Source organism: Azolla caroliniana, unplaced genomic scaffold, assembly GCF_043228905.1.
Source record: "Azolla caroliniana isolate FFs.n. ecotype wild unplaced genomic scaffold, voAzoCaro1.0.p SCAF_9, whole genome shotgun sequence".
In the NCBI taxonomy this organism is placed as follows: domain Eukaryota; kingdom Viridiplantae; phylum Streptophyta; class Polypodiopsida; order Salviniales; family Salviniaceae; genus Azolla; species Azolla caroliniana.
This window is the reverse complement of record NW_028230444.1, coordinates 16,023,877-16,077,397: the sequence shown is the minus strand read 5'-3', so window position 1 is coordinate 16,077,397 and position 53,521 is coordinate 16,023,877. Positions and strand designations below refer to the sequence as shown.

Sequence of the window (53,521 nt, the reverse complement as noted above, 5' to 3'; positions counted from 1 at the left end):
GCATGGCGGAGCACATGAATGCCTTCCAGGGGCTGATCCACCAGGCAACATCATTGGAAGTACCTCTCGCCGATGAGGTACTAGCATTACTCCTGCTCGGTTCCTTCCCAGATAGCTGGGAGACGTTGGTTGTCACTTTGGGCAACGCCGGGCCGGAAGGGAAACGGTTATCCCTAGCAAGAGTGAAGTCGAGCTTGCTAGATGAGGAGGCGCATCGGAAAGACAAGGATACGAACTCCGACTCCAAAGCACTCATTACCGAATCGGAACGCGGAAGACAACCCGGAACCGTAGTCCCCAGAACCGGGAGAAGTCGGGGACACGGTCAAAGTCAAGGGGGAGGCCTACCTGCTTCTATTGCGGCAAGCCGGGACACTTCCAGAAGAACTGTCGGCATTTCCGAAAAGACAAGGAAACCGATGGTACCGATTCGAAGCGGACACCGAACCGGAACGGTAAAGACCAGGGGGAACGGACCGGAATGGAACGACGACAATCGCGGTAAGTGAAGAAGAGTTGATGCTCATTACCGAAGAGAGTGAGCTAAACCTTGCTGGCGACGAGATGACCTGGGTGGTCGACTTCGGAGCGTCGTTCCACCTTACCCCGGACCGGAAATGCTTCTCATCCTACTCAGGCAGTGATCACGGCTGTGTTCGGATGGGGAATGAAGGTACATGCCGAATTGTCGGCATAGGAGACGTGTGGTTGACAACACCTACCGGATGCAAGCTGCTGCTGAAGGATGTCTGACACGTTCCGGAGGTTCGTCTGAACCTAATATTAGCCAGTCGGCTAGATGATGAAGGCTACACGGGTAGCATCCGGAACGGTGTTATGAAGTTCAACAAAGGGAGCCTGATTGTGGCTCGGGCCCGGAAGTTCAACACGTTGTACCTAATGAATGCCCGGTTATGCCCGGAAGAAGTGAACGTGGCTTCCGACACTGTCGGTGAGCTGTGGCACAAGAGGTTGTGTCACATGAGTGAGAAGGGAATGAAGAGGCTTGTAGACGACAACCTCATTCCAGTGAAGAACGTGCACTTGGAGAAGTGCACTGATTGTCTGACCGGTAAACAAAACCGGACCTACTTCCAATCGAGGCCGCCGATGAGACGTAATGCACCACTGGAGTTGGTGCATACTGATGTATGTCAAGTGGGCACGATATCACATGCTGAATCGCGGTACTTCATGACGTTCATAGATGACTGTCATGATATGGCAAGACTCGAACCTATGACCTTATGCTACATGGGTCGAGCTCTTGACCATTAGACTATACATTGTAATACGTAGAATATTATTTTCATTTATGTTTTATTATAGAAAATTGATGTATATTCCAGATTTCTCTAGAACATTCTAGAAACTTCAGGAGTATTCCTTAGAACACTATAAAAGGAGGCACAAGGCATTATTTCGAACCAAATCGGTTCAACGCCAGTCTTAAGCCTCCTAGCTACTACTGTACATTCTCTTCACATAATATATATCTTTTCTTATCATCTCTCTCTCTCTCTCTCGATCTCTCTCTCCCTCCCTCCCTCTCACTCTTTCCTTCTCTCGAGAGTTCTTCACCTCTCTTAGTACTAATACTTCTTTTAGTACTAATTCCTTCTCTGTCTTAGTACTGTTCCTGACAGTTTGAACCGATTTTCAATCGATCTTCCTTTCCTCCTTTTCCTTTTATCTTCTTATTAATCCTCTTATCCTCCCTAGTAAAATGGAAACTGTTAGCGCTCAAGAATACCAATCTGTTTTCTCGGAGCTCCAGTGCTTAAAAGAGAAATTTGTAGCACTAGAACAAGAAAATCATCGCTTGTTGGGGGATCTTCAACAAATAGCGCTGGAAAAACAACAACACGGGGAGCTGACACTACGTGTACAACAACTCGAAGCGACTATCATATCATTACAACAACAAGGATCAAGCACTCAAGGGATTCACAAAGAACCCAAGATCGATCTTCCTGCAAAATTTGATGGGACCTGATCACAGTTTACAGGGTTTTTGAATCAGGTACGTTTAGTGATACAAATGCATCCTTCTCGATATCCCACCGATGCATCACGAGTGGGACTAGTAGGCACTCTCCTTAGTGGCTCAGCGTTAGCATGGTTTGCTCCATTGTTGGAAAAGGATTCTCCATTATTAAACAGTTTTGAAGAATTTATAAGTGAGTTTAAGGCCTGTTTTGGAGATACTGACAGCATAAGGACTGCAATCAACAAAATCCGGCGATTACGCCAAGGTGATCATCCAGCTTCCGCATATGTTGCAGATTTCCGCCTACTCGCTGCCGATATCCCTTGGGATGATCACGCATTGATGGAGCAATTCCGTTATGGCTTACGCAACGATGTCAAGGATTTACTCTTGACCTTCCCCGAAGAGCCAAAGTCATTAACAGAAGCAATTAGTCGCGTGGTGAGATGCGACAACCGCCTCTTCGAACGACGTTCGGAACGACAATTCCAGATTCCGAGGGAAGGATCAGAGCCTATCTATGACTCAGTGGTAGCGAAACCTTTTCCGAGGGAGTCATATAATGCGCCTTCAGCAAGTACTCCAACTCCGATGGAAATTGACGCCACACGTCGTCGTGGACCGCTATCGGAAGAAGAAAAGCAACGACGCCGAGCAAACCGACTATGTCTTTATTGCGGTGGACCAGGGCATATCGCGGTAAATTGTCCCCATAGGCCAAGAAGGCAAGTAAACCAAATAGTTGCTAGTTCTAATTGTACTAAACCCGAGTCTATTTCAGCAGGGATATCTGATAGTCCTAATAGTACTAATAGCCCAAATCTAGCGAACAAATTTGATGTCCAGCCAAAATAGGAGTCGTTTGGTTGGACAACCCTAGATTTGTGCATCCCATTAGTGGTTCCATTCCCTCTAAGCAAGTTAGCAATGTGTTCGTAGCCCAAGTAACAGATAGTACTAAAAGTACTCCTCCAGTACATGTCTTAGCACTTCTAGATTCCGGAGCTAATTCTTGCTTCATGGATAGGAAATTTGCCCAAGCTCATCAGATATCTCTCAGAAAACTCTTGTGCCCTGCCCTTGTAGTAGTCGTCGATGGTCGTCCCATTGCCTCAGGAAATATCATAGAAGAGTCAGAGCCCGTTAATGTTGTCCTAGATAATCTAGCATGTGTCATATCATTTAATATAATTAGCATCCCAGAACACCCCATTGTCTTAGGATTACCATGGTTCGAATTACATAACCCAGACATAGATTGGTGGACAAGGGAAATCCGGCATCGAAAAGCCCGAGGGTCTACTCATGAGATTGCAACGATTTCACTACATCAGTTGCGTGAGGAAGGATGCAAGGAAGAAATGTTCCTCTTCGCAATATCAGTAAACCCCTCCAGCACCACTAAAGAGGATTCCACCGTTCAACTTCCAGAGAAGTATCATCAGTATGCCGATGTGTTTGATAAAGTACAAGCCAATACGCTTCCTCACCATCGACCATATGATTGCCCCATCGATTTACAACCGGGGAAAGAGCCACCTTGGGGACCGATCTACAATTTGTCACCAACCGAAGTGGAAGTCCTTCGAGCCTATATAGAGGAGAATTTGGAGAATGGTTTCATACGACATTCGAAATCTCCAACCGTCACACCCATTTTCTTCGTCAAGAAAAAGGATGGCTCACTTCGGCTCGTTGTAGATTACCGTGGCTTGAATAAGGTTACAATCCGAAATAGGTATGCACTCCCCCTTATCTCAAGTCTTTTAGAACAGATCAATGGTGCCAGGTTCTTCACGAAGATCGACTTACGGGGAGCCTATAACCTCGTACGGATCCGACCAGGAGATGAATGGAAGACCGCGTTCCGCACCAGATATGGGCACTTCGAGTATACGGTCATGCCGTTCGGCCTCACTAATGCGCCAGCAGTCTTCCAGCACATGGCAAATGATATTTTCCGAGATCTCTTGGATGTGTGTCTAATCATCTATTTGGATGATCTACTGGTTTACTCGAAGATCCAAGAAGAGCATGATTCTCATGTACTGTTAGTACTAAAACGACTTCAAGAACATGGTCTCTATGCAAAGCTGGAAAAATGTAGTTTCGGGTGCAACCAGGTGGAATTTCTCGGCTATGTCATTTCCTCAGAAGGCATCTCCATGGACCCAGCTAAGGTCAAAACGGTGGTAGAATGGCAGACTCTGCGTTCGGTGCGGGATGTGCAATGCTTTCTAGGCTTTGCCAATTTTTATCGGAAGTTTATAAAGGATTACTCAAAGCTCGTTTTGCCTCTTACACAACTTACTAGGAAGGGACAATCGTTTGTTTGGTCTGAAGAAGCGGACATGGCTTTTGAGAATCTTAAACAGGCATTTACATCGGCTCCGATTCCAGCTCACGTTGATCCAAAAAAACCATTCATCATTGAAGCGGACGCATCGGATTTTGCATTAGGAAGCATTCTATCACAACGAGGTAATAATGAAAAGCTACATCCTGTGGCTTTTCACTCACGCAAGTTTGACGCCGCCGAAATCAACTACGAAATTCATGATAAAGAGCTATTGGCTATAGTGGACTCTTTTATGCAATGGAGGCATTTTCTAGAGGGATCTTCTCATCAAGTCACTATATTCAATGACCACAAAAACCTCGCCTATTTTCAAGACGCTCGTGTGTTAAATCGACGTCAAGCTCGGTGGGCCCATTTTCTCACGCGTTTCGACTTCAAGATTACATATCGACCCAGGAAACATCAAGGGAAAGCAGATGCATTATCACGGCGTTCGTACCTAGCACTGCGTCCCGGCGAGCCAGCTTTCGATAACCAAAAGCAAGTAATCTTGGGACCGGCACGACTGCAAGCAACACAGGTCTTTCGCATGCCCATGGATTCCCACGTTATCGATATCATACGTGCGGACCTGAAGACAGATGTTTTTGCCCAAGCTATACTAGCACAAATTGATCCCTCTCGAGCATCGTGTTCACAGCCGCAACCACCAGGTACGAACTATCGGCAATTCAAATACCATGATGGATTACTCTTCTTTAAAGAACTTTTGTATGTTCCTAATGGTTCTTCCCGCCTTCAAGTAGTACAAAACTGTCATGACACATATATAGCTGGGCATTTCGGTAGTACTAAAACATTAGATTTAGTACAACGATCATTCTGGTGGCCCCGTATGCGACAATTTGTCAAAGATTTTGTTCGGATTTGTGACACATGCTGCAGAGCGAAAATGCCAAGGCATCATCCATATGGTTTATTAGAACCATTACCAATTCCAAGCAAGTCGTGGCAATCCATTGCTCTAGACTTCATCACAGATCTTCCAGTCTCTAAGGGGTTCAATGTGATTCTAACAGTGGTAGATCGATATACGAAGATGGCTCATTTTTTGCCATGTACTAAGGAAATCTCCAGTGAAGACACCGCCGAAATTGTCATGCATGAAGTATGTCGGCATCATGGACTTCCCGATATTATCGTCAGCGACCGTGGACCCCAGTTCGTGTCAAAATTCTGGAAGCACCTTTTTAAAATGCTCAAGATCACTTGTAACCTCTCCTCCGGCTACCACCCACAAACCGACGGCCAAGCCGAACGAACAAATCAAACGCTGGAGCAGTACCTACAGTGCTTTCTCAGCTATCATCAGGATGATTGGGCAGATATTCTCCACTTCGCCGAATTTGCCTATAATAACTCTATCCACGCATCGACTAAAGTTACGCCATTTTATGCTTATATGGGATGTCACCCCCAGTGGTGTGTACTTGAAACCCCAGAGGTGTCCACAAATCCTTGCGCGGAGGATCGTTTGGAGCGGTTACGCAAGATACAAGCGGATTTATCTACTCATCTCCAACAAGCTCAGCAAACACACAAGGTTTATGCGGATCGTCATCAACTCCCATCCAGTTTTAACATTGGAGATCGGGTATGGCTACTCCGACGACACATCAAGACTACTCGCCCATGCGAGAAGTTTGATTATCGGCGATTAGGTCCTTTCCATATCATAGGAAAGATTAATGATGTCGCTTTTCGTCTCGATCTACCTCCACAACTTCGGATACATCCGGTGTTTCATAGTTCTCTCCTTGAACCCTATCAAGAGAGCACCATCCTAGGACGTATTACACAGCCTCCACCCCCGATCAAGCTTGAAGATGGACCTGAGTACAAGGTTGCCGCCATCCTTGATTCCAAGATTGTTCGCAACAAGCTCTACTATCTAGTCGATTGGCTAGGATATAGTCCCAGTGAGCGTACTTGGGAACCGATAAAGAATGTCACCAATGCTCGTGCACTTCTTGAAGACTTCCATCATCAATATCCAGACAAACCGGGTCCTCAATCCAAAACGACTCGTTAGACTCGTCGTTTTAAAGGGGGGATAGTGTCATGATATGGCAAGACTCGAACCCATGACCTTATGCTACATGGGTCGAGCTCTTGACCATTAGACTATACATTGTAATACGTAGAATATTATTTTCATTTATGTTTTATTATAGAAAATTGATGTATATTCCAGATTTCTCTAGAACATTCTAGAAACTTCAGGAGTATTCCTTAGAACACTATAAAAGGAGGCACGAGGCATTATTTCGAACCAAATCGGTTCAACGCCAGTCTTAAGCCTCCTAGCTACTACTGTACATTCTCTTCACATAATATATATCTTTTCTTATCATCTCTCTCTCTCTCTCTCTCTCTCTCTCTCTCTCTCTCTCTCTCTCTCTCTCTCTCTCTCTCTCTCTCTCCCTCCCTCTCACTCACTCTTTCCTTCTCTTGAGAGTTCTTCACCTCTCTTAGTACTAATACTTCTTTTAGTACTAATTCCTTCTCTATCTTAGTACTGTTCCTGACAATGACCACAACTGGAAGCTGTGGACCACACCGTTGAAGACGAAGGATCAGGTGTTATCCGTCTTCAAAGAGCTCCACGCGAGAGTGGAAAGAGAAACCAGTCGGAAGCTGAAGGCGGTTCGAGCAGATAACGGAGGTGAATACCGGGGGTAGTTCGAGGAGTACTGTCGCTCGAAGGGAATCCGGCTCGAATTTACCGTGCCGAAGACGCCGGAACTAAACGGGCTGGCCGAGAGGATGAACCGGACCATAATGGAGAGGGTTTGGAGTATGCTGGCGCATGCACAATTACCCAAGACGTTTTGGGCTGAGGCACTGTCGACGGCAACGTATGTGATAAACAGATCACCCTCAGTGCCCTTGGATGGAGACACACCGCAGAAGGTGTGGACTGGTAAGGAAGTGTCCTACTAGCATCTGAAGGTGTTCGGGTGTCTCATGTACGTGCATGTTGCTAAGGACCGGAGAGGAAAGTTGGATCCAAAGACCCGGCCATGCATATTCCTCGGATACGACGATGATGAGTTCGGCTACCTAGTGTGGGATCCAGTTGACAAGAAGGCTTTCCGGAGTCGAGATATTATCTTCATGGAGGACAAGACGCTTGCCGACTGGGAGTTGAAGAAGAAGATAATGAACTCCGATGAGATTCGAACACACTTGGCTAAGAGCCGGTTGACACTCGAGGAACCAGCCGGTTACGGTGAGGATACGGAACCGGCAGAAGAAGAAGTAGAGGAAGCTGAAATCGGAACCGGCCAAGACCCCGAATTAGATTCGGATAAAGATCAAATAGTGTAGCCGGTTGCCGAAGGCCAAAGACGGAGATATCCTCTCAGAGAGAGAAGGCCCCCCCGGAGATTTCCAAATGCAGAGCATGTGCTGCTGACCGATGAGGGAGAGTCGGAAAGCTTCGAAGAAGCGAAGGATGACACGCACAACCGGAAGTGGTTAAGTGTCATGCAGGATGAGATGGATTCCCTGCATGAGAACCATACGTACGAATTGGTGGAGTTGCCAAAAGAAAAGCGGGCACTCCGAAATAAGTGGGTGTACAAGTTGAAATCGGGAGATGCCGGCAACCCCCCGAGATACAAAGCAAGGATCGTGGTGAAGGGGTTCCAACAGAAGAAGGGCGTGGACTTCGATGAGATATTTGCCCCGGTAGTAAAGATGACCTCCATCCAAACAGTGCTGAGTATAGCGGCAAGCATGGACCTCGGGGTAGAGCCGTTGGACGTGAAGACGGCATTCCTTCACGGTGACCTCGAAGAGGAGATCTACATGCAGCAACCGGAAGGATTCATGGAGAAAGGGAAGGAGCACCTGGTTTGCCGGTTGAAGAAGAGCCTGTATGGACTGAAGCAGGCTCCCCGACAATGGTACCGGAAGTTCGACTCCTTCATGATTAATCAAGGGTACCACAAGACGCAGGCCGATCACTGCGTGTTTGTGAAGAAGTTCGAAGGAGGCGACTTCCTGATACTCCTTCTATACGTGGACGACATGTTGATCGTCGGACGGGACCAAGCCAAAATACGGATGCTGAAGAAGGCTCTCAACCGAACTTTCGCAATGAAAGACTTGGGTCCGACAAGACAGATGTTGGGGATGTATATCATCCGGGACTGGCCAAAGAAGCAATTGTGGTTGTCAAAGGAGAAGTACGTGACAAAGGTGCTTCAGCGGTTCAACATGTCAGACATGAAACCGGTCGGATCGACACTTCCGGCAAACTGCAGATTATCCGGTAAGCAAAGCCCGAAGACGAAAGCAGAGAAGGCAGATATGATGAAGGCGCCATATGCCTCTGTCGTCGGGAGCTTGATGTACGCAATGGTGTGTACTCAACCGGATATTGGATACGCAGTCGGAGTGGTGAGCCGGTTTATGAGCAATCCCGGCAAGGAGCACTAAAACGCGGTCAAATGGATACTCCAGTACTTGAAGGGCACTTGAAATATGTGTCTCCGATTCAGCTCCGGTAAACCTCAACTTGACGGTTTTACCGATTCGGACATGTCGGCTGATGTGGATACCAACCCGTCTACATCCGGGTATGTAATGACATATGCTAGGGGAGCTGTTTCGTGGCAATCGAGGCTACAGAAGACGGTTGCGTTGTCAACCACGGAGGCAGAGTACATGGCGGTTGTGGAAGCCGGCAAGGAAATATTATGGATGAAGGACATCATCGGAGAACTCGGTATCCGGCAAGATGAATATCGGCTCTATTGCGACAGTCAAAGTGCCATCCACCTTACTAAGAACGCAACGTACCATTCCAGGACGAAGCATATCCAGCGTAGGTATCACTAGATCCGAGAGTGAGTAGAAGATCGAGAGTTCGCACTGACGAAGATCCACACGGCCAAGAACGGTTCAGATATGCTGACCAAAGTACTGATACCCGACAAGTTGGATGCATGTCGGAAGCGGATCGGACTAGTAAGACATCCCATGCCGGAGTGAAGGGGGAGTTTGTTAGGAAACAGATCCCACCGGATGGGATAGGAGTACCCGACAACAGAAGACCTGGTGAGAACCAGATGACGAGTGCCCGACAAGAGCCGGATGGTGAAGGCCCGGTGAGAACCGGATGACGAGTGCCCGGCAAGAGCCGGATGATGCAGGCCCGGTGAGGAGTGCTCACCGGATGAAGGGACATATTCGTAAATATGTTTCTGAGAGTCCATTGGGGCTATATTTGTAAATAGCCGAAAAGTCATATTAGTATAAATATGACTTAGGGCAAATTTAGAGTGTTGTTGTTGGTGTAACCTCAGTACAGTGCGTAAGAGAGAGAGAGAGAGCGACATACATAGAGTGTGTCTCTGTTGTAACCGCCGCGAGGTGAAAATTGTGAGCAAGAGGTCGTTGCCTCTGTGCTCCCTATTGTATTACTTTACATAGTGATAGTTTGGAGTCTGTGGACTCCCGTGGTTTTTCCCTCTCAGGGTTTTCCACGTTAATATCTTGTGTATTCTCTTTTGTTTTTTCGTGCACTTACCTCCATTCCCATTTCGTCTGTGTTCGATTGTATCGAGTGATTTTCCCTTTGGTTGTTGCCGGAGATTATTCCGCGTATTTCTTGATTGATTCAATATTGATTATTTAGTACAGAGGACCTTAAATGTTTAGTTGTATAACTCGTATTAGTACTAACATTGGTTAATTGCATTGTACTTTTTCAGTCCACTTGACTTAGGCTTTGCATAACCGAAGAAATAGGCATGAAGTTCTTGGCTTTTTAGTACTAACATTGTTCATTACCATATGAAATATGCATGTCCAAGTGGCTTAGTACTAATCCTTTAAGTTCCTATGATGTTGATTAAGTACTAACATTACTTAATACATTGTATTCCTTCATGATCAATTGATTTAGTATTGATTATTTGGTACAGAGGGTCCTAAATGTTTAGTTCTATAACTTGTATTAGTAAGTCTAACATTGCTTATTGCATTGTACTTTTTGTGTCCACTTGAATTAGGCTTTGCATGACCGAACAAATAGACATGAATGCGTTGGCTTTTTAGTACTAACATTGTTCGTTACCAGATGAAATATGCATGTCCAGGTGGATCAGTACTATATTTGTAATTTTGAACTCATGTTATAATATGTATGCGTATAATATGAATGTTGTAGTTTCTAGCAACACCACACCAGGGAAGGTAATTGACAAACCAGGCCCCACGATACTACGTACAGAGTCTGCTGCAAATTCCAAAGTGCACGGTCATTCCTTAGTGGTACCTAATGAAGTTTATGATGAAGATGAATGTATGAGAAAGGCCATTGAAATAATTGAAGATGTGATGCTTGAAACAAAATCTCCTAGCTCAGCACGCCCTGACTATGTGAATGGTAATGCTAATTGTGTTTGCCTTTCTAATTTCTGAAATGTTGGTATACTACTAATTTATTATGTTTCTATCAAAGAGCCTATGAAGAAGCGTAATGCTGCAAGGAAATTGACAGAAAGGGGAAGAAATGCAAAGTTGATTGTTGTGGTTGGTAATACAAATTCTCACAAACTTGTGGTTGTTGTCATCTTGATGAGTTAGACTAATACTACATACTTTTGTTTTTAGACAAGGAAGAAAAGAGTAATGGAAATGGAGATATAGATTCAGAGCCACAATATGAAGAAGAATTTATCTCACTTCCAGGTACATGTTGGGAGCCCTCTCATATAATTGTTATTTTGACCATATTACTTCACGCGACAATAATGTACAAGTGAATTAATACATAGAGAGTGTTGTGAAATATTGGCATGATGAAGAGCCCCAACTTGAAACTGGGACCATCCCAATCAACAATGACGGTGTAACAGTAGGTAAACATTTGTACCTTAACCATAAACATTTGTACCTTAACCATATCAATTCACTTTTTCAGAATGTGAATTGATATTGTTCTTGCATCACTTTATTGTTATTTAGGAGTAGAAGAGCATGTAGATTCACAAATACCATCAGATGATTTAGGCAGTTTATGGAGCAATCTTGATTATTCAGGCTCAGATGCTACCACACATGAGGAATGTGAGATCACCCAAAAAGAAGAGCTGGGGTGGACAAATCATGAGGTGACAAGCAACTTTGCAATGGAGTCTGCAGAGAATGTGAAATTGACCCAAGGAGAGGATCATGGTTGTACAAAGAATGAGGTGTGTGTCCAAAACACCACAAGCAGCCTTAACCTAGGGCAAGGTTGTATCATTAAGGAGACCCCCGCAACTACCCAAGAAGAAGGAGAGTGTGGTACTACGAATGAGGTGTCTGTCCAAAATACTGCAAGTAGCTTGCACTTGGAGCAAGTGTCTAACTTGATCAACAGGGAGTTTGCAATGAAGGCAAGCACCCAAGATGAGGAACATGTTTGTACTCCTAATAATGTGGTAGTGGAGCCAGGAAAATTGAAGAATGACACGTCCAATGACCTCCAAGAGATTTCTAGTAAGACTATCGACCGCATCTTCTTGGAAGTGTGTGCATCTTAGGCAGTTGAAATAGAGCACACTGTTTCCTCAAGCTTGGCTTCACCCTCCGATGATGAATTTCCACTAAGTAGTTTACTACCTCGTGGTTTTAAGATGAAGAAGGGTGTGAAATCTGAGAAGAATGAAACCAAAAATAGGTGCATTACAAGATCCCAAAAAATCTAAAACCAAAGTTTATTGTATTTTGATCGTTGTATGTAATTGATTACCGAATGTAAAGTTATTGATTACCTACTTCTTGACACGAATGGGGTTTACATATCCAGGATGTGAATTGGATGCAAAGTTATTGATAGGAATGCTAAGTCATTGATTACCCTCATCTTGACACAGTTTTAATTTACTTGTTATGCACACATGTGATGGTGAGAATGTAAAGTCATGAGTGGAATGAACACTCCTATCTTAGATATGTCTATGTTAGTAAATGTTGGGATTACGGTCCCTCCGGATGGGATGGTCGGATGTCCGGGAATCGGGAATGAAGACCCGAATGAGGAGTACCCGGTATCGGAGCCGGATGATGAAGACCCCGGCTACGGAGCCGGATGACGAATGTACCCGGAGAGAGATCCGGATGCGGGGACATATTTGTGAATATGTTTGCCAAGGGCCCTTGAGGCTATATCTGTAAATAGCCCGAAAGTCATATGTGTATAAATATGACTTAGGGCAAACTGTTTATGGTTGCTATATGTTTTTTTTGTCTATTGCGTATTGCCACTCCCATGTGTGCAAGAGTGAAGTGAGCAGCCGAGAGAGAGAGAGAGAGAGAGAGAGACGAAGAGGTCGTTACCTCTGTGTATTACCGCCGCCTGTGGCGAAGACAGTGAGCACAAGGTTGTTGCCTTGTAGCTTCACCATTGTACATCTCTGTTTATAGTGATGGTTGGAGTCTGAGGACTCCCGTGGTTTTTCCCATTTAGGGTTTTCCACGTAAAACATCCTGTGTACTCTTCTCTCTATTGTCTTCGTGCATTTTGTATTTCCTGTTTTCTGTGAGTTGATCCTATTCTTTGGTTGTGGCCGAGCACTGTGTGTAACAAAGTGGTATCAGAGCGAGGTTAACACAGAAAATGGAAGGCGGCGGTAGTGGGCCTCCGGGCATGATGGTGTTGAACTCACAGAACTACGCCGACTGGAAGATAAAGATGGAAGACCTTCTCATCGTCCGAGACCTGTACGAACCGATCGACAATGCCGAGATACCCAAGGGGGTAATAGAGTCGGAGTGGAAGCTCCTGAACCGGAAAGCCGTAGCGACGATCCGGCAATACGTCGATGTAAGTGTTCTGCAACATGTGGCGAACGATACGAACGCCTATGAGATGTGGCAGAAGCTGTCCGGACTTTATGAGAGGAAGAATGCTCTGACCTGGACCTCCCTGATGAGGAAGATAGTGAATCTTAAGTACCGGGACGGCGAGAGCATGGTCGAACACATCAGCACGTTCATGGGATTCGTGAACCAGCTTGCGGCGATCAAGTTCCCGTTGGATGACGCAATGCAAGCCATCATGCTGATGTGTACCCTTCCGGAGAGCTGGGAGAACTTGGTAGTTACTCTCAGCACCTCCTGTAAGGAAGAGAACTTGTCTTTACTAACGGTAAAGACAAGTATTCTAAATGAAGAAGCGCGTCGGAGAGATAAAGAACCGGCCTCCGACTCGAAGGCGCTGCTTACCGAATCGGAACGGGGAAGACAACGGAACCGGAGTCCGCAAAGACGGGAGAAGTCGGGGACACGGTCGCAGTCGAGGGGAAGACCTACATGCTTCTACTGTGGAAAGCCGGGGCACTTCCAGAAGAACTGTCGGCATTTCCGGAAAGACAACGGAACCGACGGTACCGATTCGAAGAAGTCACCGGAGCGAAACGGTGCATACCGGGGAGCCACGGACCGGAGAGGTCCGGATCGGCGAGGGCAGGACCGGAAAGGAACGACGGCACTCGCGGCAAGTGAAGAAGAGATAATGCTCATTACCGAAGAGAGGGAGCTGAACCTTGCCAGTGAAGAGATGACCTAGGTGGTCGATTCCGGAGCGTCGTTCCACCTGACCCCGGAGAAGAAATACTTCTCATCCTACACAGCCGGTGAGCACGGCTGTGTCCGGATGGGAAATGAAGGTACATGGCGGATTGCCGGCATAGGAGACGTGTGGCTGATGACATCAATCGGATGCAAGATGCTGCTGAAGGATGTCCGACACGTTCCGGAGGTTCGATTGAACCTGATTTCGGCCGGGAGGCTAGACGATGAAGGCTACACGGGTAGCATCCGGAACGGTGTCATGAAGTTCAACAAAGGGAGCCTGATAGTGGCTCGGGCCCGGAAGGTCAACACACTGTACCTGATGAATTCCCGGCTATGTCCGGAGGAGTTGAACGTGGCAGCTGACACTGCCGGTGAGCTGTGGCACAAGAGACTGTGCCACATGAGTGAGAAGGGGATGAAGAGGCTTGCAGAAGACAACCTTATTCCAGTGAAGCATGTGCACCTGGAGAAGTGCACCGATTGCCTGGCCGGTAAGCAGAACCGAACCTCCTTCCACTCAAGGCCACCGACGAGACGTAGCGCACCATTGGAGTTGGTGCACACTGACGTGTGTCAAGTAGAAACGAAGTCACATGGCAGAGCCCAGTACTTCGTGACATTCATTGATGACCACAGCCGGAAGCTGTGGACGGCACCGTTGAAGACAAAGGACCAAGTATTGTCCGTCTTCAAAGAACTCCACGCGAGAGTGGAAAGAGAATCCGGCAAGAAGCTGAAAGCACTACGAGCGGATAACGGAGGAGAATACCGAGGGCAATTTGAGGAGTATTGCCGTTCGATGGGAATTCGGCTCGAGTTTACTGTGCCGAAGACGCCGGAACTGAACGGGTTGGCCGAGAGGATGAACCGGACCATAATGGAGAGGGTCCGGAGTATGCTGGCGCATGCGAAATTACCCAAGGGGTTTTGGGCTGAGGCAATGTCGACGGCGACATACGTGATAAACAGATCACCCTCAGTACCTTTGGACGGAGACACGCCGCAGAAAGTGTGGACCGGTAGGGAAGCATCCTACCGGCATCTGAAGGTGTTCGGGTGTCTCGTATATGTGCATGTGGCAAAGGACCGGAGAGGAAAGCTAGATCCAAAGACCCGGCCATGCATATTCCTCGGTTACGGCGACGACGAGTTCGGCTACCGAGTATGGGACCCGGTCGACAAGAAGATATTCAGGAGTCGAGATATCGTCTTCATGGAGGACAAGACACTCACCGACTGGGAGTCGGAGAAGAAGATGAAGAGCTCCAAGTCGACCGGTGAGGATCAACTCTACGAGGAGCAGTCCCGACCGGCAAGGGACCGGTTAGCACTCGAGGATCCGGCCGAAGACGGTGAAGAAACAGAACCGGCCAAGGAAGATGAAACTGATACCGGAACTGGCCCCGATCCCGAAATGGATTCGGATGAAGAGGAAACGGAGGAGCCGGTTACCGAAGCTCCGGAACGGAGATACCCTCTAAGAGAGAGAAGGGCCCCCCGGAGATTTCCGGAACCGGAGCACGTCCTGCTAACCGACGAGGGGGAGCCGAAGAGTTTTGAAGAAGCAAAGCTTGACACCCATAGCCGCAGGTGGTTAAGTGCCATGCAGGAGGAGATGGATTCCCTGCATGAGAACCACACATATGAACTTGTGGAGTTGCCGAAAGGAAAGCGGGCACTTCGAAACAAGTGGGTGTTCAAGCTGAAACCGGGAGATGCCGGAAACCCCTCGAGATACAAAGCCAGGATCGTGGTGAAGGGGTTCCAGCAAAAGAAGGGCGTCGACTTCGACGAGATATTTGCCCCGGTAGTGAAGATGACCTCCATCCGGACGGTGCTGAGTATAGCGGCAAGCATGGACCTCGAGGTAGAACAGATGGACGTGAAGACGGCATTCCTTCACGGTGACCTTGAAGAAGAGATCTACATGCAGCAACCGGAAGGATTCGAGAAGAAAGGGAAGGAGCACCTGGTATGCCGGTTGAAGAAGAGCCTTTACGGACTGAAGCAGGCTCCCCGGCAATGGTACCGGAAGTTCGACTCTTTCATGACCGACGAAGGGTACCACAAAACGCAGTCCGATCACTGCGTGTTTGTGAAGAAGTTCGAAGGAGGAGACTTTCTAATACTCCTCCTGTACGTGGACGACATGTTGATCGTCGGACGGGACCAGGTCAAGATACGGATGCTGAAGAAAGCGCTTCACCGAACCTTCTCAATGACGGACCTGGGTCCGGCGAGGCAAATACTAGGGATGCACATCATCCGGGACCGGAAGAAGAAGCAGTTGTGGCTGTCACAGGAGAAGTACGTGACAAAGGTGCTTCACCGGTTCAACATGTCGGAAGCAAGACCGGTCGGGTCAACCCTCCCGGCAAACTGCAAGTTGTCCAGCAAGCAAAGCCCCAAGACAAAGGCTGAGAAGGAGGACATGATGAAAGTACCATATGCCTCTGCCGTCGGAAGCTTGATGTACGCAATGGTGTGTACAAGACCGGACATAGGATATGCAGTCGGAGTGGTGAGCCGGTACATGAGCAATCCCGGCAAAGAGCACTGGAACGCGGCCAAGTGGATACTCTGATACCTGAAGGGCACGGCAAATGTATGCCTCCGATTCGGCTCCGGTAAGCCCGAACTCGACGGCTTTACCGATTCGGATATGTCGGCTGATGTAGATACCATCCGGTCCACATCAGGGTATGTGATGACGTATGCAGGGGGAGCTGTTTCGTGGCAGTCGAGGCTGCAGAAGACGGTTGCGTTGTCAACCACGGAGGCGGAGTACATGGCGGCTGTTGAAGCCGGCAAGGAAATAATATGGATGAAGGACTTCATTAGAGAGCTCGGTATCCGGCAGGAGGAGTACCGACTCTACTGCGACAGTCAGAGTGCCATCCACCTTGCGAAGAACGCGGCCTATCACTCCCGGACGAAGCACATCCAGCGAAGATATCACTGGATCCGGGAAAGGATAGAAGACCAGGAGTTCGTGCTGACGAAGATCCACACGGACGAGAACGGGTCAGATATGCTGACCAAAGTGCTCACACCCGACAAGCTGGAAGCGTGCCGGAAGAGGGTCGGACTGGAAAGACATCCCATGCCGAAGTGAAGGGGGAGTTTGTTGGGATTACGGTCCCTCCGGATGGGATGGTCGGATGTCCGGGAATCGGGAATGAAGACCCGAATGAGGAGTACCCGGTATCGGAGCCGGATGATGAAGACCCCGGCTACGGAGCTGGATGACGAATATACCCGGAGAGAGATCCGGATGCGGGGACATATTTGTGAATATGTTTGCCAAGGGCCCTTGAGGCTATATCTGTAAATAGCCCGAAAGTCATATGTGTATAAATATGACTTAGGACAAACTGTTTATGGTTGCTATATGTTTTTTTTGTCTATTGCGTATTGCCACTCTCATGTGTGCAAGAGTGAAGTGAGCAGCCGAGAGAGAGAGAGAGAGAGAGAGAGAGAGAGAGAGAGAGAGACGAAGAGGTTGTTGCCTCTGTGTATTACCGCCGCCTGTGGCGAAGACAGTGAGCACAAGGTTGTTGCCTTGTAGCTTCACCATTGTACATCTCTGTTTATAGTGATGGTTGGAGTCTGAGGACTCCCGTGGTTTTTCCCATTTAGGGTTTTCCACGTAAAACATCCTGTGTACTCTTCTCTCTATTGTCTTCGTGCATTTTGTATTTCCTGTTTTCTGTGAGTTGATCCTATTCCTTGGTTGTGGCCGAGCACTGTGTGTAACAGTAAACACTTAACATAGTTTAAGTACTAACTTGATATGCATTGTAGCTAATTTACTATTGCCTCGTGCCACTCAGTAGTCTACTACATCCGATGATGAAGTGCCACTAAGTACCTAGATAAGTTTATTGTATCTGGGTGGTTGTCTGTAATTGATAGGTGAAAAAGATTATGTGCAGAAGCATCATACAAACCGGCCTAGCCCGTTAGCAACATAGAGAGAGATTATCACGCAAGAGAGACAAAGAAAGAGCAGAACATAAAAACTCTACTCAAAATAACTCTAAAACTCTATACATACAACGTGCTCAACAACACTATTTATATAAGTCCTACGAGGACTGACAGAGGTACAGTGTACTTCAATGATCACATGAGCGTCTGACACTAACTACGAGACATTAACTACCTAGTAGTCTAGGCTGCTACTAGGCTTCCGGTTACTGCTGGATCCGGCTAACCGGCTCCCTAGCTCACCGGCTTGCTTGCTCACCGGCTCACCAATCCAGCTCATCCTTCTAGATGTCGATCCGGCTCAGGCTTATTTAGCCGATCCAGATCCGGTTGAGCTTGCTGCTCAACAATAGGAATGTTAAGTTATTCATTACCCTCATCATGACATTATTCTGGTTTACTTGTTATGCACACATGTGACAGTGAGAAGATGAGTGATGAGTGGAATGAACACTCTTATCTTACATATGTCTACGTTAGCAAACTCTTAACACAAATTTAGTACTAACTTGGTATGCATTCTACTAACTTTTATACATATGAAATCCTAAAGAGTTATAGGCACACATATGATACATATGAACTACTAAAGAGTTATAGGCACACATATGATACATATGAACTACTAAAGAGTTATAGGCACACATGAACTCCTAACTTTGATACTAGCGTAGGCTCAGATACTAGCCAATGAGATTTTTTACCAAGCACTAGACACTTCATGTAAAAGAAACGTACATCTCTAAACCAAAGAGGGATATTGTTAGAAAACCCAAGATGATATATTTCCTTTCACTTGTAAGTCAGAGTTTGAATACATGCAAAAGTTACATTAGACGCAACACTTGCCATTCTAAGCATTAAAGAGGGAGATCTCCCCCAATATGTGTTCGTGTACCCCTTTGGGGACTTTGTAGACAATGTTGTATCCCTTAACCTTGTGCTTTGCTTGAGTCATTTTGAACTTGATTGCAATAATGGCATCAGCATAGATAATTGCAGTGGGTGCATCTTTTAACAATGCATATGTGTTCTTGCATTATGGCAACTTTGCATAGTAGTTGCCATACACGACAGACTCACCAACATTGAACATGTTGCCCCATCCATCCCTCACGACTTCTTCTAATATTGTATTTCCTTGCTTGCACACCACAATGTAGTAGTCTTCAAAATCTTCATTCTGAGGAGATTTGAGCACTGCAAAATGATCTCCAACTTCCAATAATATTGTCAAGTCCTGTCTAACTTCCTTATTTAGACAAGGGTAGTAGCACATGTCTCCTTATATACTTCATTGATACCCTTACCTATATTTTCTTTCACATACTCTAAATATTTCCATTTCACAATATGTTAGTTATCTACATCAAGCTCCTGTCTACAAAATGGTGGTCGTGGGCAAACTTTACATGTTCTTAGAAGACATGTATGATTATGCCACTCAAATGATGGTTGTTTTTCACAAACAAAAGACCTCCATAACTCAGAAACCGATGCGTAAGTCATGTTTCGCGCATTACATCTATTATCACTCCCATTTGGTCTACATACCTCACAAGTGCAAACACACACGTCCCCATGTATACCCTTAGAATCAGTACGCATAGTGTTCAGGCCAAGCCTTAACATGTGCATTTTAATGTGGTACACACAACAACATGTGTTCCTCTCTTTTAACTTTCTAACAAAAAACAGTTTCAAACCTTGGAACTTGCGAAATCCAAGATTGATGTTAGGATGTTGGTCTTTGAAGTTCATGAACAATTCCGCCTACATCACTCAATAAATAACAAACGTTAATAGAATCCTTTAGTAAAAAAAATGTTTAGAAACAAATAGATAAAAACAAAAGAATTACCTCAGTCATCTCCAAGAAATGTCTTGGGTAAATCTGGTACCTACCCCGACTTATATGTTGTCTACATACATCTTTTTTATTCGGTGAGACACGAGTGTTTTTTGTCCAAAAGGAATCCACTTTCCCAATAATCTCATGAGATAAGGCATCAAATCGTCGTCTACGGCCTAACCCCAACCACTTAAATTGACCTGATTGTATATTTGTCTGATGCTTCCTCAAGTTTTTTCTTTGAATACCAAGGGCTAAGGCAACTTTAGTATCACTATATTTTTTTTTTCTTGTACCATTTACAACCATGTGAAGGGCTACTCTCTTTGCACCAAGCTTATCTATGCTCTCTACCCCTTTCACTAAGTGTAGTGATGACTTCATAGACTCTACAATCTCCTCTGAAACACATTGGTCCATAAACTTAATATTCTCCATGCACTCATTCAAAAGTTGATGGTGTAACACTCTAGAGATAATATCCCTACAATCTTCCTTGGTAAATCTCTCAATTACTTCTAGTAAATAACAAACTATGTGAAGAACCACCCATCTCTTGCTCCTCTCAGACATAGAATTGCTACATGACAACTCACTCTCCTTGACATCTACCATTGCCACTCTCATGTATTCTAGCACCTAATTTCTTGTTATTTCAGTACCTAATTAATCAAAATAAATTCTTGATACATTGTAGAATAAACGTACTTAATACGTCAATGCAAACCACATCAACCCGTTTTCGAATAAACATGTACGATAATACCACACACATATATTCCTTTAACAAAACAATACAGTACTAAGAAAGACAACCATACCAATAGGCTAATATAAAAGTCAAGTTTTAGGTGTTATCCACATGTGCCTAACATCATTGGTAGAAGATTATCATTCTATTAAGATCGGGAAATTGTACAAATAACAATATGCTCAACGTAATATGGTAACAATGAACAAGTAGATGGAGATGATAATGACAATAATAATCATGATGATGAAGATGATGATGATGATGACATAATCTTTTCAGCATAAATAAATCTTAAAGTTTCCATTTGAAAGGATAAACAATAAATATTAAAGCTTAAAAAACAGTTCTGAAATAACCAACGCTTAAAAAACAGTTCTGAAGACATACCGAGGGAAGGAGACGACATACCGAGGGAAGGAGAAGACATACCGATGAAAGGCGAAGATGGCTCAGAAATGTGACACAAAGAACGCTTGATCATTTTCACGTAGGTTTGATTCGTAGATAAGGAATGGCAAGATCCCAAATCTTGGGGACATTCACGTGTTGTGAATACCTGAGATGTAGAGAATGAAAAACAGTGAATCTGAGATGGGCTCGGTTAGGAGGAAGGGGATGCGCCAAAATGGTGAGAAGTGCCAAATTCAATTAATGTGGCGTGCTAAATAAAAAGTGAGGGGGAAATAGCCCCCAAACCAGTCCTGACTCCTGAATACGCAACAACTGTCTCCCCCCATTAAATGCAACGTGTACTACCCCCACCCCACTCCCTAAAAAGATTATAAAATTTTTCGATTTTTTTAAAAGCTTTTTTATAATTACTTATTACTAACAGTACTAAAAGTACTCGTGTTTTTCTTGGCCAAAAATTAATACTTTTTTGGTACACTGTAGCATGCTTCGACCCTATTATCAATTTCTGATTCTTTTGAAAAAAAATTGGGTTCAACGTGCAAGGCACTATCCCATGGGTGTGCCAGGTGTTACCCGATGGGACAAGTGTGGCAAATGTGAAATAAACCAAAAGGAGTCGAGCACGAATAGCTAAAACAAGGGAAACCAAACTTCAAGGAAGGAACTGGTGGAAAGCACCAAGCAGAAGGAAGCTATATATATCGGAGATTAGCGAACACATAAGGGGGGGAGATATAGAGGACCGATAGGAATAGAGTGATAAAGAGTGAGTGAGTGTTGCCAAATATACTCGGTACTTGTATCTGTATGTTATGCTTTAATCGAATATATATATAGATCTTGTGGGTAACTTCAGTGTTCTGTCTCATTTCTATTTCGTATATACATATATCTATACCAAGTTCGCTCTATGTAAAGGACATATATAAGGATCGGTTGTGGCCGATCCCGCATCATAGCCTTCTTATTTCTCCAGTCGTGATCCCACCCCAAGTGGGACCGTCTAAATAACGATCACGGGCCCTAGGAAGTCATATACCCCGTAACGACTCAGTTAACGATCTCGGTATGATGTCCTGACCCCCAACTCTCCTTCGCACCACAAGACCTTGACCTGATTACTCAGGTGGGGTAATTGAAGGTGTTCTCCAGGAGGGAGAAACAATAACATTCAAGATACTCCCTACTAGGTGAGGTGCATCCACTTAGATAGCATCTAGGGAGGTCGAATGACTGCGGCCACGTGAATCCATAATGTTTTCTTAATTTGTGAGTCGGTCGCAACATGAAGAACAATCACAACCTCCTTTAACTGTTACAATCACAAGCTACAAAAGTAGGCTCCTAACCACTACATAACAAAGGGGTTGCAATAGATTAGACGAGCAATTTGGTGTGTACATAGGCCCCAACCTCATGGACCACAATCTCACTAGCCTTAACAAAGGCCATTATCTAAAGTCATCACAGGTGCTTCTATCGTTATTATAGATCCACATATGCTAGAGAGCTTTTGAAGACAAAAATTATAAATATATCTAACTTGAGATGTTACAAGTATCGATAACAAGATTATTTAGTCCCTTATTAGCTTTTTTACTTTTTTCTACTTAGCAACATTTATTTTGGTTTTTTGTTTTTAAGGACTTGACAACACTTACGAGTAATCTCTTGTTTGGTCTTGTAGGCAATTTTGGCCTTTTAAAAATGTTAATATATATTTCTTTCCATCTTTGAAAGTTGTGCACGTTATGATAAGAGCAAGAGCATGAGAATAATGTACAAATATGTACTTCAAATCCACACATATGGAGCATTATAATCTCTCTAGATGTGACAACCCCATTATATGTTGCAATGCATGCTCTATATGCCTTTATGTTATAATTTGGAGGTGGCTACAAAATTTATGTGAAGTGTTGTAAAAAGAATAGGTAACTACACTACAAGACACAAGACACTATCGTAGGTGGACTACAATAAACACACTAATCATAGGTAACTACAAGAGACCACACCAACAACCTAAGAAGAGCCTAAATTAAACCAGTTAAGCCTAAACCGGTTTAAGAACCGGTTTATCCAAGCCAATTAAGCCTTAAACGGCTTGGTAACCAATTTAGGCTTACCTAGTTTGACCAATCCCAAACCAAGCTAAAACCAGTTACGAAAGCTCAAGCCTAAACAAAACCGAACCGCCAAACCGTTTAGAGCCAAGTCGTTGCCGATTCCTAATGCCTAGTTTGTCATACCAACTAAAGATAGAAGAAAATTATCAAAATTAAAGGCCTAAAGATGAAGCAATGTTTGCATGCCTAGTTTGTTGCACCAACAAAAAATAGATGAAAATTCATGACACTAACAACTTGAAGATGAAGCAAATCAAAGGTGAAATTTTGGTAGAAAATAACACATGGGACATGTTACATGCTCCCTATCAATCAACTAGGAAGACTATGAAGACAACCACCCATTAAATGCAAACAAAAAAACCTTCAATGAGCTTTACTATGATATACCCAAAAACATCACCAAAATACAACATAAACTTTAAGAAGGTAAAACAACAAAGGTAAATGAGTTTTATCATACCATTAAAGTATAACAAGGGCAAAAAACAAAGTGAGATGAAATGTATTATACCTTTACGATAACCCACCTTTACGATAACCCACCTTCACAATGGTCGACAAAAAGAAACATCTGAAGCATAACTGTATTAAATTCATACTCAGAAAAGAAGTCACAATCGATAAGGGTCCGGTTTTGTTCAAGAGTGTCAAACTCGTAATATTTTAAACCGAAAAAAACTTGAATCTTTAATTGAATCAAACTAAACCACAAAAAAGTTTAAACAAAACCATCACAAAAAAATTCAAGCTCAAACCAAACGATTACTAAGATTTTCAACCATTTAAACCATTAAAACCACAATTAGGTCAAAATTCAAATTTTCACATTTTCATTTTAAAATAATAAAATGTTGAATATTCTAGATTTTAATTGTTTAAATTTAAAAAAATTCTTAAAATATCGAAAGTAGGCTTAAGAAAATAATCAATTCAATCCTAAACCTTCAAACTGATCAAACCACGGAAACCGTTAAGCTGATAGAGGTCTGAACCGAACCATTAACACCCCAAACCAAACTGTTAACAAAAACTTAAACCTGAACCGAACCAAACCAAACCAAACCATTTACCATTAAGCCACAGTTTCACGGTTTGGAATATTCAAGGGTTGGTAATACATTTGGACATCCATTAAACATTTAAATTATACTTATTTGCTGTTGTCTGAAACAGACTAGCAATCACTATATTGGCATTATGAGATTAACTATTGGTGACCATAGAAAAACCCTAATTGGCACCCAAACGCATTCAATATACTACAGTTCTTTCGACTAAAGGCCAACATGGACTTGACGCCAACACAAACAAGTTAAGATTTTGAATCAAATTGCTGCAATCCTTCCATTTGAGTTCAGCGCTTTACATCCAACATAGCCATAGACATGTCCGTCTATAACCCAGCCACACACCATCTATGTCCCCATCTAAAGGAAAACAGTCGTGAAAACCACATGTTTGTTGTACATGTTACAAATTACTCACATGAAAACATCAATATACTTATGATGATTTTCATTTTTAGCACAAAGGGATCACAAGTTCAACTCTGCCAGTTGTGGCAAGCAGTAATTCAATTCCAGTTAAGAGAAGAAAACGTCACTTACATATTTCAATGTGCACTTTTATGTACAATAAAAAGACAGGCTGGAACCAGGTTATCATAGTTCGCTTCATGGTCTAATTCCACTTCCCAATTTAAAGCTAGAAATTGTTGGGGTCGCAGAGGTTTGTAAGAGTTGTTGAAGACTAGCCACATTGTCAACAGGTGCATAGCAGGTGAAGTTCTGACATATATAGGCTAGATCTCTTCCTTCAGGGCTCCCCTGAGCTATTGCAAGCACCAATGGATTGTGCACCTGCCAGAACTTCACATCTTCTATGTTGCTTGGATCAACGGGAATGATCTGTACACATATTTCTGCTCAAATCAATCGGTAATAAAGGAAAGAGATATGCAGTGTAGAGTGGGAGACATATGCACTGCAAACGGTATAAAATGTTAAATCTGGGTCATATAGCCTTAACAGCGCTTTTGAAATATTATATATTAAGAAGCTTAATACTCTCTCTTTTATAGCTAATGCATATGGATAGTTATTTCAGAAACCATAGAACAATGTAAAATATAATTACCCTCTAAGGGGTATTTTTTTTGTTTGATGTGAAATCTGATTTGAACTGTACTTTATTTGTTTGTAACCAGAATTGTATTCCAACATTTTTCTTGGTTTTATGACATGTGATTTGAAGTGTACTTCTTGGTTTTACAACAGTGTAGAGAAAACATTGATTTTATTTCTCCGGAATTTTATTCCAAAAACATAGAAATCATCCTTTTATCAACATGAGCAAAGACCAATGTCAGTGCTTTCATACTGATTCAAAAATAAATGACTTACAATTCTATCTGGATCATAGAATGAATGGCATGCATTGAGGAGATCTTGAAACTTAGGTGAAGCCCTCTGTCCAACCAGCACAATTTGGCGCTTTGGATGAGTACCCATTAAATCAGCCGCACAACACATCAATGGAATGGCCACCGGTAGCTCTTTCATTCTCGTCTCAAAGACAGCCTGCAAGAGAACTTACAGTGATCACCAAGCCAAAGTGCGTCATCACAATTCACAATTCTATAATTGTGTGGAACAATGCATTTCATGTTTCTTGCTTAATTTTAAATGGGAGGGCAAGAGAAGTCACCTCACAAAGAGTGCAACAATAAATTGAAGGAAACTATTAAATAAGCAAATTCAACCTATCATCCACCAATTTACCCTCAGATTCTTGACGTATTAAAGAAAATGAAAGCAAAGGAAAACTAAGCCCTTCCATGGTATCATTATGGACTCCCTCCAAGTAATCCTAATAAAAATGCTACTTAATCAGACACTTCACTGGTGGTGTATATGTATATCTATGTGAGTAAAAACACACACTTACACATTTATGCGAATATAATACATCAAGTAAATTACATATGTAGTAATATACCAGTAGATGTTCAGCAGTTTTAAGCAACTTTTGAGCCTTATCGCCCTGTACGAGCAAAGAAAACCGAATAAGGTTGATAGCGGACACTGAATTAGGTGATGGCTCAGCTCCATCATAATCATCCTTCACCCGAAAGAGTATAGAAGAATCCCCTTCAGGTGTACTGTAGTACCCTCCACCTGTAGCATCCAGAAATAGGGTATCCTGCAATCCAAAGAAGATAAATGTGAGATAAAGAAATAAAAAAATACACAGAAGAAATAGATATTCATAAAAGCCATAGGCTGGTGTTCCTAACATGTCCATAAAACAGGATGTGTATAAAATACATTCTGCATTCTCCTGCATAAACGAGACCTATTTATAATTGACTTCATATTTCCCTTGCCTCAATAATACGTTGAAAGGGTAAAAGTCTGCTCATTAGCACAATGCATAGAGTCATAAAGCATATACGTCTTCACAAGACATGATAAAATGTCTAAAACAAAGAAAAAAGAAAAAAAGATATATTAACCTCGTTTATGAGGCCAAAATGGCCTATAAGACCAAACAAGAGATTACATCTTAAAATCTTCTTTGAGAACAACCACCCAGATTAAATAGAAATAAATACAAAAGGAAAAGATAAATAGAAACAGAAATAGACTAAAACATGACTAAAGAATCTCATCATGTATACATGTAAGATTCTCTATCCAGATATATTGTAATTTTTATCTTCGAAAAACCTTTAGCACAGGGTGACCGAGAATGGAGAGGTCTCCAAAGCAAGGTAAACACCTGCGATGTCCAAAGTTAATGAACTTTGTCCGTTGATGACAAGGATGAAGAAAACCCAAACAAGAGTGAAATAAATAATACATAACGCAGGATATTACGAATTGGGTGAGAGGAATGTTGTAATATTACTCAATACTAATATGACATCAATATCCTCGACAGTAAGTTTCCTCGTTAACTGTGCTCATTAGCACATAATGATGCTGCACATCATTGATGCATTGCCGTTTATAATGCAAAAAGCAGTTCCTATTGAGGTCATTGAGAACAAAGCTGGATGACTTGATCATCTATATTTCCTTAAAGATGAATGTTGTACGGTGCCACCTAGTGTGGTATAGACCATGAGTACCTCCATGGGTTAAAGTCCCAAGCATCTCCAATGATAATAATTCATGGCTTGATACAAAGGTCCAAATCTCTCCAAAAAGATAGATATGCCCTTGAAACTCATATAACTCTGAGCTTTTCCTAGTACCCCTTGTAAGACATTGTGCGCATTGTCTGCCAAGTTCCACATGTCATAAGAATGTAACCAGGTCTCTGAATGGACAGAAAGTCACAGCACCCTAGAGAAGAAACACAGGACGAATATGAGCAAGAACAACATTGTCACACTGCACAGGCAGATCGTAATATGTACCCAGTGTACACACTCCAAGGAGATCAACATGATGAATGATATGGGCTGTCATGAACCCCTCATAAAGCATTTATAACTGCCATGGCCCACATACAGTAAGCGAATGCCCAACCAAGCATCCTTACCCTAAGCGCAGTGTATTTACACAGATATAAGCCAACTACGAACCCACTGGAGAACAAACCTTCAATTTCCAAGAATCGAAAAGTCCAAGACATCATAGCCTGGTTCTATAAAGAGGTGACCCACATCTCAGAGTGTCCAGAAAAGGAGAACAAAGCAGAAGTATGTTGTTACCCAAGCCTAACACCTAGCACAAAAATTACGACATTACAACATGACTAAGTCCAAGAGAAAACAAAGAAATTCTTGGCCTTATCAGCCTTCTACTACATCCACATACATAACTGATGTCATACCCGACGAGCACGGGGGAGAGGATATCCCAACTAGACCTAAAGAGGAGCCCCTATCCAAACAATGTGGCATAACCAGATCCCCAGGCAGAGCTATCCGAAGTAAGGAATATGCAGGAAAGGGAACAAGCACAACTGTGTGCACCAGCCCACTGCTGACAAAATTCCCACCACTTCACAGCACCCCCAAACCCTTGATCAAGTGGACAACAAAGCCAACGTCCCCCTCCTACAACTACTAACCTTAAAGGTTATGTTATTGCTTCGGGAAGCGTGTACAATTGGACAACCTGACATGGCTCACCCTGGACTAGAAGTTATTCTCGAGAAGCCCATTGAGTAAAGCATAGAAGAATTACTCAAGTTGATGAAAGGGTTAGAAATTATGTCAATACGGCTGAGGAACACTCACGAGTCACCCAAGTATGGGCACTTTTGGTGCAACAGTAGAGCAATGGCTAAAAAGATAGAGAGAATAGTAGTTGGAGGAGCTCACCTTTGAAGTGAGATCCAAAAGTTTTTAAACTTATGTTTTATATGACCCATTTAGGGTTGGCCATGTTCACACTGAACTTGGCCCAAAAATAAAGAATGTGTGATAAGTGACTTTTGGCCTTTATTGTTAGGCCTATACACATGTACACACTATAAAGGGGTCATTTAGGACCTTTAATCCAACAACGTCCTATGCAACTCCCATCATCTGTATACATATCCGATGTTGTGCTTTGGGTAAAAACTTAGTGCATACATCTGCAAGGTTCTGTGATGTGTGGACCTTTATCAATGTGATAAGGTTATCCTCAATCACTTATCAAATGAAGTCATATCGCACATCAATACGTTTTGTGCGTGCATGAAACATAGCATTCTTTATAACATGATGGCACTCTGGCTATCACAACCAAGCATATGTGCCTTTTCAAGCAAACCGAACTCACTACAAAGACGTGCTAACCATATCACTTCCGGAAACAAATGGCACTCTAGCTATCACAACCAAGCATAGGTGCCTTTTCAAGCAAACCACACTCACTGCACAGACGTGCTAACCATATCACTTCCTTGGAAGCCTTAGTGGCTGGACATCACCTGCCATGTCAAAGTCACATGATACAGCACCATTTGCAAGTGTGAATACATAGCCACTTGTGGATTTCTGCGTATCCATATCAACTGCCATGTCAAAGTCACAAAAACCCCAGCTCTAATACATACCTCATAATGGACTTTACTGCATTCCAATGTGCCTTGCCTGAATTAGCCATGAATTGGATTACAACTCCCACTACATAGGTAATATCAGGTTTAGTAGCAACCATAGCATACATAAGTGAACCACAAGCTGAAACATAAAGTACACCTTGTATCATTGATTGCTTCTTCTGTCTTAGGACAATCTTCCTTGGAGAGTTTATCATATGGCTGTAATGGCACTCCAAGAGGCTTTGCATCAACCATACAGAATCTGTCCAGCACCTTTTCAATGTATTTTTCCTGTATGCTGCTCCCGTTGTCTCCTAATTCTTACTCCAAGTACATGTTCCGCTCCCCCAAGGTCATTCATTGAAAATGCCGATTTCAGCTGATTTTTAAGGACATCAACAGTGCTACTTTTCTTGGCAGCAATGAGCATATCATCTACATATAGTACAAGAATGATTGGGCTGCCGTTTTCATCTCTTTTAGGGTACAAACAAGGATCAGCATGGCTTCTTTTGTACCCATGTTTTGAGCATAAAAGCATCAAAAAATTTGTGCCATTGTCTCGAAGCTTGTTCAGCCCATACAAGCTTCTATTGAGCTTACATACCAAATGTTCCTTTGCAAGAATAACAAAGCCCTCCAGTTGTTTCATGTAAAGCTCTTCATCAATGTCAAATACCATTCGCAAAGTGATCATTTTTACCACAAGAGAAAACACTTCCTAGAATTCTATGCCCTTAGTTTGAGCATATCCTTTTGCAACCAGCCTTGCTTTATACTTCAGTTTGCCATCAACAGTCTTGTTTGTATATACCCATTTGTTAGGAATAGCTTTCCTTCCTTTAGGCAGTTCAACCAAGTCCCAAGTATTATTTGAATGCAAAGCCTTAATCTCTTCTTGCATCGCAAGCTCCCACTTATTGTTGTGCTCACATGCCTTTTGCCTCTTTATATGTAAGAGGTTCTTCCTCATCAGTCAACATTATGTCGTGCAGTGAGGGGTCAAATCTACTCACATTTCGTCTAATATGAGTGAACGTCTCACCCAATGATCCACATTGTTAGGCAATCAGTGTCCATCAGGTGGTATGTCTAAATCATCCATATTAGGCTGCTATCCATTTTTTTCAGCACCATTTTCAACATTATTATTTGGCTGCATATTCCCCTCAGAATCCTCATCTTGATGTCCAACATCTTCTGGCTCCAAAACCACTGGATCATCAACATTTTTAGTCCTTTGTGGTGCATCCTGAGGATCAAAACTGGGTCTAACAGGTGGCTGGTCATGCTGAAATCTAACCTTTTATGGTCATCTTTTGAGGCACAATTGTTTGGAAGCAGTCTTGCCTCGTTGTAGCCATTTGTGGTGCATCCTAAGGATCAAATTTGGGTCTAACAGGTAGCTGGTCATGCTGAAATCTAACCTTTTATGGTCATCTTTTGAGGCACAATCGTTTTGAAGCAGCCTTGCCTCATTGAAAACAACATCCCAGCTTCTTGAGCTGGGGTATCCAACTCCTGTAACCCATTTCGCCTTCTTCACCATATGCCATGAAGAGGCCCTTAATAGACTTGGCATCAAGTGTGTTTCTCAGCTCAGGCCTTATATGTACAAAAGCCTCGCAACCAAAGACACATAAGTGATCATATGAAGCAGATTTGCCAGATCAAACCTCTTCAGGGATGTCACCTTTTAAAGACGTGTGAGGGGATCTATTGCATACATGTACTGCACTTTTGAGTGCCTCTCCCCAAAATCCATGAGGGAGATTAGCGGTGGACAGCATGCATCTCACCCTCTCACAACGTGTCCTATTATATCATTCGGCCACACAATTAGAAGAGGGGCTGTATGGAATAGTAAGCTCCCTCTTAATACCCAAAATTTCAGAAAATTTCTTGAATTTAGCACTTGTATACTCACCACCATTGTCAGTATGCAAACATTTCAATTTTCTACCTGTTTGGGTGGTCACAAATGCATGAAAACGCTTAAATGCAGCAATAGGCTTTATCCTTAGATTTAAGCATTTGAACCCAAATGTTTCTAGAGAAATCACTAACAAATGAAATAAAATACAAAGCATCCCCCATAGATTTGCTACACACATCAGAATGAACAAGATCAAGTACACAAGATTTACGAGACACACCAAAGTAAAAGGAACGCTTCACTTGCTTTCAATATTGGCATTCATTACAAAAATCAAGCTTTGTACCTTTATAACATCAAGCTTCTTTAGATTACAAAGCCTAGTGAAACCGTGGCTTATATGGCCAAGTCTCTTATGCCACAACTCCATATGGGAGTGAACTTCAACCAAAGCAATAAACTTGCCTAATAAAGCATTTCCATGTAAGAAATAAAGAGTTCCCTTCTTTGTGCCTTTCACAATCAGCCTTGAACCTTTTGTCCTTTTCCATGATCCTGTCTCAAAGATAATGCTATAACCATGCATATCCATTTGACCCACAGAAAGCAAGCTCTTCTTTATCCTTGGTACATAATGCACATTAGCAAAACCAATTCATTAGCGCCATTTGTAGAAAAATGCATTGTGCCAATACCCTCAATGGAACATGCATGATTGTTTCGAAGGTATACAATGGCCATGGCTGCCTGCAATAAAAGTAGAAACACTCCTTGATAGAAGTCACATGAAATGAAGCACCAAAGTCAATTATCCATGTTTGGGCCAATACATCATTGACGATCAGCAAAGCATCAATAAGATCATTCTTAGTGATGCACATTTAGACAGGCATCATATGCATAAGTATCATTAGTTGAAAAAGTAGCACATAAAATGTCCTCAACATCTAACAGCTCCTTTATGACTACATTAGAGGCCAAATTGACCTTCTCTTTGTCCTTTTGGTTGTCTTGTGCATCAATCTTGTCCTTTTTCTTATCTCCAGAATTCTTCTTCTTTCAAGTTCAGCTTTATAATAGCAGCAATCAAGTTTCTTGTGGCCTTTCCTACCACATTGATAGCATGTTACATCATTGCTTTTACCTTTGCTGCTATTTCCCCTTTCCTTGCTTTTACTTTTGTTTATGTGTGCATGTTACTTCTCTTATCTATTCTACCTCTAACCATGTTGGCTGAGCTGCCACCTTCTCCACCTGCTTTTCTCCTAATCTCGTCATTGAGTATGGAAACCCTAACACCACCAAAGGTCATGTTGGTGTTATCAGACAATGAGACCACCAATATCTCCCATGAGTCAGGTAATGTCATAAGCAAGAAAATGGCTTTGAGCTTGTCATCAAAAGGAGCCATTCCTGAGTCCTACAGTTGTGATAAGGTACCTGTAAACAAAGACAAGTGTTCAACTGCACTCTAGGACTCATCTAGCTGCATATTTTCGCATCAGATGCAATTGATTAACAAGCGTAGTGTTTTCATATGTAGCCCTCAGCTTTGCCCATATTATGGAAGCCGATAACCAGTCTTTGACATCTACCAAAATCTCATCAGAAACAACCATCTTAATATATGTAACAGGCTTTTTGTTCAAAATCAGCCACGCATCTTCTAACATGTTGTCTGGTTTTTCTACCTGCAATGCCCTATCACAATCCTTCAAAAAGAGAATTCCTTGCATTCTCTCCTTCCACATGTCGAAATTTGTTCCCTCAAATCGTCGAATCTCAAAAAGATTCTTCACATCTAAGGAAGATAACGCCATAGTTGCACAATGAAGACGTCTAAATACATTTTCTTTGTTGTACAGACGCCAAGTATGGGTGCTTTTGGTGCAACAATAGAGCAACGGCTAAAAAGATAAAGAGGATAGCAGTTGGAGGAGCTCACCTTTGAAGTGAGATCCAAAAGTTCTAAACTTATGTTTTATATGACCCATTTAGGGCTAGCCAAGTTCACACTAAACTTAGCCCAAAAATAAAGAACGTGTGATACGTGACTTTTGGCCTTTTATTATTTGGCCCAAAAACAAAGAATACATGTACACACTATAAGGGGGTCATTTAGGACCTTTACCACAACAGCTGAATCCTAGCCAGTGGTAAGACTTGTCATGAAGAGTCAAAGGAGCACTACGAGTAGTGTATGGCAAGCTAATAATCACCACCCTTAACTCAAAAATCCTAAATGACTTAACTATTACACTAGAGCAGGTACGTTGTCTACAATTTTTCCCATTCAAGACAGATGACACGCACTTAACACTCCCAATTACAGTTAATGATGTCATGATGTCCACAATACATAACATATCACAATACAAGTCATTGTTGGAAGAAACAGGGGAGCCAAAAGTTTGTCACAAAGAATATCTAACTGTCTGGAAAACCGATCTATACCCAACAACCCAAAGGAATGGTGATCAACAATGCTTAATTGCCCTTTCTTACAAGCAATGTGGTTGGTCATGAGCTTTGGTGACCTACATGATCAAATATTATATTCAAAGAGTGCCCAAGCAAGAGGGAAGCCCACAATGAATAACCAGTCTATGACCAGAAACCAAAAAACAGAAACAGTCATCCAAAACAAAACACATGGGCACCTCGTCACAGGCCAGCTATAGCTCTATAAAATGGGAGGTAGCATATGTCCTGAAGCAGGTAAAATGAGTCGTATTGAAATGATCATGGACCTGGATTGGAACGTTCATGGAGCATTCTACAAACTCAAATAAGTGCCACACAAGTATGGCCTTGACCACAACATTCAAATTGGTTCCAGAACCACAACATTTGCATGGGTTACATTAGATCAGCCAATGGCAATCTCATGCACATTGGCCATGTCCATATGGAATACAACCCCATCGCCCATGTTATTGATTAATTAAGGGCATTCTCACCCCATATTGAATGTGTTTTTTTCACTTTTAACGACTTATCCATCTTGAATGGAACTAGGGATCGGCAACGGTTCGGTTTAGGCTTAGCCGGTTTGGCCTGATCCAAGACAAACCGGCTAAGCCTAAACCGTTTTGGGGATCTCAAACCTGAACCGAACCGGTTCACAAACCAGTTTAGCCTAAAACGGTTTGTGAACCGGTTTGGTAAACGGCTTGGAAACCTCTCTCTCTCTCTTTCCCCTTGTTTGTTGTCTCCCTCCCTCTCTCTCTTTCTCTCTCCCCCCCTCTCTCTCTCAAGTTTCTGAACGGCTTAGCCGGCTTGAGCCGTTTTGGCGAGGCTCAAGCCAAGCCGAGCTCAAACCGTTAAGGCAAGTTCAAGCCTAAACCGAGCCACGCCGCTAAGCCACTTTAAGCCGGCTAAGCCAAACGGTTTAGGCTTGAGCCGAGCTGTTGCCGATCCCTAAATGGAACCCTGTTTGAAATCTTTCAAAACCATGGAAAGTTGTTGTGAGACTTGGGGGCTAACCATGCCAACTGATGCTTGAGGAAGCATAATTCTAATGCATATACGCATATTTTGGTAATTTCTCCATTATCAATCCAATCTTGCTTGTAAAATATGTGTCATTGATCATGTTAACTATAAAAGCAAACAGAAAACCAATCTATAATATGCAAGCAACAGTCGACAATAATTGTATCCAGAACAAATCCTGCCTACAAACAACTACATTTTCCTATATTTATCATATCTATTAATAGCAATAATCTACCTGAACTTGTTGGAGCTCAAGTGCCCATGAGAGCCATTTTGTTTCCCCACCAGCTTCAAACAGGTCTAGGAGACCCCATATAAGAAAAGCATAATCATCAAGAAAACCAGGCGCCGCAGATGGGCCCCCACGGAAACTGCGATTTAATTTCTTTGAATTCTGATCATAAAGCTTCTCTTTGAGAAAGGCAGCTGCCTTTTCCGCTGTTTCCAAATAATCCATGGGCTTTGAAATCACAACATAAAGCAATCCAGGAAAATTCACATAAACACAACAAGATTCAAATGATAAGAATAACAGTTTGTAAATATAAATGGGCTTCTCACATCCGATCCAGTAACTGGGAAGTAAGAAGCACCGCCACTTGCTTCTTGCCTCAGTACTCTAGCGGCCCTTGCAAAGGCTGAAATTGCCAGGCCATTCCATGCAACTATGACCTACATATTCACATTGCCACAGCAATATTATCAGTTTATATATAATTGTTTCAACATAATCATGTTATTAATTCTATAAGACAATTTTTGTGACACCCATTAAAATATTAGGATTACTGCATTTATTTTTTCTGAGGAGCTTGTTTATATTTCCTGATGTAAATAATGCTAAAATTTTGCCAGATTCAATTTAGATGCATAATATACTTATAGATGAGTGAATTAACATGTTTGTAAAGCTATAAGTTTAACCTAAAAATTACCTAAGTGATAAATGGACAATAAATATAGTAGAATAGGTTCAAACCTTATCATCAAGGTGTGGATGTGGCCTCCTTATTCTATAATCAAACAGCCTTTTCCGACAAAATGCAAGAATTTCATTGCATTCATCAGCAGTTTTATTGTTGAACTTTGAGCATAATTCATCCAAAGTAATGCGCTCAATAAGCACATTCTTCCCAACGAATTCTCCATGTGGATCACTCATCCGTGAGAGATCACAATTCCCATTTTGTTTCACATAATAATTTGCCATAAAAATCTGCGCTTTTTCCTTCCCCAAGACCTCTTCAATCTAAAGACCACAAACGGAAGATAAGAAGTTAGAACATTTTGAAATTCGGCAGATAATGAATACAGAAACTGACAAACCAGATTCAAACTGCCAAACTAGAAACAGATTAAGGAGTTTCTCCAACCATTTATATTAGGATCATGCAAATATACATGCCAATTAAAATCACTCTTTAAAACCTTCTGGTATCAGCCATAGAACACATATAAAAAGTATGTTTGATACTGTTTAGTCATGCATATGCAGTGTGTAAAGAGGAGACTATGATACAAAAAGGGCCATCACCTCTTCGCTGGTCCAAACATAGAATGCACCCTCTTTTTTCCGTATTGAGCCTTCTTTCTCAGCACTATCAGCATCTTCAGCTGAATATATGCCACCCTCTGGATGTAGCATCCCTCGGTTCAGGTAGTCCAATATGGCCCGTGCAACATGGCCATATATAGGGTTTTTTGTAATACATAAAGCATCCAGATAAGCATTCACTAACTGCCCTTGATCATAGAGCATCTTTTCAAAATGAGGCACTACAAAAATATGAAATGAAGAAAAAAATCAAATCTTCTCAATACTGGATTATAGCAACTACATACATCATTTGATTTTAGAGAAGATAAAAATACATCAACATGTACAACATAAGAAACAAATAAACAGCCAGATGTATAATAGAGTAAAGCAACCACCACCTCCCCTCTTTCTCTTCCCCTTCAAGAAAAATATTGTGAATTGAATTATATTTCTTAAATCAAAATGCAAATACAAATGAGGATACAGTAACTTTGATGATTTTCTATTGTATTTTTATGAGCAACACTTTAATTCAGTTCACAATCCATCAACAATAATGGTAATGTGTAAAATATGCTTTAACTCTTTGCAATCCAAACTATCAATGAATCTTGTTTCAATGGACTAACATATTGCATCATGTCACAGCCAACAGTAAGCATGCAGCTAAAAGAACGATGTTTACCAAACGTTATTCCTAATAAAGTCTTGCATGCTAAAAATCAAGATAGGAAAAAGCACCTGAAAAACCAAACGTTTTGAGATTGTGATCATTATGAATCTTTCAATTATATTGACGTATTTGTTTCTAGAATCCTTAATTATATATCTATCAATATATTTATTACATATATATTAACGTTTAACAAAGAAGCAATGAGTTCTTGAAAAAAAGCATCACAATAACATATGTACCATGCCAGTATTCATCCACACTATATCTGTGGAATCCACCACCAATATGATCATGAACTCCTCCTCGCATCATGCATCCCAGAGAATGCAGAGCCATGTCCAGGAACTTCAATGCAGCTGCCTCTTTTCCTGCTTGATTTAAACGTTTATAGTGGCGCATCACAACATATAACTCCACTGGTCTGGGAAATTTCGGCGGTCCTCCAAAACCTCCTAATTTTTTATCATAACCTTTAGCAAGCTACATAAAAAAGAAAAATGTAGAACAGAAGAGCCTTTGTTAAACAACTACTCACATGTTCATTTAAAAGATCATTTCAGCGTCAGTCAACTAAATATGGTACAAGTACTAGCATGGATATGCTGACCTCCAAAGCACATGACTCCACAGCTTGCTGAGGCAAACCCTGTGCAAGCTTGGGCGAGGATGCATTTGCAGCTGTTGCCTCTGCAAGCTGCTGCACAACCTCTTCTCCATTTTGTCTAATTGCATCTTTCTTTGTGTCCCACACCTCCTTCACACGACTGACATAAATTTTGATTAGACATCTCTGAACTTTCTCATGTAGGGGAAAATTTATTTACTTTCTTTTCCATGATAGATATTGTCATGCACTAACACAGAAACTCGTTTTTATAAATTACGCAATTTTCTGGAGTTATAATTTCAGGCAATGCATCCTCAAATTTGTTGCAGATAAAAAAAGGTCATTAGATGTAAGGGAAAAAATTCATGATATGGTAGTCAATTTTTTAGTTTAAGACACCTATATTATATTACTAGCAACGAAAGTTTCTAATTACAAAAAAAGGACAAGAACGAGAGGCACGGGGTATCAGGCTTGTCCTCCCAACCCTAGGACATGCATTTATGTACCTAACTGTGCACAAATGTTGACATGCCCACTTTGAAGGATTGGTCATGTCCTTGATGATGAAGTTTGAAATCCCCTTCCTAAACTTAGTCTCAGATTTCCATGAAGCATCAAACATGCCCTCGGTGCTCTTGAAAGAAAATGTGTGCATATCGAGTTCCAAGAGCCATAAACTGAATTGTGGCTATTTGATACGTTTGTGACACTGACATTTCTCTACAGAGGAGAAATCTGAGGTTGATTCTTCACAATGTAAATAACCAACGAGATTTGGAGAGACCTTTCATCTCAATGATTGCCCGCATGATAAGAGTGAGTCACAAGATATGCACGCACACCTCTGGAAGAAAGAATCTGCCAATTGTGTCACAATGAATCAAATTTGAAATAAGAGTAAGACACCATTGCCTCTTTAACAAAGGCTTTGTCCACTGTATTATTTTTTTATCAAAGGTTGTGTATCCTATGAAAGCCTTGGTGTGAATATAGTTGGAATAATGTGAACCTAGTTACTTAACTGTTGGGTTTCCAGCTACCTGTAGATATTGGTTATATAAATCATCTACACATTTGTAATCATACACTCTGTTTTTCCTAATCTACTGATTTTTCATCAAGTCTTCTAAGTGATCTGAGAATTAGTCTAAGATCCCTACATTTTTTAACAAGTGGTGTCAGAGCAGGTTTAAGTTACTCCTTATCCTATTATTCCTAATAAGCATACAGAGATCTTTCTCTTTATCTTTTTCCTAATAAGCTATAATATATCTAACTCGAGAATTTCACATGTGCCGAAAACCAAATTCCCTCATCTCATTTTATCTATATACTTTTATATTTACAAAGTATTATTTACTTTTTATTTTATTTTATTTTTATTTGTTGTTCTCAAAGACGAGACAACACTTGCAATGTAATCTCTTGTTTGCTCTTATAGGCCATTTTGGCCTCTTAAAAGACGTTAATATATCTTTCTTTGTTTCTTCTTCAAAGAAGACATTGGACCTCTCCGTCTACAGTGACAAAAAGTTCGAATAGGACAAAACAGCAGCAGAGGCAAATTCTCTATATTTTCATGTTTTCATAAAGTAGATTTTGAGCTGATTTTTTTGACGACTTACACACCCAAATCAGATTTTATGTTCCAAAGATACAGCCAAAACAAGTTCTGCAGCAATCCCAAACCCTAACTGCCCAACAACCAATTCTGCAGCAACCAGTTTTCAGCAATATCTCATCTATACTTCTTGCAGTAAATATTTCTTGCAATGTCTGAGCAAACTAATATTTTTGGCAAGCATAACACTGAAGACAAGTTGGATGGTACTAACTACCCTATGTGGGTATACACTATCAGGCGTGTTACCGTGTGTATTGGTTGCAAAGCAATTATGTGACATTGTCATCAGATCTGATGAGCAACTAACTTCAAGTTCTTCTTCAAACTCTCCCTCCGTTTTCATAACAACTGACACAAATAATGCTTCAAGTTCCATTTCTTCACAACTTAAGTGGGATGGTAACGATGCTCATGCCGATGCTCTCATTGCCTTGTTGTCAGTCAAAGGTCACATTGTTCCACACATCCAATCCTGCACTACCACCAAAAGTGTTTGGGAAGAGTTGAAGAACCTATATGCTCAACGGAACGAAGCAAGAGTTACTACAATCAAGCGGAAAACTTGAAGAGACAAAGATGCAATAAGATGATTCTATAGATGAATTCTGGACAAAGATCAAAGACTTCAAGGAGCAACTACTCAACATTGATAAAGTGATTTCAAACCACCAAAGTTCTTACAGCTCTTCTGGATTCATATCGAGGCTTCGCCACTATTAAGGCTTCTTCCAAGAAGTAAAGAAAGAAAGAAAGATATGTTAACGACTTTTAAGAGGCCAAAATGGCCAATAAGACCAAACAAGAGATTACATCTCATGTAAAATTCTCAAGGTAGATATGTTATAACTTTAGTCTTTGAAATATCACTAGCATAGGTCGATCCAGAATGTAGAGGTCTCTGAAGCAATTGAAGTGCCTACGATGGCAGGAGATAATGGCCTTTATCTATCGATCACAAGGGTGGTCAGGTCGGGGTGAGTGGGACCGGGGCCTAAGTGCTCAACAAATTGCTATTGCCTGATCTATTGTAACCCCTTTTTCATGTCCTGGTCGAGAGCCCATCTAGGTAGCCCTTGATTGACTTGAAGCATTAGTAGGAGTGATAGGGCTAAAGAAAGTTATGATTGTTCTTTGTGGATGAGCTTGTGTGGTTGTACTATTGTCCTTCAACAACTTGTCCCTATGTCTCTTGAGTTTTAGCAAGAAAAGTCCTAGGCGTTGTTAGTCCTTATATTCCATTAACTTGCGTAGTGGGCCAAAGCCTTGTTTACAGAGGCAATGATACCTCCCTCTTATTCATAAAAGACACTACAGTGGGAAACATAGTGTTCTTCAGATTCCACTCCTTGATGACACAATTTGCAAATTCTTTCTTCTAGGGGTATTTGTGTACATTTGCCTACCTCAATCTATAACTAATGAGATAAAGTTCGTAGCTGCCCTATCACACTGCGCAGTGCATACAATAGATATATGTCCATGTAAGGTGGCTTGATGAAGAATCCAACCTCCGATTTGTAAAAAGTGTCTTGTAGTGGGTCATCTTCGTATCTTGGGGCTGATCCATGTTATCTTGTTTCCCAAGTTAATGATATTAGTTCAGATCACTCTATTCTTTTCCACTTTGGTTGTATTTAGATAGGGAGAGTCCAAGCTATATTGGAATGGGGGTACGGCATTTATACTTATGCCATGTGACTCGAACCATTGCTGCATTTTTAATACCAACAATGAATGTCTCCATTTTCAGCCAGTTGTCTTGATGACATAAGTGCCAACCTTGGGTAACTTTGTTTAGGAAGCTCCCAAAGACATTGGATATAAGTCACCGATCGGAACAATGCATTGGTGATTATAGGGGCTGCTCCCATCTTTACCCAGATTATATCATGGAGTACCGATGCTTTGCTCCTTATCATGCGAGCAATGATTGACACTAAAGGTCTCTCTGAATCTTTCCAATGATTTGCCTCGTTAAGACTCGGTCCCCACATTTCTACTCCATAGAGAAGAGTTGTTGTGACAAGTGTATCAAATAACCACAGCTTAGTTCATGGCTCTTGCAAAAGCAAATGTGCACATCGTCTTTCAAGAGCACCAAGGGTTGCATATCCATGAGCAAGCCGGGCACACGAAAAGAGAACCTGGGCCCTATAAATGTTACTCCTAGTTATGCGTAAGAGTGTGTGTATTCCATCTTTTACTCTTCCAAGAAGAATTTTGGTTCTGATCTTGCTACCCATGCTTGAGTGGTGTTAAAAACCATCACTTTAGTTTTATCCATGTTTATCGACAAACCTTTGTCTGTAAAAAATAGTTTAAGGCATTTAGATGTCTTTGTAGTTCCTCCGGAGAGTCGGAAATCAGCACAATATCATCAGAATATAGTAATATTTGTATAGCTATACCCGCTAGGCTTGCTCCCGAACCCCCAAATTTCTCCCTCATCTATATAGAGACCGAATAGAGTGGGCAATAGTGGGCATCCTTGCTTCACTCTGATTGTGCAAGCCACCACCTCTAACAAACCCTTGGAAGACCACACTTTTCCTGAGACAGATTCATAGAGTACATACATTCCCCATTGCATATCTGTAGGAACACCAAGGGCTTCTAGCCGTTGCATAATCCGAGCATGTGGCACAATGTCATATCATGCCAGCCTAAATCCATTCACAAAGGTCTTTACTTATGACAAGCAGCAACAGAATGTCTTATGGTTACAAAATTGACAGCAGCAACAATAAATCAAAATGGAATTTTGCAGCATGGGTTTGGTTTAATGATGCAATCATACAGATGGATCAACAAGCATATGCATATAGATAATATCGATATTTGTCCAGCTAGCTCATATGCATAATGTCTCAGTATTAACATGCATTATGTATGAAAAACTCCCCCTTCAATAACCCAAAACTAAATATGCATATATGGAAATATTTTACCGCAATATAGACTTGAAACCTGGACGACCATATTTGTCATCTGGAGGAAAATATGTACCTCCAACCATTGGCTTCAATTCAGGTGTAAGAAAAACACTCATCGGCCAACCTCCACCACCTTGGGTTGCTTGAACATATGTCATATAGACCTACAACCAAATATGTTATAGATCACGATATTTAGAACAATGAACTAAATCAGTGCTAATATACTAATTCTGTAAGCAAATAAACTAACCTTATCCACATCTGGCCTTTCTTCACGGTCAACCTGCAACAATAAAGAGAAATGAAAACTTGGGACATTTTCCACATTCTCTGAAGGGTAATTATAATCATATATAAGATTTATGATAGTAAATCATTACCTTTATATTTACAAACCATTCATTCATAGTTTTTGCTATTGCTTCATTTTCAAATGACTCCACCTCCATTACATGGCACCTATGTCATGTCATGAGATATCAGATATGAATTATAATGTGATCAATAACACACATAAGATTCAATGGGCTATATTACCAGCATTACAATTAAGCGTAATCCCAAACATTAAACATTAAGATTCAAACAGCATGATTTACAACAAAAAAATCATAACATTTAGAGAGTAGATGTAAATTTTTAAATGTTCAAAATCCTGCTACAACATCCTAAAATCCTGGAAGTCTTCTAGCTTCAGCTGTAGATGTAATATTCATCATCAGATGAATGATGAGACATAACATCACTACCAAAATCCTCATCATTGTTCATGGTGAACACGATTTCACCCTCACATCATGTTCAGTCTCTCTTATTCTTCTATGTCCACGAGTTGTTGAACTCCTCGATGTGAATGTGCCATTCCTAATATAGTGTTGTTGGCTACTCCTAGTTCGAGTAGCCCCAAGGAGTGAAGTAAGATGTATAGTATTCTATTTTGAGATTCTCTCCTTCACCATGAAGAATTAGAGAGGAGAAATGGAACGAGAAGAGTTGTAGCTTTCAAGTTAGGAGTAAGAAAAATTTATTAGAAGGTTGTCTGCTGCAGAAGAAAAATGTAGGGAAAGAAAGATATATTAACGTCTTTTAAGAGGCCAAAATGGCCTATAAGACCAAATAATAGATTACACAGTAAAATAAAGTGTTGTCTCGTCTTTGAGAACAAATCAAAATAAAATAATATTACACAGTAAATATAAAAGTAAATAAGATGAAAAGAAAAGAAACGAGCGAATCTGGTTTTTGGCACATGTGAGATTCTCAAGTTAGGTATATTGTAGCTTTTGTCTTGGAAAGATCTCTAGCATAGGTCGATCCAGAATGGAAATGTCTCCGAAGCGAGGGAAGCACCTACGATGGCAGGAGATAATGGCTTTTATTTGTCGATGACAAGGGTGTCGAGGTCGTGGTTCATGGGGAAAGAAGTAAAGAAAAAATTGATTTGAGAAACAATTATGGTTGTTTATAATTCTCTTTTCACATTAGACAGACATCCCTAGTTTTTAAGGTCAAAATTAAAATTTCGAAACAAAAATTGCTCCTGTTTTGAAAGCATCTCTGTAAGATAAGATAAAACTGTACTTTCCAGTCGTACACATATGGAAACATAATCTGGATGTCTAGAACGCTTCAAACATGACAATTACCACATATAAATTCAAAATAAAGTAAGATGGTTACAAGAACATACCAATGGCAAGTGCTGTAGCCAACTTCATTTTAGTGCCAAAGCAGCGTCCATATACCCAATTCAAATAGAGATTTAAGTTACTATTGTTGTTAGCAAACAAAGAAGAAAATATTTTAAGCATTACCTGATAGAAAAATTGGTTTATCCTCCATCCGTGCTTTTTCAAATGCTTGTTCACCCCATGGAAACCAATCAACCTGAATAAATAGCAGAAAAGTTATATATACATGACTCAAGGGACAAGGCTTCCTCTCCCTGCGAGATATTGCATTTATTATCGGAATTATGTGGGCTTAGGAAACTTCAATTTATTGAAAGCTTTTGGTCAGGCTACTAAAACTTCGACCATGTAGAAGTTTTTGAAGCAAGACAAACTTCCCAGGATCATTAATTCTGCAATTGGCTTCCACAATTTATCACAATAGTGTTATGGAGCACTTCTCTATCAATCACTTCCATAATTTTGATTAGAATTTCCAACCCCTCATATATCTGCAGCATTTATGTGTGTTTATTGTGGTAAACAGCCCAAATATAAGAGTAAAATATTTTACTAGAGTCCCGGAAACTATTTCCAGACTTTAGTGACAAGTCCCCGGTTTTTAATAAATTTCACCAAGACATACGGACAATGTTGATAGCAATTTTAGACAAGTCCTCCCCCAGATCAATGGGAAATGCTTTATCATTGAATTGGAAACATTTTGAGTTGTTTTCTCATTTGTCACAAAAACTTTGTTAGTATTCGTGAGATCTCAAGAGCATGCAAGAAGACAATGTTGATAGCAATTTGAAATGCTCAACAAAGTGAAAGATTAGCTCGCTTCTCATTGGCATTTTTGCAATGACTACTTAGAACAAGAGATTACATCTTTGAGAAAAGCAAACAAGAGGTTACATTTAAATTGTTGCCTGTCTTTGAGAAAAACAAACCAAAATAAACGTAAATCAGCATAAAAGTAAATAGACCTAGAATTAAAACGTGACTAAAGAATCTCTTCACTGATGCATGTAAGATACTCACATCAGATATATTGTACTTTTTGTATTGAAAAGTAAATAGACCTAGAATTAAAATGTGACTAAACAATCTCGACACTGATGCATGTAAGATTCTCATGTCAAATATTTTGTACATTTTGTCTTCAAAAGATCTAGCATAGGGGGAGCTCTCTAAAGTGACAAAAGCACCTACAATGGCAGGATGTAATGACCTTTATTTGTCGATGACAAGGATGGCGAGATCGTGGCCCAGAAGTCCGTGATTATACATTGTTTTTACGTGATTATACATTATTTTCATCAATTACCACTTATCTTTGACCAATTTTAAAAATTGATCTTTAAATACTTTAATCTACAATTTATTTATTTTTAATCGATTATTTGATTATGAATAGTTTTTTTATTAAATCGTCAATCAATGTTTCAATCCTTAATTAACCTTTTATTAATGTTCTTATGCTTCCATTTGAATCATGACCTACTATTTTGGGTCACCTGGCCTACAACCTTCTATCTCGGGTGAAGTGGTGCTTGAACCCAAGACCTTCTCTTATAGACCTAGTATCAACCACTAGGCACACAGTGATGGTGCATTAGAAATCGTCAAACTACAAACCAGCGCCTTGATTTTGGGCATCAATTTGCTATTTTGGATCAAGTGGTGCTTGAACCCAAGACATTATTACTTGAATATGAGCTCAATTGTTAACTCATGGCCCAAACTTTGGATGAAAATGCATGACCTTCACAAATGGAGTTGACCCCACACAGTACTTCATCCACCGCTTTGCTTGATAAAAATTTCCCATCAGTTGCCAAACTTGATGAATATGACTTTATAAGAGTTCTAGTATGACTTTATATGAGTTTTTGGAACTCTGAAATCTCATTATATTCTCGAATATCATGCTGCTAATATGCAAAAAGATATCGAGACGAAGGATGACCAACCTAGTGAACCTTCATTTGTTGTAAAGCCATTTCAAGGCCAAATAAAAGAAGCGAGGAAGCAATTTGCATTTGGCCAGGTCGTTTGGAGTCTAATTTTGAACTTCACCCTAAGAATCATAGTACAAAAATGTTGGGATTAAGGGCTCTTTAGGTTTCTCTAACTAAACTAGAAAACGAATTTATATTATTTAATATATTCCAATTCTTGTTAAAGTTGTACAGTCTCGTTTTCAAAGCTGTACTACAACTTCTAAAAGAATATTTTTTGTAGTTAAATGGGATCCTTGTACAAGATTCCACTCAGCATTAAATAGCTATTTATGAGGCCATAACTTAGCTATCACATCAGTATTTAAAGCTCTTCTTCTAAGAGCATATTCTATGTATCTTGGATAGCACATATGTGTGTAGCTTTTGTTTTTCAAAACTGCTTCTATTTCTTTAATCCCTCCTATGTGTTAAACCCCATAATTGTTTTTAGCTTCTACATCTCTGCCTTTAGATATGTCAGAAAAATGTCATTCTATCTTCTACTTCCTTACAACTAGTATCAGAGCAAGGGTTGAATCCTCTCAAGATCTCCATTGCTTAGCCTCCACTTTGAATAAGTGGAAGTTTCGTTTTTTGTGTCTATTCTGTAATCCTTCTTTCACCATGGCAAATACATCAGCCAATGTTCAGGAAGAATTCAGGAAATTTGATGGCACTGGATTCGACTTATGGAAGGTTAGAATGGAAGGCACACTTTATTTACAAGGATGTGCAAAAGCATTCGATGAAAACAAATCAGCTGGTATGGCTGATGTGACTTGGAAACTGCTCAATTGTACGGCAGTTTGCCCACATTAATAAGTTTTAGGAAATATCAAGGGGCTGACTAGTGCTCATGAGGTATGGTGCAAACTGAAGACTATGTACGAGTCAACCACTAAAGTGAATCAAGTTCACCTAATGAGAAGGCTCATTGTTGCATGACTTGAAGATGCAAAGTTTGCCGCTGAACACATTGCCGCTGAACACATCTTGAAACCCTAAACCCTAAACCCTAAACCCTAAACTTCAAGATGTAGGATTGCAAATCTTCAACAACAAAATGAAGGCTATAGTTTTACTCATGACGTTGCCTGAAACATGGGAGGTGCTTGTAGTCTCACTCTCAAATAGCGCAAGCCTTACATTTGATGGAGTTAGAGGAGCAATCCTCAATGAAGAAATTCGTCGAAAAACAAGTAGGAAGTCTTCTAGTTTTGCCAACATAACAACAGGGAGAGCTGTAACAAAGAATGTGTCAATGCAAAGGTCCAGAAGCAAAACCAAGGGGAAAGAAATCACTTGCTTTCAGTGTGTCCGTAAAGGGCATAAAAAGCCTGATTGTAGATTTTATAAACAAGAGCTTGAAAGAAGGAAGAATAAAAAAGATACATCAGAAAAGATATCAAAATTACTGATACAGCTATAGTAAATGCATTGTTACTTGTATAAGATGATGTCATGCAAACTTAGATAATTGATTCTAGTACCTCTTTTCACTCCTTCTAAGGAGTGCTTTCTTTCATTTACTGCAGGCAACTTTGGCAAGGTTTACCTTGGCAATAACCATGCCTGCAACATCGAAGGACTTGGTGTTGTTCGAGTGGCCATGGAGAATGGTCAAGAGGTAAGACTAAACCAAATTCGGTATGTTCCAAGAGATTTAGAAGAGCTTGTTGTCTGTGGGACTGCTTGGCACACAAGGCTATTGTACAAACTTCACAAGTGGAGCTTGGAAGATTGCATGTGGAGCAAGACTAATTGCTTGAGGATGCAAGAGGGGTACATTGTATTGCCTCTCAGGTTGAACTCTTCTTGGTCAATTTATTGCAGTTGCGGATGCAGAAAATGGAGTCGATTGTGGCACAAAATATTAGGTCATATGAGCCAAAAGGGCTTGGACATTCTACTCTCTTCTCAAAAGCTGATGACCAAAGGTAATAAGATTGATTTTTGCAATGGCGGGAGATAATGATCTTTACTTATCGAAGACAAGGGTGTTGCAATTGTGGTCCATGGGGCCGGGGCCTACCTGCTCATACACTCTGATTTATGTACTATGCCTACTAAATCCTTAGGAGGTTCCTTACAGTTCGTAACTTTCATTGATGATTACTCTAGAAACTGTTGGGCATATTTGTTAAAGGATAAGACTAAAGTGTTCGCTATTTTCAGAAACTTTCATGCTTTTATCACTACTCAAACAGGGTTGAAACTGAAATATTTCAGGACAGACAACGGAGAAGAATATATCAACAATCGATTTACAGATTTTCGTGCAGAAAATGGAATCAAGTGAGAGCTTACAGCTCCATACAATTCAGCATCTAATGGAATGGTCGAACGATACAATAGGACACTATGTGAAAGGGTTCAATGTATGCTATCCACATCCAATCTCTCTAATGCATTTTGGGGAGAGGATTTACAAACTGCACTGCATATTATTAATCGATCCCCACACAATTCGCTCATAGGTGGCATACCGGAGGAGATTTGATTTGGCAAATCAGCCTCATATGATCATCTGCGCATGTTCGGATGTGAAGCTTTCGTGCACGTTAGACAAGAGCTAAGAAACAAGATGGATGCAAAATCCATCAAAGGCATCTTTCTAGGATACAGTGCGAAAGGTGAAATGGGATACCGAATTTGGTTACCTCTATCTTTGAAAGGTAATCACAAGTAGTGATGTTGTATTCAATGAAGTAAATTTCCCCAAAAGCAATTGTACTTCATTAGAATCAACAAAAAGAGTGAAATTTCAGCAACAGCCACCGTTGGCTCAAGAATAACATCTCACGGTGATGATGAACAAATAGAGATCTATAAACCAGTTCTATTGCCAGAGAAGATGGACAGAGAAACAAAGAAATTTTAAACCCTGAAGATGAAGATCAAATACAACCACCTACAAATGAAGAAATAACTGTTGAACTACAGCAAGAAGATATTCCATTAGATTTGGAACCAGTTCCAAATAATGTAGATCACTGGGTTAGGAGATCAACACGGCTGCAGCATCCAACCCAAAGGTATGATCCATCTCTTCATCAAATTCTTGTAACAGATGAAGGGAAACCTGTCATTCTTAAAGAGGCTAGGACATGTGAGCATTCTAACAAGTGGGAGCTCGCTATGCAAGAGGAGATCAAAGCACTCCTTGAGAATAACACGTAGGAGCTTGTGGAGCTACCCAAAGGTAAAAAGGCTATACCCAACAAGATTGTGTACAAGGTAAAGACACTAGAAGGTAAACCCAATTATAAGGCTCATTTAGTGGGTTTTAAGTCTTCATCAAACAAATCAAGTGGGTACATACAAATACAAGGAATTGATTTTCAGGAGGTTTTTGCTCCAGTAGTCAAAATGACTACACTTAGAACACTTTTTGCTATTTCAGCCAACCTGGATTTGGAGCTGTATCAAATGGATGTAAAGATGGCTTTCCTTCAAGGTAGCCTAGATGAGGAACTTTATATGTTGCTGCCTGAAGGATTCCTGATTCCAAGAAATGAGCATTTAGTTTGTAAACTTCGACACAACCTCTATGGGCTGAAACAAGCCCCACATCTTTGGTATAAGAAATTTGATTCTTTCATGCTCTCAAATGGCTTCAATCAAAGTACAGCAGATACTTCTCTTTATATGAAAAAAGGAAACTAATGGCGGTCCTATTATTTTCGTTTTGTATGTTGATGACATGCTCATTGGAGGAAAGCATGACAAAAAATTTGCAGGAATTAAAATGCTAACTCAAATATACATTTTCTATGAAAGATCTAGGAAACAATGAGCACATTCTTGGGATAAGAATCAGACCGGACATGCAAACAAAGTTACTATATGTGTCTCAAGAGAAGTACATTCAGAAGGTATTGGAAAGACTCCAGATGATTGATGCAAAGCCAACTTCAGTGACTCTTCAATCACAAGAAAGGCTTTCAAAGGCCCATTATCCCAAAGACAACGAGGAAACAGAATAAATGCAAGGTATCCCATATGCTTCAGGTTGTAAATCATTGATGTATGGAATGGTATCAACACGACCTGATCTTGCTGCATATGTTGTAGGAGTAGTAAGCAGATTTATGAGTCACCCTGGACGAAGCCATTGGGCTGTTGTCAAGTCTATCCTTCGATATCTCAAAGGCACTAAGGGGAAAAGAACTTGTTATGGCGTTATGGCAAAGGGGACGAGTCATGGCTATTGTGATTCTGATATGGCTAGAGATGTAGACACAAGAAAAACTACTTATGGCTACATCTATACTCTTGCAGGGGGAGCCATTTCGTGGTGTTCAAGGCTACAACGAATCATTGCACTCTCTACTAAAGAAGCTGAGTATATCACAGCAACAAAGGCTTCAAAGGAGGCCATTTGGTTAACTCTCTTGTGTAGTGAGCTTGGACTCCCAAAGCCAATTCCAATCCATTGTGATAACCAAAGTGCCATATGTTTGGCAAAGAACCTTGTTTACCACGCAAGGACCAAACATATTGATATTCTCTATCACTTCATTAGAGAGGTGATAGAGGATCGCAAAATCCAATTGGTAAATATTGATACCATCGTGAATCTAGCAGATTGTTTAACAAAGTGTTTATCAAAGACACTTCACCAACACAATCTTGAGCGAGTGGGATTTGTCTAGTGGAGTAACCTAGCTCCTTTAAGTGGGAAATTGTTGGGATTAAAGGCTCTTTAGGTTTCTCTAACTAAACTAGAAAACGAGTTTATATTATTTAATATATTCTAATTCTTGTAAAAGTTGTACAGTCTCGTTTTCAGAGCAGTACTACAACTTCTAAAAGAATATTTTTTGTAGTTTGAATGGGATCCTTGTACAAGATTCCACTCAGCATTAAATAGCTATTTATGAGGCCATAATTTAGCTCACATCCGTATTTAAAGCTCTTCTTCTAAGAGCATGGTCTTATGTATCTTGGATAGCACATATGTGTGTGTTCACCCCTATCTTGTATATTCTTTGTATATTCTTTTTTTAAGTAGTTGGCTTTTGTTTTGCAGAACTGCTTCTATTTCTTTAATCCCTCCTATGTGTTAAACCTCATCATTGTTTTTGCGGGTTTGTGTGGGCGTGTGTGTGTGTGTGTGCGCTCTATCTTGTATATTCTTTTTTTAAGTAGTAGGCTTTTGTTTTGCCCACTATCTTCTACTTCCTTACAACTGCTATCAGAGCAATGGTTGAATCCTCTGAGGATCTCCATTGCTTCGTCTCTGCTTTGAATAAGGAGGAGTTTCGCTCTATCTTGTATATTCTTTTTTTAAGTAGTAGGCTTTTGTTTTGCCCACTATCTTCTACTTCCTTACAACTGCTATCAGAGCAAAGGTTGAATCCTCTGAGGATCTCCATTGCTTAGTCTCTGCTTTGAATAAGGAGGAGTTTTGTTTTTCGTGTCTGTTCTGTAATCCTTCTTTCACCATGGCAAATACATTAGCCAAAGTTCAGGTAGAATTCAGTAAATTTGATGGCACTGGATTCAATTTCAATAACCACCTTCAGAAACTGAAGCAGCACAAAATCTACAATTGGATAATGCATGATAAGGATCCTAAAACCTTAGAAGATGTTGTCAAGACTGCACTTTGATATATGCGGACTTCAAAGAAAGATCATGACAAACCCAATTCAACTAGATTACAGCTCGGATCATTCAATGGGATGTTGGAAACCCAATGGTGATGTTGATCAGAAGTGCATTCTTCTTTCTTCTGCATATTGTAAGAAAAAGGTTTATATAAGAGATGATTGCATGTTACTCCTAGATATGTGAAGGATTGTGTGTATGTCACCTTTTCGCCTTCAAAGAAGAATTCCAGTTCTGATCTCGTTACCCATTCCAGTTCTGATCACAAAAAGGATCAGATAGAGAGGAGATTGACGAGTTGATATAGGTTTGTCCATAACATTAAATATCCTTCGAAAAGGACTCTATTTTGAAGCAGAGACAACTTCAATATCTCACCAACACAATGTCATCAACAATAAAAGTATGAGTATGGCTACCCCTACTAAGCATGCTCCTGAACCATCCTATCTGTCTATATGTAATGAGATATCGTATCCACCATAAAGACCAAAGCCAGTGGGAGATAGTGGGCATCCTTGTTTTACTCCAATCATGCTAGCCACGACCTCCAACAAGCTAGTGTATATATCATCACATAGCATCATGAGCTTAGATGAGCAGAAACTTCAGCCTTCGACATGGGCAGATTCAAGATGGGATAACAAAAGCATAACAAGAATCTCCTCCAATGGTGGATAAGGTTTACATAACCACATGAATCTAGTGTATCCTCACAAGGTCACTCCTATATTATGAAGTATGAGTGTAAACCAAGCTATGCACAACTCCCAAAGGTGTCTTTTAAGTAGCTCATCGCTTCCATTACTGAACATTTGAAATGTTCTAAATTGCCAACTTGGGAAACCCTGACACCTGTGTGATGTGAGTCCAGTGAGATTCCAGGGCTTATAGATTTCAGAAACTCTTCCTTGAGTTTGTAAGTTCTTCCTGAATCTTGCATCCTGGCCCTACATCTTGCTCGTCCATTATCCATATTCTGCCCTTTGTTTTGGACAAGTCGACTCTTCTTAAAGCATATTCTGTATCCTGATTCCTGATTCATTCCTTGAAGTTAAGATTGTTCTGGAGTAATTTCGCATCATGGTCAAGTTTTGATATAAATTGCACTCTTTTTAAGTAATTATCAAAACCAAACCCACGTCAGCATCATGATTCTGACTTTTGCCAGTGTTTTCGAAATAATAGTTCTATTTAATAAAATTTTGCTGGAAATATTTATGACCAAATCATTCGGGATCGCAAATTATATTAACTCTGGGTCCACAAACAGGTTTTGTTTTGAAAACATATCATACTTTATTAGAGGCATTTGTATTTAATTTCCAAATTTTGATGGTGATTTCTACACATTGAAAGTACAAATGATACCAAATTCAGACTTCTTCTATAAATAATTATTATTATGATTCTATTAAAGCTCAATTTTTTGGATTGACTGAGTTCTTCTCAGTGAATTGAGATCGATCATTAGTTTTCTATACAGGTATCATACATGAGTTCATAAGAAGGATTGATAAAAATGGCACACAATTCAAGGCTGAATCACACGCTTTGTATACAATTGACACATACAAATCAAGAATAATAGAGGCAAGACAAAAGAATAAACAGAAAAAGAAACGCAAAGGCAGAGAGAGAGAGAGAGAGAGAGAGAGAGAAAACATAGAGATACGGAGAGATATAATACCGGATTGTGAGCATGTTGGAGAAGGTATGGACTATGTTCTTTGGCAAGCCTGTTGGTGAAGGATCGCTGATCCTCTTGTCCTTTTCCTCGACCTTCGTCTGAAGTTTCCATGGCGGACCTTCCACTTGCGATACAGCGAATCAGATGAGAAGCAAAAGGAAGCGAAGAAGAAGAAGACGAAGACGAAGAAACAGGTGAGAGAAGCTTCGGATTGAATCTTCGAAGCTTCGATATCGCAGAGAAGAAGTGAAACGGCGATGGGAATGGGGATGGCGAAGCCGAACGAAACCCTAACAGCATCGCAGAGAAGAGTGAGGACACAGAGAGAGAGAGAGAGAGAGAGAGAGAGAGAGAGAGGCCAGAAATGGAAATAATAGTAAAAATGGAAGGGAAAAGGGAAAGAATAATTGAATTCTTTGGGAGGAGCAATGGAAGGCATGCAATGCAACAATTTCATTGCATTGCATTCCATTCCATTCCATTCCAGTTAGTTAACTGTCAGTGACCTTTCCCATTCATGCACCTTTTTGGCCTGGGAACTCTTTTGGGGTTTAGGGTTTAGGGTTTAGGGTTCAGGACAAGATACAAACTTCTTCCCGTCAAAACCCTCTACATGGATATGATGTCTGTGTCGAGAGAGTACATGCTTCACGCTCAGAAAGCACTAACC

At 41.0% G+C, this 53,521-nt stretch overlaps 1 protein-coding gene across 1 annotated transcript; it reads right to left on the bottom strand.

The window, feature by feature from the left end:
* Positions 1–24,548: 24,548 nt before the first annotated feature.
* On the bottom strand, positions 24,549–53,202 carry LOC147860254 (catalytics). Its single transcript, XM_087324391.1, has 15 exons — positions 52,852–53,202; positions 43,687–43,759; positions 43,563–43,584; positions 42,253–42,331; positions 42,123–42,155; positions 41,885–42,033; positions 37,310–37,466; positions 36,942–37,182; positions 36,021–36,262; positions 35,466–35,735; positions 35,048–35,158; positions 34,722–34,946; positions 26,065–26,268; positions 25,470–25,646; positions 24,549–24,974 (listed from the first exon to the last, which is right to left on the bottom strand). The coding sequence occupies exons 1-15, from the start codon at positions 53,149–53,151 to the stop codon at positions 24,741–24,743; spliced, it is 2,517 nt and encodes an 838-aa protein (XP_087180517.1). The 5' UTR covers positions 53,152–53,202; the 3' UTR covers positions 24,549–24,740.
* Between the last annotated feature and the right edge of the window lie 319 nt (positions 53,203–53,521).

Coding starts and splice junctions, on each gene's coding strand:
- LOC147860254 (XM_087324391.1), bottom strand. CDS start 53,151: ATGCTGTTAGGGTTTCGTTCGGCTTCGCCATCCCCATTCCCATCGCCG. Junction 37,467..41,884: donor GGTTTCAAGTCTATATTGCG/GTAAAATATTTC, acceptor AATTTATGTCAG/TCGTGTGAAGGAGGTGTGGG. Junction 35,736..36,020: donor ATGTTTGGACCAGCGAAGAG/GTGATGGCCCTT, acceptor TGTGGTCTTTAG/ATTGAAGAGGTCTTGGGGAA.